At 40.6% G+C, this 72,089-nt stretch overlaps 2 pseudogenes; both read right to left on the reverse strand.

Moving 5' to 3' along the window:
- Nucleotides 1-40,795: 40,795 nt before the first annotated feature.
- Nucleotides 40,796-59,488, reverse strand: LOC149146970 (DNA damage-binding protein 1a pseudogene; annotated as a pseudogene).
- A 7,375-nt stretch (nucleotides 59,489-66,863) lies between these two features.
- Nucleotides 66,864-72,089, reverse strand: part of LOC149146971 (DNA damage-binding protein 1 pseudogene) — a 15,062-nt pseudogene continuing 9,836 nt past the window's right edge.

The raw sequence follows: 72,089 nt of genomic DNA on the forward strand, positions 1-72,089 counted from the left end.
CTAGAAGGAGGGCCTGAGCCTATTGTCTGTTGGAATATTTTTAAAACTAAAAGAGGATGTCTACTCACAGAATTCCCATTTGGAGTTGCATCCATGTTCCTACATCTTCCAACACTCCACCGAATGTGGTAAGACTATTATCTCAGGTAAAATTTAATGGTGAGAATAAATCTTCTGCATTTCATCACGCCTTACAGTTCATTCATAGAGTCTCTAGTGCTGATATTCAGAAAATTGACGAAGGCATTTTATGCAGGATTTTTACTCTCACATTCACAACAGAAGCTAGGAAATGGTGCAGAAACCTCCCAGCTGCATCAGTCCACAGCTGGGACCAACTCGTTAAAGCTTTCATCTTGGAATTTGATTGCTATGAATACGACCAGGTGTATGATGAAATCGACTATCTGCGAAAACAAGACGAACACGTGAGGGATTTCAATATGCGATTTCATCTTAAATGCCTACAATATGATCTTTAGGATGAGCTCACAGATGAAGAATCTTCGGATTGTGATGAGGTTTCCCTACCTCCTGTACCTGAACAAACAAAATTTAGCCTAGGAGTTTTGCATGCTCTGACATCAAAAGAAGAAGGCGAAAGTACTGAAGAGGAAAGCACCCTGACACCAGAAGACGACTTTAAAATAAAGTCAGACAGTATTTTTTCGAATCAAATACTAATGCCAAGGTTAGATCCATCCACCGTTTCTCTTTTGAAAAGTATCGATGAAAAAAGGTATGATCTAAAGCCTGATACTTATTGTGGATCTGATGAACGAGATTTATTTAATGTTTTTAAATGCATTTTTCCAAATCCACACTTTTCTCTTTACCCTGATGTTTTTAGTAGTAACAATCTTCTCCCCCATAATATCAAGTCTATTCCATCAGAGGATCATTCAAACAAGACATCGTTGGGTTTCCGAAATAAAGAGACCAATATATCATAGCCTACGATTTATACCAAACAAGAGCTACCTCATCTCCCTTGTCTAAAAACACATAATGAAAAAGAGGAACATAGGGAAAATGGTAAAGTCTTTCGAGATAATTGTTGTGATAACTGTGATAATGTCGAATTGTCACAAGTAACTCAATTAGGGTCAGATCATAAGAAACATCTTAAATCAGAAGCTATCCCATCTAACCCCCATCTCAAAGCAAAATCCCATTTGAATATCCACGACGATGCTCCTATCTATGATTCATATCCAGATGAGGTCTCCATCCCTGATCGCAATCATGATTTAATTCCTAATTCGCAGAACTCGGCCAGTTCTTGTGAAAAGCATAAAGTTACAAGTAACTCCCAGACGTGCGACGCCACTGTATATACAGCTACCCAATCTTTTCTTTTTCGCTTACATTCCTTTTGTACAAAATCGGACTTCTTTTTAAAACTCCAAAATTTTGATAGATTAGATTTTGGTGATTTATGTAAAAAAACTTTCATTTCAAGCGAGATCGCTAAAAATTCAGAATTAACAATCAACGGGTTACAAGCCATTCAAATTGAAGAACCTATTTCATGGTTCGGCTTGTTATCCTTACTATTGAAAGGTCACCCATTTACAAAAGAAATTCATCCCAATTTTTGTGATCCAATAGGTATTCGGTTGGAAGAAACCTATCATAAGAAGATAAAATCAGACAAGATTCCAACTAGATTCACGGTTCCTTACCCCCTTGTTATAGACATTTTTGTGCCTTACAGCATAGAGCATGCAATGTCAATAATCTAAGGGATCCAAAGTCCCTAAACATGTTGTTCTTACCCTTAGAGAAACAAGGTCAGCAAACCACAGCACTGCAAATCAGTTCTCCACTGAAAAACACTCAAAAACAGGTCAGTTTTGGATCATTGCAGCTGCTCCACTAGCCATCTGTGCTGCATAGCAGGTACAACAAAGGCTACCTGCATTGCATATCAGGTAGAACAAAGGCTACCTGCGTTGGGCGTACTTGGACATGTGGAGGAATCTTTTTCTCAAAGTGCCAGTGCCCAGGAAGCTTCCAAAAAGGCACTTGATCATAAGATTCGCCTAATGATGAGTTAAGAGCTTCTAAAACTCCAAGTGGAAGGCAGAAACTCTGAGTGAAGGACTGAAGAACAACTGGAGTTGAAGAGGACAACAAGTCACACATCAAGCTAACTTATCTTCACTCCAAAACTCTATATAAGGATCTCATCCCATGGGATCTGGAGGCCGGAATTTAGTGCAAAGAATTGTTGTTGGTTTATAGTCGAGAGTATTGGGTGATTGCTTGAGGGAGGTGAAGAAGAGATTTCTCTCCGTCGGGAAGGTGATGCTGGATTGGACCTCTCATGGTTGTTTCACCGCCTGAACCTTACTTCCATATATTAATAAAGCATTTGAGGTTCTTCTATTCGCATGTGTTTCAATGGTGAATTGTCTTACTTGCATCTTTGATTTATGCTAATCCTTGGATCATTTATGAATGCATGCTTCTCGTAGTTTCCTTTTCTTGTCTTATTTGCAGGATCTCATGTAGCTGGGCCCATGAAAAGACTTGGAGCTGGGAGCAAGCGGCGAACAAAGGAGATTGGATCGACCATTTGCGCAAGACATCGGTAAGTGGATCTCTCCCTTTTATCTCTTGCATGTCATAAAGAAGAAACTTTAAATAGCTTTGCTTTCAGCTGTTGCTATGGAACTGTCACCCTTAGAGTGGGTTAGGGTCATTCCGAGTTGGATACTTTCCCCCACAACAGACTGGCGACTCCGCTGGGGATCATGTCTTGTTGGTAGCTTGTGTTTCTTGCTATTCATTTCTTAAACAAAAGAGTACCGAATCGAACTGCATGCGAGTCCTTCGAATGCAAAGTAGAGGGTAGCTACTCTAGCCTAGTGCTGGGCCTGTTTATGATTTGAAGAGCTGATCCACAAGGACTCTTTTTAGATCTTTGTGATAGTGTTCATCTTCCTTTAATCATCCTCTAGTGTATACTTGACTGATAGCCTCTGATTTGGCCAAAAACCGTTCATTTTTGAGCAAACTGTGACCCGGAATCTGAGAGAGACGAGAGTTGTCTCGTTCAGTGCAGCTGCAACAAAGGCTACCTGCACTGCAACGCAGGTCCCGAAGGGGCTACCTGCGCTGCATCTCAGATTGACAGTGCAGCACCTGCGCTGATCCAGTTTTGCCTTGTGCAGCTGGGATTCACCACTGTCTGTTGCCCAGTCTTCAGTATTGTTTTTGCAGCCTGTTGTCAACCTATATACCCAGCTGAAACCACTTCTCTTTGCCTTCATTCCGCCTCAGTTGTATGAAGAAACCGTGATTGTTCTTATTGTATTTCTTGCTGTCATTCACTGTTTCCCGTAGCGAAAGTGAACTAGTCTTGCTATGACCTCTTGGATCTAGACCTGTGAGAAAGTGTCGTTGTGATTCTAAGAGCTAGTTTATTGTTGTTCATAGCTGCTTGAGCATTTATTTTCGTTATATGGTTCGGATTTCAGTATTTCTTGTGTTGAAACGAGTGAATCTTAAGGTGTTCTTTTGATTATTGGACAACACTTGTTGCTTTCGCTTGAAATAGAATTCGAAATTATACAACAGCTTTCTTTTTGTGATTCACCAACATTAAGAAAGAAGAAAAGAAATACCTGCATTGTGCATGTGCATTTTGACAGTTTGCATGTCGATTTAAGAAAAGTGCATCAGTGTGTGCTCTGTGATCTGTTTGAAAAGATGATGTCTTTCTTTTCCTTCAGTAGTTAAGGTTTTCATAAGTTGAAAGAATTGAAAAAGCTTGCTTATCATTCTTAGACTGCATTTAGGAGTTGTATCATACATCACGTGGTGATCCATAAAGGCAAACTGCTAAACAAGATCAACCTAAAAAGAACTGAATTTATCTAACAACGCTTTGAAAGATAACGAAACACAGTAGAGGTCTAGGTAGAGACGTGAACCGGCGTCGTTAAACATAGTGACTGTCGATCTCTACGAAGGTGGGTGATTCCTCCTGAGGGACGATAGCACTAATACGGACTTGTGCCCCCGTGTACCGTCGTGTATATTGGGGGACCCCTATAGGAACAAAGCCTTTATCCATAGGAAGCCGTGTCAGCCGCCCTACTGATCGCGATGCAGTGAACGCAACATTCACGAAGATCGACCACTCGTACCGTAAAACGTATTCTGTGGTTTCGCGAACGGTTTGGCACACCCTTGCCTAGAACTCCAGAGTAGTTTCTTTTGGCCTTTTTCAAACTCTATAACTGAAAAAGTCCATCCGAGCATTTGTCACTTCGGGCTCGTTAATACATCGAAGGAGACTAGAGTCATCTTTAGCTTTTTCTCGACTCTTAAAAAGTGAAAAAGCAAGTTGTGTCTTAAAAAGCGTCTAAAATTAATTCATTTCAAAAACACATTTTACCCTGTGCATTGTTGGTTGATCAAGTAATCCGCAACCGTGGAAGAAAGTCAATCGATGAACCGTCGTTCGCGGAGGAACACGAGACAAACGTCTTTGTCCCCGGAATTGAAAACAACCCGGGCAAAGCGACCTCATTCAACTGGTTCCAAATCTCTTGTCAAAGTTAGAACAAGTGTTCCAACGACATCTGAGGTTCCAGTTACTCCAAACATTTCTGGAAACCCTGCCCCTATTGAAGAAGTTCAACAGCCCCAGAGGGACAGTAACCCTGATTATAGTCTGAGAGCAAATACTTGTGTTACTGAATCGGTTCCATCAATGATCGGTTCAGAGAGTCTTGCTCCTCAAACAACTGTCGCTGTCGAAACAACCCCTTCTTCGGCACCAGAAATCTTCTACGGACCTGACGGTCTTCCTCTTCCACCCGGTCTGATCGCAATAGAAGAAATTGTAGAAGATCCGCAAGCAACTACTCCAACACATTTTGGAGCAGGGATCACTCTACTTCCTACTGCATCAGAAGCTAGCCTATCACCCAGAGAAGTTCCTGAAGAATCACTAGGCGATCTATTGGATAGACTCAAAATGTCTGAACAACCGTTGACATCTAGGACTGTGCCGAATGACACAGCGACATCAGAACTCCCTGCAGTCACTCCGATAATGTTCGCCGGCGTACCATCTGTCCCAAACTATCAACAGCTGGAGGGGATCCCTTCGGGGGCCATGACGACAGTATGGTCTGTTCCTGTTTGTTCTCCCGGGATAATACCCGGTAACTCCTATGTTGGAACTCAACAAATTGATCCTTTCGGAAATCAGTTTGGGCAATCCGGTCCTCGAGGTGTAATAAATCCTCTCGGTTCTGGACCACCACCGTATGGGGGGCAATATGCTTTTCCATTACCTCCTCCGGGAGGTTACCCGTACGGGAGCTCACAACCATACTCAGGTTATACTGGAATAACTACGAGTGGTTGGATACCTATGCCACCCCAGCAACCAAGAGTTGTGTATTCTATGCAACAACAGATGCCTGTGACGAACATCCCGACGACACCAGCAATTCTGACTGTGTCGCAAGTTCAAACGATACCTGTTGCATGTCAACCTCAGTTTTCTCAGGTGGTAATGCAACAACCCTTTGACCCTGCAACCCAACCACAATCGCCGGCTAGCGAGGCGTCACAAACACAAACGGGTACCCTTACCCCTCATCTTGGCCCAGTGGTAAGCATCGCACAACAACCAACGGTATCACAACCATGGTTGGTGCAGTATCAACAACCGCAGTTCCAGCAAGTGTACCAAGGTACCGAGCAGCAAATTTTTGCGAATAATGGACAACCGTACCTACAATACGGTCAAAACCAACCACTCTACGGTGGAGTAGTCCATCAACCGTATCAGTCATATCAGCATCAATTACATTATGCTGGTATGCAAAGACCAACTGCTCAGGCGATTCCATCGTATCCTGGGTACGCTTCACCTAACCTAAGTCAACAGCTGCCATTCGTGGCAACTTTGGAGTTACCCGATTTACATCGGTTGACAAACGATCTGATTGCCTACGCCCCTTGGTGGCCGGCGATTCCTCATAAACTTCCCTCGGACATTCCTAAATTCAATGGAAACCCGGGCGAAGACCCGTCGAATCACGTCATGACCTTTCATCTATGGTGTTCATCGAACACCCTGAACGATGATTCGATAAGACTTCGCCTCTTCCAGAGGACATTGACAGGTCCGGCGGCCAAATGGTATATAGAATTTCCAAGAGCCTCTTTCGACAATTTCAGCTCCTTAGCCACGACTTTCTTAACCCACTTTCAATTACCTATCAGGTATGAAACAGGAACCGAGATACTGACCAACTTCAAACAGACGACAGCTACTCACATATCTGATCATATACATGAGTGGCGTCGTCGTCGAAGGATGGTGAAAACATACGTTCCTGATCAGCTATTAGCTGAATGGTTTATAAAGTCTCTACTTCCAGCTATAACGGAGGATGTGGCCAAGGGGGGAGTCGTAACAGAGGAGCAAGTCATTGCTCGTGCTCAATATTTAGACTTGGTATATACTCAGTCAGGCACGCTCTATGACAAAATACCTGATGCCCCCAGACCTGAATTTTCAATTCCTCCCCCTCCTAAATCGAATATTGACTCTCATGCCGGAGATGGCGTGATTGGCACTGCAAGCGCAAAGTCGAAAAAGGCTTCACCTCAGAAAGCCCGTAAGACTTCAGATCGAAATGCCCATGAAGAGATTCTTGCTTCGGAAGTAAATGCCATATCAGCAGATAAAGGCAAAGAAACCAATCAACCAGGAAGCAAGAAGAAGCAAAACAAAGGGAAGAAGAAGCAACAGGATGATCCGTCACCTGAAAAAACTTCTTCGAACTCTCCTGAGAAAGGGAAAAAGAAATGGCCCTGTATGATATGTGATGATGATCACAAGACAACAGATTGTCCATACAAAGCTGAGCTCAAGAGATTCTTTAAGAGTCCAAAGAACCCAGCTGTACTGACTGATCCATTTCCCAATCCAGGTCAAAATATGGTTGATAGTGGAAATGATTCCCCGTCGCAAGTGCTGATGTTGTCGATCTCTAAGCAACAAAATGATGCTTTGATTTCGACAAGGAGCAAAGATTACGGGAATCTGCAACTGTCGAACGAAAAAGGTAAAGATCAACCTAGTAGTTCGACAACGACTTCGACAGAAGTTGTCCCACCCATAACGCCAGAATTAACGATAAAACCACCTAAGGGTGTAGTACACAAGTCGACTTTTAATCCTCGTGCCAGAGCGACGCAACATTATAACATAGTGGAAGATTTGGCTCAATCGCCATCCGCTATGTCGACTCTAGAAGTACTACAAAATTGTCCATCCCAAAGGCAGGCGTTGTTATCGGAAATAGGGGGGGTTGATCCTAAGGATTCCAATCTTGTGTCCTTTGATCACAAAGGGTATGACCCTCAGCTACCAGCTCAACTAGCTTTCCTTACTCAGGTGAAAGCCCTCAACAAAACTGTTCACAGAACAATTATTGACGAGGGGGCATCGACATGTATTATGTCGATGAGCTGCTGGAAAACGCTGGGGTCACCAACCTTGTCGAGATCTTCGAAAACATTAAAGGCTTTCGACGGTAGGACATATACCCCTTACGGTATCCTAAGTAACTTGAAAGTTGAACTAGGAGGAAAAACAGTAGAGATTGATGTTGAAGTCATAGATGGAAATCTGGATTACAACATCCTACTGGGAAGACCATGGATCTATGCCATGGCAGCTGTCGTGTCGACTTATTTTAGGAAGATCGCATTCCCGTTTGAAGGAGGGATTATGGTCGTCGACCAACAGAACTTCCTCCTTAATGGTTCACAAGTTACGGGAAGCATTCCCATGATCCATGAGAGCGACCATTCAATTCAAGATATAGGAGTAGGCTTGTTGAAAGACCCCACGATGATGGGAACTTTCTCACTACCAAATCATATGTACATAGGAAATGTACCATTGGTGGCTACCTGCAACATGATATCTTCCACGAAAGTCGCAAAAGACAAAGTCGTCATGGATCGGGCAATGGTTTTGCACCCGAGCCCAATCGAAATATTGTAGCAATCAATATTTCAGGCATGGGAGGCGAGCCCAAATCAACGCTCGTCAAGCATGTGGGTAGATAGGTCAGGAGAATGTGGAACCCCTTTGGATCCTTGGTCACGAGTGCATGCAAGTGACGAAGGAATCCTGCAGTCAATGATGATTGAGGGGGCACCATGGGATGATAACCACCATCGTTCCCTTCCAAAGGAAGATACTCAAGGTGACCTGTATCACCCTTCAGTATTTGAATTCCTAACAAATACTGTAAATACGGTGGACTCCGAGAGAAACCTATCCAATATAGAAGAGACTATAGCCATAGATATCTCGACAAAAATAGACATTGTAGAGAATATTTATGTCGGCAAAGGTTGTTCCCCTTCAGAACAAGAAATATATAAAGCTCTTTTCAACGAATTTAGAGATGTCTTTGCTTGGTCATATGATGAAATGCCAGGCATTGACTCGAGTATCGTTGAACATGAAATTAAGATGTATCCTGATGTCAAACCAGTGAGACAACGGCTTCGGCAGGTGCACCCCAAGAAAGCCGTTGCTATTAAGGCAGAAGTTGAAAAACTCCTCCATGCTGGTTTCATCTACCCAGTTCCTCTAACCGATTGGGTATCGAATATTGTCCCTGTTATGAAAAAACAAGGAACAATACGAGTATGCGTCGATTATAGGGATGTAAATCAAGCTTGTCCAAAGGACAACTACCCTACACCCTTCATCGACCAGATAATTGATGAATGCGCCGGATGTGAAATCTTTTCGTTTATGGACGGATTTTCCGGGTATAATCAAATTAATATCCGCCCACAGGACCAGTCAAAGACTGCATTTATTTGTCTGTGGGGAACCTTCGCTTATCGAAAATTACCCTTTGGTTTAAAGAACGCAGGGGCGACGTTTCAGAGAGCAATGAATTATGCTTTCCATGACATCAAGAACATCATTCAACCTTATCTCGACGATCTTCCGGCTCATTCGCAAAAACGGACTGATCATCCGCATCATTTAAGAGCAATATTTCTACATTGCCGACACTACAAAATAAGAATCAATCCACAAAAATGTGTGTTTTGCGTCGGTTCTGGTCGGTTACTTGGCTTTATAGTCTCCAAGGATGGGATTCGTCTCGACCCTTGCAAGGTGCAGGCAATCATTAATTTTCCTCCACCTTCGAACTTGCTTCAGATTCAGAAACTCCAAGGGAAAGCAAACTTTCTGAGGAGGTTCATTCCAAATTACGCAGAACTTGCTAAAGGTTATACCCGTCTCCTGAAAAAGGATGTACCTTTCGTCTGGGACCAGGTTGCACAAGCTTCCTTTGATGCTTTGAAAGAAGAGCTAGTCAAGGAATCATTAATGTACGCCCCAGACTATCTAAGGGATTTTAACCTGTATCTGGCTGCAGCAGATACGACCATAGCAATGGTTTTAGTTCAAGAAGTCGATGGAAGTGAACACCCTATATATTATTTAAGTAAAAACTTAAATGATACGGAAAGTAGATATTCTCATGTTGAAAAGCTAGCATTGGCAGCTGTTCAAGCGATACAAAGATTTCGGCATTATGTCCTCTTTAGGAAGACCACTGTATTATCAGATTGCAACCCCATGACTTATATATTGTCGCGACAGTTGCTTGGGGGAAAATATTCAAAGTGGATAGCTATCCTTCAAGAGTTTGATCTGGAATTTTTGAAATCCAAATAAAAGAAAGCTTTAGTTTTCGCAGAATTATTATGCGATCTCCCGTCATCGTACAACGATGAAACGTCCAAAGAATCGATCGTGGACGAAAGTTTGTTTCTGATATCAGCAAGTGATGAGTGGTATGGAGATATAATAGTTTATCTCCAAACCCAAAAATTTCGGCCAGACACCTCTCACTCAGAACAAAAACGCATTCGATACCAAGCAAAAGACTACATGATCGTCGGTGATACGCTTTACCGTCGTGGTGTCGATACGGTCCTGAGAAGGTGTCTAACCCATGAGGAGGCCGAAAAAGCCCTGAATGAATGTCATTCAGGCACCTGTGGGGGGCATCAATCTGGATATGCTACAGCACAAAGAATCTTACGAGCATGATACTTCTGGCCAACCATGTTCAAAGATTGCATAACCGCAGTTAGAAGTTGCCATGCATGTCAGATTTTTGATAGCAAAACCAGAAGACCCCCCGCTCCTTTACAGCCAATAATAGCTGTGGGGCCTTTCGCCAAGTAGGGCATCGATTTCATGCAATGTAACCCCGCCTCGACCGGGGGGCATGGGTATATTATAGTCGCAGTTGACTATTTTACCAAATGGGCCGAGGCGATGCCTACATTGGATAACACTGGTGAAACAGAAGCCCTATTCTTTTTTAATCATGTAGTCGCTAGATTCGGCGTGCCACAGGCCATAGTGAAAGATCATGGATCGCATTTTCGCAATCACATGATGGTTGAATTAACTGCCAAACTAGGATTGTCTCACGACAGCTCTACTCCGTACTATCCGCAAGCTAACGGACAAGTTGAAGCGATCAACAAAGTCCTGAAGCGCATGCTGCAAAGGATGGTGGGGGTTCACAAAAGAAGATGGCATTTGATCCTGTACTCGGCCTTGTGGGCCTACCGAACATCGGTAAGGAATGCCACTGGGTTCATACCGTTTCAACTGGTGTATGGCCTGGAAGCAATCCTACCAATCCAGTGCGAAATTTCATCCCTTAAACTCGCAATTGATCTCCTCCCCGGAACCCCAGAAGAAGAAGCTCGTTTCTTGGAGTTAATCCAATTGGATGAAACCCGTCGTGATGCCGCCTTGGCCAACGAAGCCCATAAGAAACGAGTCAAAGCGCAGTTCGACAAAAATGTCAAACCCCGTGTCTTCTCGGAAGGTGATTTGGTCTTGCTTTATGACCAAGAATCCGATAAATTGGGAGCTGGGAAATTCAAGTCCTTATGGATGGGCCCTTATATTGTTAAAAGTGTGTTAGCAAAAGGTGCCTACGAGTTGGTAGATTATGACGGAATTTTACTGGCGCAAACCCGCAACGGGTTGTACCTTAAGCGTTACTATGCCTAATAGTAACCTGTATGCTTTTGTTACATTTTTGTTTTCGCTAAAGCGTTTGTTCCGGTTGAAGTAATCCGCTTTTTACGCTTATTGCAGATGTCAAATCCATTGGAACCATGGGTTGGATATGCTGACAGAGCAAGTCGTAGTTCGAGGAACCTATCCTCAGCAGCATGGGCCATTTTTAACCCAAGCGGCGAGTTAATGAGTTTCAGGGGGGTATGTATTGGTCAATCAACGAATAATATCACTGAGTATAGTGCGTTGATAGAACTCCTCTCTGATGCCATCACACATGGCATACGCCGGCTAGTCGTCAGGCTAGACTCACAGCTCCTGGTACTACAGCTCAGAGGTACCTACTCTGTCCGAAATCCAGCTATTTATCGCAAGTTCCTAAGAGTTAAAATCTTGGAAATACAGTTTGATTTTATCCAATATCAACACATTTCCAGAAACTTAAACACATTAACCGACTCATTAGCAAAATATGTGTTAGATAGACATTTGCAAAGTTGATAAAAAGAGAAGCATCATCGATGTTTCATACATGGATCACATAAAAAATGGAATAAACCCCGAAAATCAAAAATATATATAACTGTTTACGGTTTACATATAATGTTCTGTAACCAAGACAAAATCGGTCATACGACCCCAAAAACTCAAAAATGGCTGGGGGGCACCCTAGCCTAGTGATGCTCATGATAACATGCCACGGCCTGTGCGATCATGCGCAGAAGGCGAGACCATCGTCTAGGAACACCAGCAGTATGTCGCTGCAATCGCAGAGGCAACTCGTCAATCCATATATCCGGAATCCCGAAGGTAAGGCCCTCGACCTATTCCTGCACAGTAGCAAGAGTCTCGGCCAAGTCAAGGTCACGGAGAATAGCCCTCCCTGGAGCCTCCCCTGCTGGGGCAGCGACCGGAACTCTCGGACGAACTGCTGGACGGACGGGGCCCACATCTGCATGCACACATGAGTTTGATTAGAGTCTTGATAGAGTAAAGCACAAGGACATTATAAATAAAAAATAGTAAACAGTGATAAGGTCAAAGTATTTACCAAGACCACCCCACTGCTCGCCATCCGGTAGTATCAAATCCGGATCACCTCGGAAATCCATGCCAATATATGGATACTCGGAAAAAGCCATATCCTGCCGCTCGAACCACCTAAAGAAGGCATCAGTAAAAGTAATCTTGGATTGACCTGCATGTCTAGCCATGTGGTCAACCCACCTCTGCATGCGTGGCTCAGTGGGAGATGGCAAGTCGAGAACAATGTACTGAGGTTGCATCAGGGGTATCTTCTCCAAAGTGAAGGCAGTAAAAACTGAACCAAAACCAAAATTCTTCAGTCTCCTGTCCTTTACTTTGGTCAACTGGTTTTTCATCTGAACCAGTACTGCATCACACCAGTTAAAAACTTTCGGCTGAAGACACTCCAGGGCGTGCTGCACATATGACTTGTTGGCAACATGAGGGGATGCACTACCGGCCATCCTACAAATCATGTACAGAATAGACCTGAGAGACCTGTCAGTGACATCACAGATAGAAATCTTGCCGTCTCTGCTCGGCTGAGATCCCTCCCTGCAATACTGACGGATATAATCTTTCACGGAATCACTCCCTCGGGCCGAACCAGACAAGGAAATGGGGGCACCCCACCTTGACAACCCAGTCAAGAAGTAAATGTCCACTATGGTCAAAGGGATGGACTTGCCCCTAATCTGGAACACTTGGTTAACAGGATCCCAAGCATCAAGTAGGTACTGCAGTAAATGTATCTGTGCCCTCATGTTGGATATGCGGAAGAATTTTAGCAAGCCACAGTTCCGCAACGCGCTCACGGTAACAGGATCATGGAGGGCAATCATGTCCTCCTCTTCATGCTCTCGTTCTCGCCACGTAAGAGTCATTCTGCTCCAATAAACTCTGCAAAACAAACAAGGGGAGGAGTAAGATCCCTGACTCAGTGAAGAAAATGGCAAAATTCTCATGGAAAAACATGCAACCAAGAAGTTTTCTGCGCCCAACGCAGGTAGAGAAGGGTCTACCTGCGTTGGGGAACAAACTGCCTTTGAAAAAGAGGACCCCCAACGCAGGTTTCGATATAGGGCACCTGCGCTGATGGCAGAGCGCCCTAGAGAAACCCCAGGGGCTCATGGGGGCAGGAAAACAAGCATGAAACTGAGAAATAAGACCATGAAAAGATAGAGCTAGGGTTTAGCTCCTACCTGGTGAAAACGGCGCTGAAAATCGTCCACAGAATCTCCCGAAATCAGCTGGTGAAAAATCAAGAGGAAGAGGCACCTCCAAAGCTCCAACAAACCAAATGCACATGAAATGGTAAAATGAGAGGTAAAAACATCTTTTAATTGCTTTTTACGTAGTTCAAAGTAAAATATTAGTATTTTTACTTCATGTTATCCGTTTCTAACAAAGTTTGTTGCAGCAATTGATGAAAACAGTACTATCTCTGAAAAGAAAAACTAGTCATGGTGAAATATGAGTTTGACCTTATCAAACGAGCAGTTTTGGCAAAGTTCATGCTCATTAAAAAATAAACGCAAGATCCGAGCAGTTTTAACGTGGAAATTCATGCTCGTTAAAAAATAAAATAAGCTTGTGAGCAAGCTTCCTCCAGAGTTCAAGCTCATTCAGAAAAAAATGAACCGGTAAATAACCATTTGAGACCGTAAATTCATCAGCCATAAAAGCCTTGGTCGTGTTTGTGCACCGTCACCTCCACTTTTCATTTGGCCGATCATTCACATCCACTTGATTGTTTACCTATTTTGAGGAACAACTGCGAAGAGTGATCCCGCCTAGCCATCCTTGTAATACCGCCGTGATTGGAAAATTCCAACCTGTACCTGGAATCTGCTGCTATCCCTGTTTATCACTCGTTCCTCAAAATACGAGTCTTCTTTGAGCTCTTTTCACTGACTCGTAAAAAATGAAAAGATTGCCGAGTTTTGGCCTTCCAGTTCGTTAAAAGGACCGGAAGAGCTATCCCTCCTCTAGATTTTAATCTTTTTGGACCTGAGGGATTATTGCACAAAAAGATCGAGCGCTTGTCTAGTTCGGCTCGATAAAGATATCGAATATTCATCCCTTCTGTATTGTTTTATACTTTTTCGGACTTAAGGGATTAGATGACGAAAAAGGACCCCTGGAGTCCACTTTATGTACCCTTTTCAGACTCTCTAAAAATGAAAAGGACCGAGTTGTCTTTGTCGCTGGGCTCGTTAAAAATATTAGATAGCGACAAACTTGTCTTTAGACGAGAACGAGTTTCCATATCGCTAGGCTCGTTAAAATATAGCGATGGGCTTGCCCGAAGGGCAGGTTATAGATCAAGCATATGTTATCCTCCTCAAGCTTGACAAAAATAAAGAGGTACTGGTCAGAAATGACTGGGAAAAATTGGGAAGAACCTCAAAGCTTAATGGTAGCAAGTCGCTCTTGAACATGACACTTTTGCCTCCGTAAATATCGGGTTGGGTTATTATCATTCACCGGTCCCTTCACCATGGTCTCGCCATACCATCCATACATGGGGTAATGCTACCGATCCATCACATCAATGTCGTTATATGGTCAAGAGATGTCATTCAGAAATTGTCAACCGGGTCCCATCCACTACCATACATCATCTTTCATCCTTCCATGACCGCCACCCTGAATCATATTTCACAGATCGTTTTCACCATCATCACTAGCTCCGTTCCGTGTCACTGATGTGGGATTCATTAAGGCCCTCCTTTGACGGATCACTTCTTGTCGACATCAGCTCACTATCCAGGAAGTTGATCTAGGAACACCCCCTCAGTACTTTGAAGCTTGCATGCCTCAATGGCAAGTTTCTCACTCCCGGCGATAGGTATACATTAATGACCTTCGACCAGGAGACTTTGCGTGGTGTTCGACGTCAGATCCTATATTCACACCACGTGAATTGTGCTGCAGTACCTTGAGGGTCATCATCATTATCGGTGATTCCTCTCGCGCTTGTTAACAGTTTACATTATTGACTGGTAATCAAGCGATGTCTTTCCATGTTCGACTTCAAGAAATTCTCACATGGATTGATCCGGATTTAAACAGGAACGCAATAGATTACAGAGATAACCATAAATACAGAGATGCAATAACCATAAACACATAGATGCAGCGGAAAATAATGCTTCATTTCATTAATGGAAAATACTGAAATATGCTTACAACCAGAAATGGAAGTAAACCAGCTAGGGCGATGGTAGCTTATCTCTGAGAAGAGATGTGCGGCTACATGCCTCTGAACTGTTCCGAACTGTATTACAATGAGGCTCGAAGGCCTATTTATTGTTGAGAAACAATGGAAAACCCTTCAGCTCCCGAAACCTAACCCTAGAAGATGAAACGCCAAATTGTGGGCCCCGTTTGGGTAAATTGGTACATCAATTTCCCGGGGTCGTAACTTTGGCATACGATCTCCGTTTGACGCGTATGATAGCTCGTTAGAAAGATCTATCCGAGTACTACCACTTTGGGAGGGCCTCAAAATAGCTCCAGAAGTTCAGGAACCGAAAAACTGCTAAAAATAGTAAACTGTGCTGCAATTTAGGAAACTGAAAAGACTGAAAGAGACAGTTGTGGGGGTCCAAATGGGTTGGTGGGTGGCCACCAACATCCACCTGGATCATTCCTCCCCCCTTAGGAAGCAATGGTCCCCATTGCGTTGAGTTCCTCCATCTGCTGAACTTGTCCTGCAATCTCTGATGTGTCCAGTGATGGTGGAAAGCATGGTCGACAATGGTCCACATTGAATACTCGGTGCAAGCGAAGGAATGGAGGAATGCTGTGCTTCGAAGCATTGTTGCCCGTAGCCTTGGTACTAGTGTAAGGACCATGTCGGAGTTGCCTGAGTTTCTGATGGCTTCTGGTAAGGCGTTCTCTCTGCAGATGTAACCAAACTTTGTCGTCCACCTGAAACTTGTGTGGTACCCCTGTGGGTGAGGAGAAGTTGTTCCTGTGTTCTATCATGACCGTATCCCTTTGTTGCTGCTGCTGCGTGGGGGAACCCTTTGCAGGGGTCATGGATGTAGCAACGATCTTCCCCTTACTTTGGGAGTGGACTAGACAGATGAATTTCCTGGTCTGTGATATGAGCTTGCTGCCTTTCTTGGTAGTGATCAAAGATGTAGCGGTAGGTGGGGCTACCTCTGGTATCCTGTATAATGAATTATTCAAAGAAATAATGACAGCACGAGGCCTAGACTCATACACAGCATGTCGCCTCCACAAGTATGGTTGGCCTAATAATACATCGCAAACATCCAGAGGTGTAACATCACACAATACCTCATCTGTGAAGGGTTTGATGCTGTAGGGAAGGCGGCACTGCTGGCGAACTTTGAGATCTCGTCCTTCATGAAGCCACCCGATACTGTACGGCTGTGGGTGTGGTGTAGTCGATAGGCCCAACCGCTTCACGACCTCTGCTGAAACGAGGTTCTTTTGGCTGCCACTGTCGACAATGAATTGCAGCGGCGAACCCTTCACCCACATCTGTGAGTGGAAAAGACGCTCCCCTTCCTCTGGATTTTCGGGCTCATTTTTCTTGATCTTGGCGGTGGCAACAGTGGCACTGGGATCCGCATCAATGATCTGCTTCCCTTTACCATTCCCCTTGTCGGGTTCTGGCTCAGGATCGGAACATGCATCTGATTCGGAAGCCTTCAACTCAGCCACCAATGACTGCTTGGTCCGACACTCACTTGTGTTATGAGTGGGACTCTTGTAGAACTCACACCACTTCCCTGTGTCCTTCTTCGACTTCATGGTGTTGTTCTTTTCTTGTGGCTTCGACAGGTTGTGTTGGGTCACCCCGCCTTGGCTTTGTCCTTTGGGCTTCGGATTTGCAGATCCAAAGTCTCGCTTCTTCTGTTTGAACTTTTGCTCGATTTTGACAGCGTATCGGTACGCTGTGCCGAGTGAGGGGATGTTCAAGAACACCATCTCTTCCTGGATGTATCTGTGCAGGCAGGCGCGGTATTTGAGTACCAGATGCAGCTCAGAATCTTTGATACCCAACTGTGTGCGAAGGGTATGAAAAATGTTTGTGAACTCCGGCACATCTTGGTCTCGTCCTTGCCGCAATGTGGTCCATTTGATGTATTTGTCCTCATAGCTTCCGACAGGGTAGTACTGCTCCTTGATGGCATCCCGAAAGTCATTCCAAGTGGGTGCGGCTGAAAATAGTGAGCCTGTACTTTCATCCTTCTGCTCGCAATAGGTTTCCCACCAGTCCTTGACGTGGGGGGCTGCTTTGAGAAGAGCGAAAACAATCTTTTCCCGACTTGAAAATTCATGAACAGAAAAATACCCATCTAGCAGATTTAACCATTTATCTACGGCATCTGCGTCTATTTGTCCCTCGAAGATAGGGATTTCAAAATTAACTTGTACCTTAAACGGTGTGGCGTTTCCAGAGTCGCTGTTGGAAGCCGATGCGTCACCTCTGGGTAGCCGCTGAAGGATCTGCGCAAAGCTATCCATGATCGCGTTCCTTTGTCGCTCGAGCGCTTCTTCGAGCAAAATTTTGATAGGATCTCCTGCCCCCTCGTCTTTCTTCTCATCCGCCATGGGAGGCCTTCGGGATTTGCGAGGCTGGTCTTGCAAAGGTTCGACCAGTTCAAGCCCTAACTCCTTATATCCTGACCTCGTTGGGGACATGCAAAGAAAAACAGAGAAAAAGCAGACCGCTCTGATACCACTGATCCGGATTTAAATAGGAACGCAATAGATTACAGAGATAACCATAAATACAGAGATGCAATAACCATAAACACATAGATGCAGCGGAAAATAATGCTTCATTTCATTAATGGAAAATACTGAAATATGCTTACAACCAGAAATGCAAGTAAACCAGCTAGGGCGATGGTAGCTTATCTCTGAGAAGAGATGTGCGGCTACATGCCTCTGAACTGTTCCGAACTGTATTACAATGAGGCTCAAAGGCCTATTTATTGTTGAGAAACAATGGAAAACCCTTCAGCTCCCGAAACCTAACCCTAGAAGATGAAACGCCAAATTGTGGGCCCCGTTTGGGTAAATTGGTACATCAATTTCCCGGGGTCGTAACTTTGGCATACGATCTCCGTTTGACGCGTATGATAGCTCGTTAGAAAGATCTATCCGAGTACTACCACTTTGGGAGGCAACATGGGTCCTGGACCCATGTTGCCCCAGAATCCCAAAAAAACGTCGTTTAGGGCCTCAAAACAGCTCCGGAAGTTCAGGACCCGAAAAACTGCTAAAAATAGTAAACTGTGCTGCAATTTAGGAAACTGAAAAGACTGAAAGAGATAGTTGTGGGGGTCCAAATGGGTTGGTGGGTGGCCACCAACATCCACCTGGATCATGGATCGAATTGTACTAAAGTGAAGATCGGACAAGTTTTGAAGACCCCGGATCTAGTTTCATCCATCCGGGCTGCGATATATATTCAGGAGATAAAAACATAGACATGTGCAGCAGATGATCATCCTACTAAAAGGATGATAATTAAAAGCAGAGAATTATCAGTCTATTATTAGACGATCGTCTGTTTATGTACAACAAATGTATTTATAAAGCTGATCATGGGAAATGCCCGCATTAGCTAGATCATGAAAAGAAAGTATGAAAAGATAATGTATTGTATTGTATTTTGTTACAGGTCACCTCTCGACGATTGAATGAACTTCGGATCCTCCTAATAAAGCATTTCACCCGATAAACGACCTCATACTTTAGGGGGCAACTGTTATAGACATTTTTGTGCCTTACAGCATAGAGCATGCAATGTCAATAATCTAAGGGATCCAAAGTCCCTAAACATGTTGTTCTTACCCTTAGAGAAACAAGGTCAGCAAACCACAGCACTGCAAATCAGTTCTCCACTGAAAAACACTCAAAAACATGTCAGTTTTGGATCATTGCAGCTGCTCCACTAGGAATTTGCGCTGCATAGCAGGTACAACAAAGGCTACCTGCGTTGCATAGCAGGTAGAACAAAGGCTACCTGCGTTGGGCATACTTGGACATGTGGAGGAATCTTTTTCTCAAAGTGCCAGTGCCCAGGAAGCTTCCAAAAAGGCACTTGATCATAAGATTCGCCTAATGATGAGTTAAGAGCTTCTAAAACTCCAAGTGGAAGGCAGAAAATCTAAGTGAAGGACTGAAGAACAACTGGAGTTGAAGAGGACAACAAGTCACACATCAAGCTGACTTATCTTCACTCCAAAACTCTATATAAGGATCTCATCCCATGGGATCTGGAGGCCGGAATTTAGTGCAAAGAATTGTTGTTGGTTTACAGTCGAGAGTATTGGGTGATTGCTTGAGGGAGGTGAAGAACATATTTCTCTCCGTCGGGAAGGTGATGCTGGATTGGACCTCTCATGGTTGTATCACCGCTTGAACCTTACTTCCATATATTAATAAAGCATTTGAGGTTCTTCTATTCGCATGTGTTTCAATGGTGAATTGTCTTACTTGCGTCTTTGATTTATGCTAATCCTTGGATCATTTATGAATTCATGCTTCTCGTAGTTTCCTTTTCTTGCCTTATTTGCAGGATCTCGTGTAGCTGGGCCCGTGAAAAGACTTGGAGCTGGGAGCAAGCGGCGAACAAAGGAGATTGGATCGACCATTTGCGCAAGACATCGGTAAGTGGTTCTCTCCCTTTTATCTCTTGCATGTCATAAAGAAGAAACTTTAGATAGCTTTGCTTTCAGCTGTTGCTAAGGAACTGTCACCCTTAGAGTGGGTTAGGGTCATTCCGAGTTGGATACTTTCCCCCACAACACCCCTAACCAACAAGTTCTACCCAAGGGGAATTCAATTCATTTTTTTTATGCTCGGGCGATCTATGCGGCTAAGAATAATAATGAATCGTTGGTTCCATTGGAAATACCATTTTTCTTAGCTATTTCCTGTACATAATTAGAGTAGGAGTAGTGGTAATTTAGATAGGGTATTAGTTTGCTTCCAATAAAGATAGGCAAAGTCAGTTGTATTCTCTACATGACCCTAGATAACAATTGCCTATCCAAAATAAAGTTTGTTCTGGCTAAACAGTATTTGACGGTTACTGAAGAATCCTTGTCTCTGTTAAAGATTTTGGAATTTCGGCTCTTATGAACAGCTAATCCTGTGGGAGTCTGGCCTTTATTATCAATAGATCTTTAACCCAGAGATGATGTTAAAGTTCAAACCCAGAAATTTTTTAAAGAAAGTTATCTCGGTGAAGAATTCGTTTTAGATCAGCACAATGAAAGGTATCAATATTAGAATAAAGATTCTCTGTAAAAGCAACCATTATCAAAATCAACCCTATCATTGTCATCCAGAACTTTCTTAAGGAAAGAGAATTTGACTTCCTCCCTGCTAAAGGAAAATGCAACGTTCAGAGAAATGACCCAGAAAGATGCTATATCTCAAACAATAAGAGGTCTCATCACGAGCCGACTTATCATAATCACAAATGTTATAACTTGCTGACTTTGCCAAAACTGTCTACCAAAACAGGGCAACGACTCAAGATTGTTGCGATCAAAAGACAAGGGGTCTCATCACGAGCCAGCTTGTTCAGCAAAAGTATAAATCGAGTGAATGATTGTGTCATAATTTGGCCACCAAACCAAGACATTGTTCTTTAGAGAATAAAAAAGGAAAAAGCATCAGCAAAGGTATATTTCTTTTGAAAAAGTTGTTAAAAAACCCAAAGCTGGATAAAGGATCATTCCTGGATAATAGGTAACCCTGTCGAGGCTATGGACGCCTGCTGGCAGCAGTGGCTCTACCTACGACAAAAGGGCATTCTTAAAAAGTGGTTGATACATAAGAGAACTCTTTATTTCTATGTCTTAACAAGACCAAGTAGTAACTGATCTAAACTCAGAAAACAACCTGGGAATGCAAGTAATTGAAATAAGATGGGGATAAAACAAAACATCATTGATGCTTTGAAGTATTGTTTGTTGTTATCTTTTTATAATAAATTTCGAATTCCCTGAGAAAATTTTTAAAAGAAAAGTCCGAAAACATCAATAGAAAAAGAGCAGAGATAACTGGTTCTCCCAAGTGAATCGCCAATTGTTGTGGCCAGCAACAACCCCCCCCTAATTCAGCCTAATATCAGTCATGATGATAGATTGAATAGGGGACCCTTAGTTAATTTTCGAAAAACAAAGACTTCTTATGAAATTACAAGCATAAAACGTAGAAAAAGGTCCTTGGACGATTTAAGCCTAAAACTATGTTCATAAAAGCAAATCTCTAAGAGTGCATCACGAAAAAGATAAAAAACACCTTTGTTCCCTCTCTAAAAAACGCCAATATGCGCATCGCCTAGGCGTTGATGAACAACATCGCATCGCAATACACTAGCCTCCATAAAGAAAAACTTGTAAACCCGCCGACCTGTGATCGTGCGATCACGCGATTGCACATCGCAGAAACTAGGCGAAGTACGTTGGCAAGCATTGAATTGTTGCGATCTGCGATATGACGATCTGCGATGTTGCGATCACTGCCGTTTGCGATCGCGCGATATGCGAGGATGCGCTAGAAAGTCATAAAAGCACCTCGGTACGACTCTTTCGGGCACGCCACCCAAAGAAAATCCACTTACCATTACCTGACTTGGAAATTATGCGCATTCAATGTTAGTAATTAATTAGTTGTCAGTTATTAAGTGGCATGAAGACGCGTGCCTTAATGCGGATTTTGCTTCACGTAAGGTGGCGTATCTAATCTATCTCTTGCATTTAACGCCTTCCCATCACCTTTCTGATCGATCTTTCCATTTCGCTCTTAACTTGCAGGAGCAAAGCTCGAAGCCAAAACCGAACAGAAACGCTAAGCGAGATGGGGAAGAAGAACAAAGCTCAGAGCTCAGAGGCAAGGGAAAAGACCAAAGAGATGGCGCCCCTCTACACAGACACTGCATGCAATAAGGATGCGGGCATCTCAACCTAGGAAGGCATGTATAGGATATTGGAGGAAGAAAATCCGAGAATAATCAAAGTAACTCCTGCTGTCCCGGATGCATTACGTTCTTCAGAAGCATCCCTGGAAGACCTAGCATGTTCTTTCCTCCACAGAATTGCAGCAAGGCCGAAGATCCTGCCATACACAGACATGATCAAATGGATACTAGATGATGCGGAGTTGCACCAGAGACAGTTCAAAGCCCAGGGACATGGGATCGTAGCAGTGTTTACAGCTCAAGACCTAAGGCTCATGTATCATTTACCTGAGCCGCAAGCGACCTACAATTCAGAATTCGTTACGAAGTTCGTAGCAGAAAATCCCGACTTATCTGATACCACTAAGGAGTGGTCAAAAAGAGATGAACCATTGAAGAAAGATAAGAACAGTATGTATAGCACTGGTTCTCTTACTTCCCCATATTGTTTTGCTGCAGCTATGCTCTGTAGAATATTCGGTAAGCCAGATATCAATAAATTTTCAACCGAATGGCTACCCCTGATCGATGCTGCAACTAACTCTGAGATAGTGGATTGGGCCAAAATCCTTTCTGACACTCTGTACACAGCGGTCCTCCACTACCGTTCTAAAAGATCCCACTCCCAAATAGTCTATCCGCCTTTTTATTTGTCTGCCTATATAATGGATTCTGTCTGTCTTGTATCCAAATTCCCTACCATGGGTTGGCAATGGACTACCCAGGACCCATTGCCTATTCATGTCTATCATAAAATTTTGTGGGATTCCCAGTTCGCCCCCCATTTTTACCAGATTTGCCATGGACTTATATTACCCATACATAGGATAATATACAATAAAGATCCCCCAAGATGCTCTCCCGAGGCACAGATTGATATCACCTCCATCGCAAGATGGTTTGGGGAAGAATGGTTTACCTATATCCGAGTTTTTGGAAGCACAGTACCCCCGCATGTCCTACCCTTATATATCCCAGATAAATTGTTGGCCCGAGAAATCGCTTATCAGACTTGTTCTGAAGGTGGTTTAACTAAGGACCTAAAGAACAAAAAGAAGGCCATTTGGCCTCAATTCCCAGTCACGTGTGGGGTCTTCTCTTTATTCGATGTAGGGCACGCTTTTGGTGAGGTGGAGAATGTGACGTGTCTCCAACTATTTAAACTCCCACCAAGGCCATTCGACCCAAATAAAGTTGCCCAGGAATTTACAACTAGCGTCAGGATAAGTGTGTTCTCTAGACAGAAAGACCTGTTTGACGATCTTTTTCAGGGAAAGAACTCACTCGAAGAAGTTTTGTAGGAAGCACGATCGAGGCTGTCCCCGGACGACTTCCGGAAATTCACATTGTATAGAGAAAGAAGGCTGGCTAACATTCCACTGGAAGGACTGCGGATAGCTGCCAGAGAACTGACTCCAAGTGTCAGCCTCAGTGAACACTCCAGTGCATCCAAATCTGATTCCAGCGCCGTGCAAGAAATATCTCCAGATCTTGAAGAGTCTATCCGCAAAGAAGAAAGAAACGAAGAAACAATCAAGGACACAACTCAGTCAAGTTCGATGGCTCAGCAGCAAGTTGCCGCCTCGTCATCAAGAGAAGTTCCTCCCACCGTCACCGAAGCACCTCTTGTTACAGTAGAATTAGATAAAGAATGGGAGACCTTCAATGAACTGATTAATCTTGAAGGTCAGGTCTCGAAAACACCCATGGACAACACGCAGGTGGCGCAAGAGGTCCTCTCAACCATAGTCAGTAGCACCACAGAGATAGAGCATCTTCCTATCGCTCCATCCTCAGAACTTCTACTTAGGGTAGAAGAGATCCCTCCACTGGACGTATTCTACAGCCCACATCACAAGGCAGTTGTAAGGAGACAAAGAAAGAAAAGAAAGCTTGTGGATGCACTAGCTCAAGATGCTGAACACCTAGATGTCTTGTGGAAAGATCCGAATAGCAATCCAACCGAAAACCTCACCAAGTTGTCTCAGATTGCAGGAGCATATGCTTCTGCGACCATCGACAAGGCTTCTGAAGTTCAGGAACTTCTAAAAGAACGTGAGAGTCAAATACAACTGCTGCAACAACGGTTGCAACAAGCCAATATAAATGCTGAAGCTTCCAAGCAGCTTGAAAAACTACAAGAAGACTTTCGCCATATGTAGCTGAGCCACCAAAGAAATATTGAAGAAAAGGAAAAGCAACTGCAGACGGTGCAAGAAATGCACAAGGATGAACCCAAGCTGACAGAATTTATTTCAGAGTCCATCAGCTTGAACAACCAACTGTCACAGCAACAGGAAGACATGGTACGTAGAATATCACAGTGGAGGCATTTTTGTGAGCTGAGCGACAAGATCACCAGCCAGGTAGTGGAACTACGCAATGACTATGACCAGGCCAACAAAAGAGTAACATAATATCTCGCTTGGCAAAATGACGAGGAAGGGAAGAAAGCAGGGGCGCCTAAGATTAATGAAAATCACAAAGACTTTCTCTTCAACAAATGGGACGAGCAAATAACACAGGCGGAGCAGGCAGCAGAGTCAGCGGCAACACAGGCGACCATACTTATCGATTGTGTAAATGAAAATTTGCACAGAGCTAATTTGATTTCAGAGTCCACCCCAAGATACTTACCAAGTGCGTTACAGCTGGGAGCAAAATGGAAGTAGAAAGCACAGGCGAACGGGAAGACAATTCAGGCATTGGCTAGGTTAAACTGGGAAAGTTACTGGACTTACTTAGTTAAGCCTCACAGCCAATGCATGACGGTAAGGTGCATCATGAACGCGGCCGAGAAAGTAGCACCAGCTCTTATGGACACTGTTTTCGCAGCCCAACTAAGCACGGAAGTCGGCCAACCGACTCTTCTCAAGCCCATGCTTGATAACTGCAATTTCAGGGACCAAATTAAGAAGTAATTTCAATTTAGAAAGTTGTTTTTCTTTTTGTTTTACTGAATTAGAAAAAGGGCGGTCATTTGAGAGCCGTATCCTAAATTTTGTAATAATACTATTATTAGGATTAGATAGTAGTATTTGAACCCTTCTCATTGCATTGGAGAAGGGTCCAGAAATTTGTCAAAAACTTGTCCTCAGAACATGCACTTCTGCACCCTCAGAGGAGGTTTTGATGAATGGAAGGATCGTGATTTATTTATGTTTGCATTTTTATGTCTGCTACTGATGTTGCACTTCTGTACTCTTGGTAGACGTTAGAAGCAAGTAGAGGTAGATCGTTATTGTTTGAAGTCTATGAGTAAGAATTAGTCATTAATGGTACTTTTATCTCTTGATTAATTTCTGCTTGTATTCTTAAAGCGATATACAGCTGATATTGTTTGCATGCTAATGTATGAATATATAAGTTATCATTTGGCACTTCTGTACGGTGGATTTATCTATTCATGCTTAATATGTGAATGATTTGATTATGCGATGTGTTGTTCACAACCGCTCTGCCTAACTTCTTATGCAGAATGGTTTATCTTTATTGATTTATATTCTGATATCAGTTGAATGATCTTTATTACCAGCTGCTGTTAGAAATCTTTCTAGATCGCATAACAAAAGAAACATCCCGGGTTAATGTAAATTCTGTGTGTTGTTTTTCATTTGATTATAGTAATTTAGATTCAAGTTTGCAAGATAGATTTACAGTAGTTTTAGAACGTTTCTTAGAAGTAACCTAACCAAAATTCCATACACACACACATACACATCCCATGCATCGGGAAGTTGGTCCCGTTATCCCCAGTCGGACCCGCTACTCCAAACGGGCAAGGAGCCGCCAACCAGGTTCCGGACCAGGTGGGTATCCCCCTTGTTGTTGACCCGACTTCGGGGCCCTCAACATGAGCTCATGCAGAGAGATGTTATCTCTAGTCTTCTTCATGTCTTCCACTATACTGTATTCGACCATGTATAAAATTACCAATGTTTTTGAGGCATTTGGAGAATCTCTAGGGATAGGATTAGTTTGGATAGTCTCAGATTTCTTAGCTATTGTTTTCCCCTTTGCAGGAGTATCAACTTTCTGCTTGTGATTTGTGATAGACATGTCAAGATAGTTTTTACTTATTGTAGTCACTAGCATTGCTTGTGCCTCTTCTTCAGTTGGGAGAATAAAATCCCACATCACGTTTAGTTCAATTTCTTCATCTGTTTCGGCTGCCTCTTCATTTGGTGAATCTTATTCTGCTTCTTGGTCAGATTCAACATTTGAAATGGTGTTTGGGGGTTGTAACGTAGAAGAAGGGTTCCTTTTGAATGATCGAAAAGGTTTCTTAGGAGTAGAGGATTCTGCAACTTGATTTTAATTTCAACCATTTCGTTGGACATTGTCTTTAACACTTTCTAAAGGCCCTCAAGATTGAAAGGGTCTTTTGAAGCCTTCTTCTTAGAGTCATCCTTAAATGTCACTTTTTTGGTCTTCCTTTCATCTGTTTGTGATCTTTTTTCCAAAGCTATGATTCTTCTTTCTACAGACAGGGCTTCTTTCATGTTTTCTACAAGGGTAGCCTTATTGGCTCTATCTAAAAAAATTGCAATATTAGAAGGCAGAGATGATATATATCGTTCTATTTGTACATCTACAACAGTTTTAAAGGCAGCTAGGATTTTGTTTAGCAATTTGTTAAATCTGGAGTTGAAATCTTTGATATTTTCATATGGATTAGCTTTCAAATTAGAAAGATCATTGATCAAGGATGCTATGGTCCTATCATCACAAAATTTTGCAAGAAACACTTCTTGAAAAGTATCCTAGTCTCTAATTGAACCTGTTGGAAGGGAAAAATACAAAGACCCAACAGATCCTTGGAAAGTATAAGGAAACAGTCTTTTTACAACATCTTCATGTGCAACCCCATTGATATTCATTCCTAACATAAAATTATTTAGATGTTCTTCGACCAGGAGAGCATCGTCAGGATTATACTTAGGCAACCATTTTTCTAGGTTTACTAGGAGTGCATTTGGATTTGCAACTAGGACAGCACCAGGATTTGTCCAACGTTGATTGGCCATAGCTTGAGTTGGGGACTAGGAAAATGGAAGGTCGGTCCAGAAGTAGGTATAGATGGCAAAGAACTTATTACTAGATTAGTACTAATAATTGTAGTACTAATGGGAGAAGTGGATGTTTGAGAAGTTGTGGACTGGATAGAAGTGGATGGAGGAGTAAATGGATGGAAAGGTGATGTGATCTCGCTAGTATCTTATTCATATGTTGATGAAGTGAATTTCTTATGTCGTGGAGGAATGGGGAACTCGAAAGGGGTAACCCCAAGTCTCTCACTTTGCAGTCTTGTCAATACACCAGTTTGTTGTAATAAGGAGGTAACACTCTCTTCAGATATTTCGGGTCTCTATGGTTTCTCTGCAAAAATGGATATGTATTATAATTGTTGTATCAAAGAATGAACTTCGGTAGACTCAAGAGTGTAATCTGGGGAAGGTGGTCACCTTACTACATCAAGGGACGAGGGAGATGTTTCTACTACTTCAGACTTCTGATCAGGAGATTCTAAACAAGTTTGAGAAGGGGTAGAAATGGTGGAGGAGTTTTGACTCTTTTGAATGTTTTTCAAATGATTTTTAGCTTCATCTACCATTCATGGTTGAATGCCCTCCTTCTAGCACCAAAATGTTGTGGCCTCAGAATTCTGTTGCCGAAACATGGGGGATAACCACCCACTCCGGACCTTAAGACAGCTCCTTTTCCATTTATGAGTGCTTTTCAATAGAATAATGATAATCTAAGTGACTTATTCTACAATGCAATTTCTCTAACTAACTTATTCTAATATAAACCTGGGTGTTCTTGTGTGATATGTGATCTACAAGGATGTCTATTTAGCATGTGATGATAAAGATTGAACACAACTAAATAGAGATGATAACGTAAAAGATAATTCTTTTGACTAAATAGTTAGTCAAAGGAATTTATAAAATATATCGCATATATGATGAGTTATATATGAAAATCACAACCTCGGCTAGGCATCATACAAGAGTGCAATTAATGCTTAACAGAAATAATAAATATCACATATAATCCATGAAAGTAAAGTTTTGACACTAATTAAAGGTAAACAGAATCAATCATACACGATAATAGTACCATATCTGTGAAGCCCTGTTCATTTGACAAATGACATAGACCAACTTCTTTCTTCAAATCAAATTGTCTCCCAAGAATACAAAAGTGCATCAACAAAGGAAAGTAGTTTGATATCTAAAAGAAACGATCATGTTCCATCATGTCACCAAAACATTCACAAACTTACAATAATGCATTCTTTGCAAATGTTTTTGATAAAATTCTGGACCCTTCTCTAAATGCATGAAAAGGGTATAAATGCTACTCTAACTAAATGTGAAAAAATAGATTATACAAAATTTGAGGAGGTTTCAAACAACCTTCCTCCTAACTAGGTAACTAACTCCAAAAATAAAGAGAGGCTAAATAAACAAAGCTAAGAGGATGACTTGGTGTCTGCCATCTTGTCGTTTAAATCGCAAATATCGGTCATCGATTGAATTTGAGGAGGTGGTCCGAAATCCTAAGTTGTCTGGTGAAGATCGCATTGGTGAGCGGTGGCAACATCCTTTGAGTCGTGTGAAGGGAATAGTTGAGAGTCATAATCTGGCTATGTGGCTTAACTAAATACTGCCAATATGACTCCAAGTTGGTCGTGGTTAGTTTCACAATTGCCTCTCTCTGAATCCTCACCTTTTCTTGCCAGTCTTTATACAGAGTAGTTAAATCAGCCATTTCTTTCCTATTGCCTTCCTTGATGATATTGGTGTTGAATAGGATGTGGGTCAATACTTTGACAATGTTCTTTGATACTCCAGCTACCCTTGCAACTGCTAGCTTATCCTGTTTGATTCTAGCATCCCAATCTGTAAACAGAATGTCTTTATGAGTTTCTTCAATCTCGAGTAGATTAGACTTCTTTCCATCTTATGTTTCCTGCCACTCAATGAACTCACAGATTCTAGTGTTTAAATCATTAAACTCCGTTCTCTGGTCAATTGCCTTGTCTATTAGCTGGTCACTAGTAGTCATATGGGGAGTACTATGTGACATCTTTTGGCAGAAATACTCTTGTTGTCTCACCAGAAGGGAATTTAATTCGAAGGCCTCTTTGATGAACTCCTCAGTAGTGGGAACGTCCTTGTATTTGTCCATGGATCGTTGCATTTCATGGAGTTGCATGTTTTTGGTCGATATATCGGCCTCATGGCTTATTTTTAGGACCGCCATGTCTTGTTGCCTCAAGCTCTTGTTCGAGTTGTGCAATTCTCTCCTCTTTCTCCCTTAGCAGAGTAGAGAAGGAATTTCCTTAAACTGTGATAGTCTAGTCAACTGTGATAGTCTAGTCAAGTTCTTGGTCAGATTGAAAGGAATTTCCTTCCAGACAATGTCCATGGGCTCGTTTCCTGGTGGGAATTCAAGTGCATCTACCCTTCTCCTTTTTCTTTGCCTTCTAAATTCAGCCTTTTCGAGAGGGCTATAGAACACATCAAGTGGAGTTATTTCAGTTAATTTGAGAACAATCTCCGATGTGGGCAGAGCAGTGATAATTTTAGTATGCTGGGATGTTGTTGCCTGTTTCTCCATAGGTGTAGATTGTCTGTCTACAGACTTGGGCTCTGTATCTTTATGAACATGCGAAGGAGTTTTTAATTCCTCTGTTTCTTGGGTATTTGAGGCTCTGGAAGTGCCTTGCAATTTCTAATTAAACTGATCCCACTCCTGCTCCAAACTACCGCCTTTGGTCTCTGAACCGATTTCTGTAGCTGGGTTTCTCATCACTTGCTTCTCGGCTAACTTCCTACAGGACTCAGCTATGTTGTCAGCATCTTGGGGCTTCCCTGTGTCTGGTGTCTTCTCAGTGTTTACCTGAGAGTATATTTGAGAGCTAGGGCATCCACTATCAATAGTGATGCTTGGAGTATACTTATCCTCAGGTTTTAATAGATGTATTGGGATCACTTGGAGCCTATCATCTCTGAATTCCTGAAATATTTGAAAATATTTAGGTTTTAGATTTTCTATTTCCCATTCGAACGCTTATTCGAAGGATATGGTTGACTGTAACAAATCCTCAAAATGATTATCATCATGATTGTATGGCTTGAGTTTAACTCCAGTAGTGACATTGTATGCCACTTTGTTTGAATCAAATTGCCTCTTAGGCAGTGTATGAAGCCTGAGGGCTTCCATATGTGTTGATTCCTTAGTGGCATAAACAAAATCGGTTAAAGCAAAAGAACCACGTTTGACAAGGAAAATGGGCCATAATGACTTCTTGTCGTCTTTGAGAACTTTAGTCAGGCCCTTTCCCACAGTCTGGTAGGCAATCTCTCTTGCTGATAACTTATCGGAAACATATAAAGGAAGGATGTGTGGATCAGTTGTGCTACCACAAACCCTAATATAGGTGAACCACTCTTCAATAAAATACTTGCCAATAGTAAGCAGGTCTGCTGCAGCTTCTTGGGAGAGCCTAGGGGCTTTCTTATTGAAAATAATTTGATGTAGGGGCAACACAACAACATGGAATATCTTATAGAAGTGAGGTATGTAATGTGACTCCCATATTTGTTTATGACTGAGATGGATTGGGTAAGGATCTTGTAAGGTCCATTTCCAACCCATGGTTGGAAATGTTGTGCAAAAACAAATAGCATCCATAATGTAGGCACTAAAATAGAAGGGAGGGAGGTTATCTGAAAAGGAGGCTTTCTTTTGTCGATATTCAGTAATGGTGGTGGCTAGGTTGTCAGATATGATGGAATTCCAATTCATGATATGGGAATTAACACAAGCATCAATCAGAGGAATCCATTCTATTGAAAACTTAGTATTATTGGGTAGCCCATACAATCTACATAACATGGTTGTTGCATAGTTGTAGGGGTTTTACAAAGAGGCTATAACATACATACCTAATTTTTCATACTTGAATTTGTTTTCTAACACCCTCCAACCCTGAATTAGCTTGAAGGGGTCTGGATTCTTCTTTGCGAAGTTAGCCATAAATGTGTTGTCGTAGATATCTTGGGGATCAGGTATGTGGTACATCTTCTTCAGATCCTCTACTCTGAACAACCTTATAAGACCCATATTTGAATTCTTGAACTGCCTATCTTCAATGATAATGTTTTCAATCACCCACCTGATCATGCCTATATGGGGTAGGATTTTAGCCCTTGCTCTTATCCTATGAAGGAATGGCAGGAAGCATCTCTACATTGAATTTTTAAGGTCGTTTTGAATCAATTGTTGCTCTCGTAACAGTGATTTTAGGACGCTCATCCTCCAACCTATTGCAAATTACTTCCCAATTTGTTGCACCTCCGGCAACATCACAAACTATATCGACAAAGATAGGAGCCATCTCAGTAAACTCAACTTCAAAAATGGTCTGTTTTCTCTGTTTTTGCATCACCTTTCTTAGGGACATGTCTTTTGTCTCTTTCCTAAGATAGACAAGATATATTAGTGCAAACGATATCTAGTAATTAAGATTGAAAGCTTCTATGAAATGACTTTGGATCGTGAGAAAGGTCTGAATGAGATACTTGATTATAACTACCCATAACCAAGAAAATGATTATCCTTCCTCGGGCCGCTAAATATTTAATAACCTGTCAACTCATTTGTTTTAGCATTTAAAGTATAATTATTTCACACATTTTACCGGACTTAATCGCACATCACAGTCTTAAAAGGGATATAGTATAGCGTTATTGGATGTATTAAGCGAAATGCGGTTGTGAAGATCACAATATCGCATTTTGCAAATCGTTTGTGGTTTTTCTAACGGCTTGGTCAAGTTTCTCACGAACTATGTGAAGTGTTAAATGCGATTACGAAATGACGAGGTGATGTTTCGCAACGGGAGACCTAATCACATACTGCACTTTTATAAAGGTTTTTTAACATGGTCATGTGGAAAAGTGTGATTTGCGATCTATGATATGGATTTCATCCTTATTTAGTTTTGCAGGTTTCACTAGGAATTTTCTTAAAGTTAGGGTTTTATTATCCTAAGCCTAGCTATTCTTTGTTATAAATCGGGGGGTTGTTTCATAGTACAACAAGCATATTCTTATGTCTATATATATATATATATATATATATATATATATATATATATATATATATACACATCTATAATTAAGGGATTGGATCCCAATCTTCGACCTTGTCTCTAATCTAGGTGCCTTCAGGAAGGAGGACTACTTTGTTGGCTTCCGCATCCTCTTCCTTATTATTCTATAGAAGAATGTGGAAAAGATTCACCTGAAGAAAGGAACCAACTAGCTTCCTTATTCTGGCAACGACTCTTGCTAGCCAAAAGTCCCTCGGGGATGTGTTATCCACAAGAATTTGAATCAAGGATTGGGAGTCACCAAGAATATTGGCTTTCTCAATACCAAGAACCTATAAATGCTTAAGGCCTTGCAATAAATCCATGGCCTCAGCTTGCATTTTTGTACTGTGGCCCAGGCCCCAGGCATACCTGTTCTCTATGCAGCGATTCACATTCCTGATGACACCCCCATCCCTAGCAATTCCTAGATTGCCTTTGGCAGCCCCATCAAAAAACAAGGAAGAGTTGTCACAATTATTGAGCCAAATGCAGAAATCGCACTCAGCAAGCCTAATCTGCCAATTTTTCGTAGTTTGGAACTGTCTCTCATCCTCATAAAACTGAAGGCCAAGCTTTCCCCCCCATGCCAGTTCTTGAGGATTTAAATTATTTTTTCCCAGCTTCTCAAATTTCTCACCAGGAAATTCCTTTAGCAGGTTGTTGGCTTTTAACAAAACAAGGTTTCCCTTCTATTCTTTTTCTTGAAACATTCTATGGTTGCGCTCAATCCATATCTGCCAGAAAATGAATTTTGGATAAACCATCCAAGCTGCCTTGAACCAGTTGTTATTGGGGAGTTTTCCGAGATAGAGATTAGCCTAATCATCAAAGTATCCAGCAATCAAGTTTAGCAGACGAATAGAGGATCCCCATGAGGAAAACACATCAGCCCAAATGCTCTTAGTGAACCTGCATTCAATCAATAAATGAGTGGCATTTTCCTCATTTTCCAGACAAAGATTACATCTGGAAGGGCCTACGAAGCCTTTCTTTTTCAGTCTATCCTCAGTTAAAATGTTGTTGTGGCACAACATCCAACTGAAAAAAATCAATTTTTGGCACACATTTCTGCCTCCAGAGTCCTCGCCAAGTCGTTGGGCAGCAAGGGACGTGGGAATTTTTTTTTAGTTGTGCATAGCCTTGTGCAACAGTGTAAGAACTAGATAGAGAGCCCCAACCTCTCTTGTCTTGTTTCCTGATGCTCATCGGGTTCATTCCCTTCAGCTTAGTCAGCAGGAATGACCACACCTGATCTAGAGCATCCGACATTTGAGGCTTCTTCTAACCTACCCACGAATTATCCTTCCAGCTAGAAATATCCCACAAAGTTTTGACGCCACTATTTACCATCCAGCTTCGAAGCTCAGAGAGATCTTAGAGTTCACTCAATGGTTCTTCGCTCATGATTTTATCAGTCCAAATATTAATGAGCTTTCCATTACCCATGATCCAATAGGAATGCTTTTGTATCAGAGGTAAGACATGCATGCAAAGCATGTGGATTTGAGAGCCTTTGCTGGTGTGGGTGAGGTTATCCAAACTTCGTAGCCTCTGACCCCTGAAATATTTCTTCCATAACACCTTTTGGGCCTAGTCTAGTTTCAGAGCTATTTGTCTCCACAAAATCTTAACCCCCATAGCAATATTTTGAGTCCTCGGATCATTGAAATTCAGACCTCCTTCTAGCAAAGGTTTGGAAACTTTGTCCCAACTAACAAGGGGGATCTTCTTGTAATTTTTTTGCCTCCTTTCCAAAAGAACTTTTGAATCCATTCCTCCATCTTCTTGAGGATGTTGGAGGGAGCCAACATGGCTGAGAATTGGAAGATGGGCAAGCTAGATAGGACAGACTTAATAAGCATTATTTTCCCTTCAAGGTTAAACCATGAGAAGCCCCAAGACTGAATTTATTTCTTAAATTTCTCGACCATTGGGAGCCAATCTTTACTAGAGTGCCTCCTTTGGATGATAGGAAGGCCCAAATAGATGAAGGAGTTCCAAGAAGCAAAGCCAGCGAAACCCATATATCTGGAAATTGAGGAGAGCTCGTTGTTGCAGATATTCCAGCCATAAAAATGGCATTTTCCTTCATTTAGTTTGCTACCCGAAGTCCCACAGAAATCGTCCAACACTTTTCTGAATCTGGAGGCAGAGTACAAAGGCAACACCCAATAAAAGAACTTATGTCTATATATTACTGAACTTGTCATATGTAAATATTTATAGTTGTCTCCCTTCGATGGGATTGACACATTTTTTTAGACAATCAGATAGTGACCAGACCATTGATACTTCATATGTTATCAAGCATCTTTAGCATGTAGTTTTCTAATTTAATGAAAATTATGATTTTTCCATGGGAAAAATAAATAAATAAGTAATAAATAAAATTTATCATTAAAATAAATATTTCACTTAACATGAAAAAATTAATAATAAAATCATAATAATTCTATATTCTAATTATTTTTGTGAAAGCTTTCTATAAATAATTATTTTACCGGTTCATAAATATAGATAATCTGAAAATGCAGATAAAAATAATTAAAATGTAACTTTAGAAAAAACATATTTCTATATTGATAAATGGAAACTCAAAATAGATAACTATAACAAACAAAAAAATGGATGAAAATAATTGAAATGTATCCCAAAAAGCATATTCAATATATAGTAATTCAAAACTAGTTCTCCTAACATAATTCATATTTCAATTATTTTTGGGACAAATTGCCATAAACCATTACTTAACCAATACACAAATATAGATGATCTGAAAATACATATAAAAATAATTGAAATGCAACCCGAGAAAAACATATTCCTATGTTGACAAATGGTAACTCAAAACAAGTCCACTTGGGGTAGCTCAATTGGTAATGGTTGTGAAAATGAACTCTTGTTGAACCCGAAGTCTTGGGTTCAAATTGTGTTATCCCCCCATCTGATTGGGGTGAGAAGTTGGACATGATGAAGATGTAGTCCTACCAAGCTTACAAAAAAAAACACAAATAACTACAACAAACAAACAACATAAAATAACTGAAATGTAGCCCAAAAAACATATTCAATATATGGTAACTCAAAATCGATTCACCTAACATAATTCTATCTTTCAATCATTTTTGTGAAAGCTTTTCATAAACCATTACCTAACCAGTCTATAAATATAGATGATCTAGAAAAAATATGGTTAAATTGGAGGGATCTAGGAGAGTACGAACTCTAGTGTTTCTGGAGGGAACTTGGTTTGAATCCCTGTAAACTCTCCAAATGGCTACTATGGAGGGGGTCTCTGCCTCCCCCTCTGGATGTCGAATATTATTTCCACTTATTTGTGGCCTCCCTTCCGAAGTGTCTACATCCAGTTGTAGCTGCAACTTCCAAGTTCATCAAGAGAAACATAGAGTTTAAGGACATCTCCCTGCTGGACGGATCCCGTCGCATCTCCCAGGCGTATTCGAAGATAGCATTAATTAGGAAATTTATAGGAATGTGGCCCTCACCTAGATCTATGGATGACTGGATTAAGAAAACTTTGACTCCCACGATGAAAGGTGAAATTGCACTTTTTGTTGTTGGTAATGGCTTCTTCATCTTTTTATTTGAAAACAAAGAAGATAAGGAGGTCATTTTTCGTAATGGACCATATTTATTTGGCTCCAGAGGGATGTATTTAAATATTTGGACCCTGGATTTTAATCCTGATGAGGACATCCCTACTCCCATTCGAGTCTGGGTCAAGCTCCTTCATATCCCTATATTCTATTGGAGCGACGATTGCCTTCGGGTTATTGGTAATGGAGTAGGGAAATACTTGGATAAGTATGAGCCAAAAGGATCCTAATTTTCTTGTGCTAAAATTTGTGGAAGTTGACTTGGAAAGGGACTTCCATCTGAAATCAATCTAAACTTGGGAGAATGGAAGTACAAAAAAGTCTTATACTATGAAGAAATTTCATTCAAATGCAGACATTGTCATGGCTATGGCCACTTTTCTAGAGACTGCACCAAAATTGTGAATGATAAAAGTCTGGCTGTTCCAATTGCACAGGAGGAGCAGTGGCAAAAACCTAAGAAAGCCCCGAAAGGTAAAGGCTCGATGTTAAAACCTCGTAGCATGTCGGTCACCAATATGGTTTCGTCCTCTTCGAACCCGTTCAAAGTGCTGAGTGATGGAGATATGGAGATGGAGGCACCACCTCAGACAATCATGGAGGAGACACAAGAAAGAGAAGAAGGAGAACTAGTAGCAGAAAATAGTCTAAAGGGGGATGGGGATGAAGTTACCCCACCAAAGTTTGCACCTGTCACTGAAGCACCTCCAAGTAGCCTGCAAAAAGGTATGGATTGTGTTTTCACTTGGAATTTATCCCAAACTCTATCTTGGGTTGAAGAGTGCAGCAGCCAGGAAACTGATTCCAACAAGAAAGCTGGAAGACCAAATAAAAGGACATAGAGAGAAAGGGAAGCAGAACTAAACAAAAAGTTGGGGAATCAAATAGTCATTTCAGAAATTTTGAAAGGAAAAAAATTGAATAAAGAAGGAAAGGACAATGGTCGTTCCCCCTCCACCCACAAATTATGAAACTAATATCTTGGAACATAAGGGGGCTAGGAAACCCTGCTAAAATCCTAGCAGTCAAAGACATAATAAAACAAGAATGCCCATCAATAGTATTTCTTCAAGAAACAAAGTTAGAAGAAGTGGAAATTATGAAAGAAGCTAGGAAATTCTGGAGAGATAGCATTCCTTAAGAGGAGCCTTAGGAGGACTAGGCATATTTTGGTTGAACAAGAATTTTACTCTCGTTTATGAAATTAAGACAAAATCTTGGATAATGGCTCTTTTGGAAGATAAGGAGACAGGGGAAAGATTACCCTTCATAATCAGGCATTACGACCAATAATCAGGCAGAATCCCTTTCACTCTGGAAATGATTCAAAATAATTTTGGATATTGGTATCAAAACTTTGTATATAGTTGGCGATTCCATGATGATCATCCAAAAATGTATTAATCTTCTCAAGAATGTCACTCTCCTAGAAGATGAAACCTCCTCAATCATGGTAAGGATTACATATTTGTTATAATAAAAATTGAAAAAGTTCATCTATTCCACGTGTTGCGTGCCAATAACCATCTAGAAAATGGTTAGGCCAACGTGGGGGTGTTATTAGAACAAGGTTGAATTTGCATAAACCAACATAATTCTTCATGTCACATCCTTTGAATGGATGCATCAAGACAACATTGTATTGTGGTGGTAGGGGTCGTCAGAGTATTAAGACAGTAGTTAAGAAGGCCATCTCCTCGAGGTGCCTATGCAAGATGGTAGTTAAGAAGGCCAACTCTCTGAGGTACCTTCGCAGTGTCTTGGTTGCAAGGTCAGTAGGTGGTGAGTTAATGCACGAGTGCGATGCCGTCGGAAGGCAAATAATGTACGCTGACAGGTGGGTGTTGAAGCATCGGTTACTCATCGGAATTTTTAATATAACTACTTCTCTTAGGGATGAAGGAACCATCGTATTACGCTCTTGGGTTCTGGTGGTGGAAAATATGGAAGGAAAAGGCATTGGCAATACTCTGCATTGTCACGCATTTATCAAGGACAAGATCGAGAGGAATGTTGGGATTGATCAGGTTGTTATATATTTCAGTTGGCTTCAGTCAATTAATCAAAATATTTTCATTGTTAAAAGGCGTATAGCTGCAAAGATGTCCTATGTACGAAATGGCAGTGGGGGAGGTTCAGGGCTTGGCAACTCGAGGTTTGGTCATGGCACAGGGCATGGAAGTGTTAATAATTTGGTGGAGAGCTCCTATAAACAAGTAGTAAAGGATATTGTTGAATGCAAATATGGTTGTAATTTACGCCCAATTATCTGGTTTGGGCAAAGACTTGGAATTAATGCAAAATGCATGTGCATAGATGTATTGAGTGTTCAATAGAAGGTTGACAACATCGACATTAAGGTGGAAACAACAACGGTGGGGGTCTTAAAGAAATTCTTCAAAGTTTGGGATTCAACAACCATCATCGTTGCTAATGCTGAGGTTGTTGTTGTTGCGCGGGTTTTGGAAGAAGAAGAGAATGATGCGAAGGAACTAACCACTTATGTGGACATTCTTGCAGGTGAAGAAGCTGAGCCTGGTAGCAGCTCATTGAATTCGTCTTAATTTACATATATGAAATATTGATTTATAGAATATAGTGGTGTTTTTTTGGAGAATATATAGTTATAATTTTGTCATGAGAACATATGTAAATAATAGTGGTAGCAAGAAGGTCCCTATCCAATATAATTTGATGGAAGTTGCAAAAAGAACAAATCCGAATTTTGTAAGGGACCTGGCCCATTTCTATGAAAATACTACAAGTTTCTTATATATGTATATATATATGTATATATATATGTATATATATATATATATATATATATAGATATGTATATATATATATATATATATATGTATATATATATATATATATATATAAATATATATATATATATATAAATATATATATATATATATGTATATATATATAAATATATATATATATATGTATATATGTATATATATATATATATATATATATGTATATATGTATATATATGTATATATATATATATATATATATAGATATATATATATATATATATATATATATATATATATATATATATATATATATATATATATATATATATATATATATGATGTGAAAATATAGATAAAAATAATTGAAATGTAACCCCAAAGAAAACATATTCCTATATTGATAAATGCTAACTCCATACAAATAACTACAACAACAAATAAAAATAATTAAATGTAGCCCAAAATACATATTCAATATATGGTAACTCAAAACCCGTTCTCCTAACATCATTCTATGTTTCAATTATTTTTGTAAAGCTTTCCATAAAGCATTACTTAACCTGTCTATAAATATAGATGATCTGAAAATATAGATAAAAATAATTGAAATGCAACTCCACAAAAACATATTCCTATATTGACAAATGGTAACTCAAAACAACTGACTACAAAAAATAAACAATAGCATATAAAAATAATTAAAATGTAGCCGAAAAACATATTCAATATATGGTAACTCACAACTAATTCTCCTAACAATTCTATATTTCAATTATTTTTGTATAAAATATCCATAAACCATTACTTAACCAGTCCATAAATATAGATTATCTGAAAATACAGGTAAAATAATTAAAATGTAACCCCAGAAAAATAGATTCCTATATTCACAATTGGTAACTCAAAACAAATAACTACGATAAACAAACAACAACAAATAAAATAATTGAAAGGTAACCCAAAAAACATATTCAATATATGGTAACTCAAAATCATTTCTCCTAAATATTTTTGTGAAAGTTGTCCATAAACCATTACTTAACCTGTCCGTAAATATAGATGATCTAAAAATACATATAAAAATAATTGAAATGTAACCCTTCAAAAACATATTCCTATATTGACAAATGGCAACTCAAAACAAAATAACTACAAGAAACAAACAACCGAAGATAAAAATAATTGAAATGTAACCAAAAAAACATATTCAATAAATGGTAACTCGAAAAGATTTCTCCTAACATAATTCTATATTTCAATTATTTTTGTGAAAGCTTTCCATAAACCATTAGTTAACCAGCCCATAAATATAGATGATCTAAAATTACATATAAAAATAATTGAAATGTAACTCCCGAAAACATATTCTTATATTGACAAATGGTAACTCAAAACAAACAACTACAACAAACAAACAACTAATCAAAATAATCGAAATATAACCCAAAAAACATATTCAATAAATGGTAACTCAAATCCAGTTCTCCTAACATAATTCTATATTTCAATTATTTCTGTGAAAAATTTCCATAAACCATTACTTAACCCATCCATAAATATAGATGATTTCAAAATACAAATAAAAATAATTGAAATGTAAACCTATTTTGACAAATGATGACACAACAAATAATAGCAACACAGATAAAAATAATTGAAATGTAACTCAAAAAAACATATTCAAAAACAAATAACTGCAACAAACAAACAACAACAAATAAAAATAATTGAAATGTAACCCAAAAAACATATTCAATAAATGGTAACTCAAATCCAGTTCTCCTAACATAATTCTATATTTCAATTATTTTTGTGAAATTTTTCCATAAACTATTACTTAACATGTCCATAAATGATCTAAAAATACAAATAAAGATAATTAAACTGTAACCCGAAAAACATATTCTTATATTAACAAATGATAACTCAAAACAAATAATTACATTATCAGGGTTAGATGTTAGATAAAAAATAATTGAAATGTAACCCAAAAAGCATATTCAATATATGTAACTCAAAACCAGTTCTCCTAACCAATTACGGCACCAAACAAACCGCAAGCAAAATAATTTTTCCTATTTCAAAAGTACATTGGATAAAAAAATAAAATAAAAGATATCAACGTAAGCTGGTAAGGTATTCCACCATTTTGCATAACTCATCAATAGGAATGGTCATGGCAGTTCCAATTTCGCTCATCCTTTGGCTGTTGAGATCCAGAAAAGACTCAATCAAATCGCCATCCAGCAACTGTTTCACATTTCTTGTGTGACCAGTGTTGAATGACCTCCACTGCTCATGGTTTAAGCCTCCTACTCCTCTTATTACGTTCACAAGATGCATTTGCAGCTTTTGAAGAATTTGATATTGTTCCTCTGGAAGTGATGCGATAAGACCAATCATACCATTAGTTGTTCCAAATATTACTGTAGGAATGGTATTCTCATACAAGGGCAAGGGTTGAGCTAAAGATGCACGCCTGAACTGGTTAACAAGAGCTCCAAGATGGTATTCACCTTCAAGTTTCAATTTTCTTTCCTCTTCTGAATCAATTGCAGCATCGTTCTTTTTCTTCACCACAAAAATGTTGAAATCTTTCTGATCTGTACCAACATACGTATCATCATCCAGAAATTCTACAACAGTCATGTAGTTTACACTATAATCGTGAGCCTTCTCTTCTAATATGCCTCCCCTCTCATCAATATTCTTGTATACCAACAAATACATAGATTGTACACAATCACCAACTAAGATAAAATCCCCATGAGTTTTTACACAGAGTGCAAGCACATGCCCGGGATGTCCACATTCAAACTCCAGCTCCCTGGAAACATCATCACGGATCATCCATTTGTACAAGTCAATCTTTTCGTTGATTCCTGCAACTAATTTTCCATTAAAAGCATTGAGATTGTATACAACTCCCTTTGTCTCCTTCTCTGTAACCAGACGCAGTTGTCTGTTTCCAACCGAAAAGACCAAAATTCGGCCCTTCTTACATATAGTTTCCTGATCAGGATACCGATAAGCTATCCCAACACAACAATAGACAGTGTTATGATCATCTGTAAATGAGCAACTGAGGATTGAACAACCTTCTTCATACATATCCAGTGGATATGATGAAATATTTTCAAATGTATTTTCATCTAAGAGACGAATGAAGTGTTTTTGCATTTCATCATAACCATCCTTCATGCTGCAGATGGAAAATGTTCCAGACTTGTCTTGATAGCAAATACGATATGGGTGTTCCTCGAGATGAACTGATGAGATGTAAATATTCTGAATATTATCGATTGAACCAAAAGAAAGCATGTCTTCCTTTACAACCACAATGCTGTTAGGGAAAGATTTTGAATGGAAAGAACACATATGATTAACTTCTCCCACACTCACATTACTATACGCCAACCTCAGGTTACTACTGCAAATAACTGTGGCCCTGTCACCTAACGCTAACACATGCGTTGCATTCTCATGACGAAAAGTCCTCAGATTTATTCCTTTGCTACCCAAGGAAATCTTTTTCTTTTCCCCGTCAGAAAGCTCCCCACTGCTCACATTCAATTTTAGGTTATATAAGTGCCCATCCCCAAGCCCACACAGCAAGTATGAAATCCCTTCAAATTTACAAAATAAAACAGACCGGGTAACAACATTCTCGGCAAATTGGAGACTTTGAATGAGTTTCAGATCAGGAAGAGAATAAATTCTGATACTTTGGTCTTTCCATAGTCCAACAACTGCCAATTCACTCCGTTTACTATCCTGACCAATAGGAGTTATGTCCATGCAAGATACATCATACTCAATCTTTTTATGTCCCTTCAGTGTTAGGGATCCCTCTCCAATTTCCAAGTAGACAATATTACACCCTCGAGTGGGCAACAAAACCTGGGTAGCACTACCTGTGGCTACTGTTATAGACAATCCTGTGGCGGTGGGGGCTCTCCATTGTTAAATTTTAATTTTAAACAGCGCGCGGCGGTTTTTGAAAACAACCCCGGTCTCCCCGCACCGCCTTTGGCAAATGGCTGTACCCGCAGAGGAGGCCCCGACACAATGAAACTCCGCCACGCGTCCCCTGTACGACGCCGAAAACCGCTCTCCCCGGACGCTAAAGTCCATTTGTTTTGCCCGAGGTTGGCTCCCGAACCTCGTTGGATCAGCCAAGTGTTCTGGGCACGCAACCTCCGCCGTCGATCTCCGGAAGGTGCACGGGCCCACGACAAATCAGATTTTGCGTGAAGTTTTTTTTGTTGTTGACCGCCGAGAACGGAATTAAATGCATTTAATGTTGTTCGTAAGTTTTTGATGGAGGCCTTTAATTTTAGTTATGGGAATATAGTTAATATAGTTATGGGCATACGTCCCATATATTTTTTATATGTTTTCATATATTGTTATGTAAGTCAGCGTGCTGCTAGTTTTTTGATGTAAGGTGTATTGTGGCTGCGGCAGCGTATAGTGGAGTGTGTGATTTTGTTTTGAACGCACAGAAGTGCGAGAAATCACAGAGAACAGGGCTGTAATGTTTGTCCGCCAATGAAAAGCACAAGAATGTTTTGAAACTGATTTTGTAATATCCACAGCAGTGGAAAAACTGTGACTGCAACAGAGTTTGTTTTGTAAATTCCTCTCTGCACAGAGGATGAAATATGTATCAGTTTTTTTTTTGTTTTAAATCAATAGAAGTGTTTGTTGTGACTGTGTAATGGACTGTGTTCTGAGTTAATTTTTTTTTAAAGAGGTTCTCTGCAAAAGATCCTGGACAGAAGAAACAGAGAATTGTCTCTGTGGTGAATATTTTGTTGGTTTTGGTATTTTCCCCATTAAAAATACCCCAACAGTGGTATCAGAGCGAGGCTCAGGCTCTATAAAGAAGTTAAAGAAGCTGAAGGGAGAAGGTTGTTGCTGTAGCAAAACTTCTCAGGCAGACAGAAGACTCAGACAGCGAAGGATTCAGGTATTTTTCATAGCTATCTTGTTTGTTACTGTTGAAGCAGTCAATTGATTTAAAACACACAGTCAAGGATTTAGTGGCATAGTTAAGAATGCAAGGAATGGAAAGCACAAGCATGGGTATGTTCAACACGTAGCTCCCACAGTTTAATGGGAAGAACTATGACTACTGGTCAATAACTATGACAGCCTTATTTGTCTCTCAAGATTTATGGGAAATAGTTGAGGAAGGTTTTGAAGAACCAGCAGATGAAACTGAGTTTAATAGATTAACTCCAGCAGAGAGAGATCTGCTGAAGAGCAATAGGAAGAAAGATTCAAAAGCCCGTGTGTTGTTGTATCTAGCAGTAGACCAGAGTATGTTTCCAAGGTTAGCAGCAGCTAAGACAGCCAATGAAGCATGGCAAACCCTCAAGACATCCTATCAAGGCATGGAGAGAGTGAAGACAACAAAACTATAATTGCTGAGGAAGGATTTTGAGAATCTGTGCATGAAGGAGTCAGATAACATTGACTCATTCTTCACTCATGTGATTGGAGTAATCACACAAATGAGAACTCATGGAGAAACCATTGAAGATAGAAGAATAGTGGAGAAAATATTGAGGGTCTTACCCTCAAGGTTTGATGCCATAGTCACCACCATTGAAGAGACAAAGGATCTCTCAAACTATTCAGTTGATGAGCTACATGCATCACTGATAACACATGAGCAGAGGCTGAGTAGGAATGAAAACTCATCTCTTGAGCAAGCCTTCAAGACCCAGATGTCCTTTGGAAGAGGAAGAGGTCAAGGAAGAGGAAACCAAAGAGGAAGAGGCAGAAGCCAAAACAGAGGAGGAAGGAACAGCTCATCAAATGCACAAGGAAGAGGCAGTAATCCAAATCAGAACCAAGGTCAAGGCAGCAGCCAACAAAGAGATCAGTATCAGGCTCAAGGACAAAGGTATGATAAATCTAATGTTCAATGCTATTATTGCAAAAAGTATGGACATTATGCTAGTGATTATAGAAAGAAACAGCATGATATGAACAGCAGACAAAATGCAAATGTTACAAGAGAAAACAACAGTCAAGAAAATGTCATGTTAGCTTGTAACATGGCTGAAACACATAGTGAGGACATATGGTTTTTAGACTCAGGTTGCAGCAACCATATGACAGGGAATATAGCCCTCTTTTCAGCCTTAAATCAGAATTTGAAATCAGAGGTCACACTAGGAACTGATAGTAAAGTTTCTGTTATGGGAAAAGGGGAGGTAAAAATATTTACAAAGCAAGGAGAAAGGAAAACCATAGCAGATGTCTACTATGTCCCCGGAATGAGATGTAACCTATTGAGTGTTGGACAGCTTATCCAAAAGGGTTACAATGTTTACTTTGTAAAGGATGTGTGCACCATCATGGACATACCACCCAGCAAAAGATGCATCACTGAAGTGAAGATGACAAGGAACAGGATGTTCCCTCTCCGGATCAGGGCAGACATGAAGAACAAAAGGGAAATGGCAACAGTCACCCAAGAGGCCTTCCAAAGCGTGCCAAAGGATGAAAATTGGTTATGGCACTTGAGATTCGGGCATCTAAATTTTGGAGGTCTAAACCTATTAAGCAGAAAAGGAATGGTAAAGGGATTACCATTGATAGAGAAGCCGGACAGCCTTTGTGAAGGTTGTATATTGGGCAAACAACATAGAGAAAGTTTTCCATTAGGGAAAAGTATAAGGGCAAAGGCAGCCTTAGAGATCATCCACTCAGATTTATGTGGACCAATGCAAGCCCCATCATTAGCAGGCAACCTATATTTCTTAACATTCATTGATGACTTTACAAGAAAAACTTGGGCATATTTCCTTTAAAAAAAAAGTGAAGTGTTTGAGAAATTCCAAAATTTTAAAGCACTTGTGGAGAACCAAAGCGGGCTGCATATAAAAGTTTTGAGAACTGATAGAGGAGGTGAGTATATCTCCAATGAATTCCTAAAGGTTTTTAGAGAAAATGGAATTCATAAACATTTTACAACTCGGTACACCCCACAGCAAAATGGAGTTGCTGAAAGGAAGAACAGGACCATCATGGATATGGCAAGGAGCATGCTAAAGGCAAAGCATTTGCCAAATGAGTATTGGGCTGAAGCTGTACATTGTGCAGTTTATATACTGAACAGGTGTCCTACAAAAGCAGTCATGAACAAAGTTCCAGAAGAGGCATGGAGTGGGAGAAAGCAAGGAGTCACCCACATGAGAGTTTTTGGATGTGTGGCCTATGCACACATTCCGGATCAGCTAAGGAGGAAGTTGGACAACAAAGGGGAGAAATGTATTTTCATTGGATAAAGTGAGGAATCCAAAGCCTACAGGCTGTACATCCCATCTACCAAGAAGTTCTTTGTTGGCGGGGATGTTCAATTCATTGAGGAAGAAGCTTGGGATGGAAGCATAGAGAAAACAGTGAATGTTAAAAACTGTTTGTCTCATGATGAGGATGAAGCATTGAAGAGGAAGTGGCTGAAATGAATCCCCAAACAGCAGCACCAACTCAAGAACAGCAAGGAACACCTTTGAGGATCAATGAGAGTGCTTCTCCAAGCACACCACAAGGAGGAAACTCAAGTGCATCTTCAAGCACTTGCACACCAAGTGAAAGAGGGAAGAAATTTAGAAATCTAAGTGAAATTTATGAAGAAGGAATGAATTCCTTATTTGCCTTGTATTGTCATGTTGATGATCCTATTCATTTCGAGGATGCAATTAAAGATAGAAAATGGATAGAAGCTATGGATGAGGAGATGAATGCCATAGAGAGAAACAAAACATGGGATTTGGTTGAGTTACCAAAAGGCAAAGAAGTCATTGGTGTGAAATGGGTCTACAAGACCAAGAGCAATGCTGAAGGCAAGATTGAAAGGCATAAAGCAAGGCTGGTTGTCAAAGGCTACAAGCAGCAGTATGGGAGAGATTATGAGGAGACTTTCGCCTCGGTTGCAAGAATGGAAACCGTGAGAGCAGTGATGTCCATAGCAGCACAAAACAAATGGAAAGTCTACCAAATGGATGTGAAATCAGCATTCCTAAATGGAGTGTTAATGGAAGAGGTTTATGTGGAACAACCTCTCGGATATGAGAAGAAAGGTGAAGAGCACAAAGTGTGCAAATTGAAGAAATCTCTTTATGGGCTGAAGCAAGCACCAAGAGCATGGTACAACATGATAGATTCATATCTCTTGGATAATGAATTTGACAAATGTGAAGGAGAACCCACAATATACATCAAGGAAAAGGATGGTAAAATTTTGATTGTTGTCTTGTATGTTGATGATGTTATTTTTACTGGAAATGATATTTATCTTATTGAGAATTTTAAATCAGTCATGAAGGATGAATTTGAAATGATTGACATGGGTTTGTTGAGATACTTCTTAGGCATAGAAGTAGATCAAAATGAAAAAGGAATTTTTATATATCAAGAAAGATATGTAAATCAAGTTTTGGGCAGATTTAACATGCAAGAGTGCAAGGCAGCAATCACTCCCACAGTGATGGGATTAAAGCTCAGCAGAGAGGACAGCAGCAAGGATTTTGATCCTAGCTTGTATAAAAGCATTGTGGGCAGCCTTATGTATTTAATAGCAACTAGGCCTGATTTAATGTATGCCGTTAGTTTGATTTCCAGATTTATGGAGAGGCCAAAGGAGGTACATTGGCAGGCAGCAAAGAGAATTTTGAGGTATGTCAAAGGTACCAAAATGTTTGGAATTCTATATCATGCCTCAGAACATTCAGATTTGGTTGGATACACTGATAACGATTGGGCTGGAAGTGTAGATGATCGGAAGAGCACTTCCGGTTATGTTTTTAACATGGGTTCAGGAGCCATTTCATGGGCTTCTAAGAAGCAGTCCATTGTAGCATTATCTACAGCAGAGGCCGAATATGTGGCAGCCACAGCAGCAGCGTGTCAGGCAGTATGGATGAGAAGGATGTTGAGAAGCTTAGGCCAAGAGCAGGCAAAAGCAACAGTGGTCTTTTGTGACAATAGCTCAGCTATTGCTTTGTCAAAGAATTCAGTGTTTCATAAGAGAATGAAACACATCGATACAAGGTTTCACTACATCAGAGAATTGGTGAACAATGGTGAAATTTCCCTAGAACATTGCAGGACCCAGGAACAGGTTGCAGACATCTTGACAAAGCCACTAGTTTAGAAGAGTTTCAAATTTTTGAGAAAATGCTTGGGAATGACCGAACGCGCGGCTGTTAAAATTAAAGGGGAGTGCTAAATTTTAATTTTAAACAGCGCGGCGGTTTTTGAAAACAACCCGGGTCTCCCCGCACCGCCTTTGGCAAAAGGCTGTACCCGCAGAGGAGGCCCCGACACAATGAAACTCCGCCACACGTCCCCTGTACGACGCCGAAAACCGCTCTCCCCGGACGCTAAAGTCCGTTTGTTTTTCCCGAGGTTGGCTCCCAAACCTTGTTGGATCAGCCAAGTGTTCTGGGCACGCAACCTCCGCCGTCGATCTCCGGAATGTGCACGGGCCCACGACAAATCAGATTTTGCGTGAAGTTTTTTTTGTTGTTGACCGCCGAGAAGGGAATTAAATGCATTTAATGTTGTTCGTAAGTTTTTGATGGAGGCCTTTAATTTTAGTTATGGGCATATAGTTAATATAGTTATGGGCATACGTCCCATATATTTTTTATATGTTTTCATATATTGTTATGTAAGTCAGCGTGCTGTTAGTTTTTTTATGTAAGGTGTATTGTGGCTGCGGCAGCGTATAGTGGAGTGTGTGATTTTGTTTTGAACGCACAACAGTGCGAGAAATCACAGAGAACAGGGTTGTAATGTTTGTTCGCCAATGAAAAGCATAGGAATGTTTTGAAACTGATTTTGTAATATCCACAGCAGTGGAAAAACTGTGACTGCAACGGAGTTTGTTTTGTAAATTCCTCTCTGCACAGAGGATGAAATATGTATCAGTTTTTTTTTTGTTTTAAATCAATAGAAGTGTTTGTTGTGACTGTGTAATGGACTGTGTTCTGAGTTAATTTTTTTTTAAAGAGGTTCTCTGCAAAAGATCCTGGAAAGAAGAAACAGAGAATTGTCTCTGTGGTGAATATTTTGTTGGTTTTGGTATTTTCCCCATTAAAAATACCCCAACATCCATTCAGACAATATCTGTCCAGAAGACGCACTCATTAATCTCACAGAACTTGTTGTTACTTGAACAAGCTGGTCATGAATAGCATCTTCACAGAACAAGGAAGGAGCATTGGTGAGCTCCAGTATTGTAGCAATAATGCTACAACTCCTGGGGCTTCCTGTCTCTTAATTTTATCAACCCGGTAGTTCGTACAAACTTGGAAGCGGCGGTGCTATATGCACAAGTACTAGCTCTTGTCGCAACTGTCACTTGGTCAGCTGGCACAAGTCCGCTAGGGCTCAAGCCAACTTCTATAGGCTCTCAGAAGAAGCTCGCTAATTGATGGACGAAAGCTAATCTCAAAGGAAAGCTACTTTACTTGACAAAAATGAACTGAAAGCGAATCAAAGCATGTAAACCTAGGAAACCCTAATTTAACTAGTCTAACCTCTACAACGCAAAGAATGTAAATGCAACCTCTACCAATGCTGTCATTACCTCTAATAAGTGAAAATGCATGGATCTAAACTACTTGCATCATGAAAGTTATGTTTTTGTATTTTTCCTTTAAGTGTGTGGAATGATTGTGATCTTGTGCTAACTAGGGTTTGGTTGTGCAGATGGGATGGAGAAGGAAGGAAAGTGTGGGATAGGTTGGGGAGGCTAGGAGAGGTCCCTAGGGATCCTTGGCATCCATCCACAGAGGTTCCTCGCATTCAGATGCTCAGCAACCGAGAGAGTGGCCTCCTACAGGATGGCTGTGGAGGATCCTACAGGATACTCTGTTTTCTACAGGATAGTCCTGTAGGTCTTCTACAGGATGTTTTCGAATTGGATTTTTGAGGATGGATGGTTGATGGAAGATGCATGGATGGTTATAGGGGTAGGATGGGGGTCTGAAGTGACCTAGGAACTGATGGATGGAGTGATGAGATGATATGTGGAAGGCTGATTTGGCTTTAAGGTAGTTGAGGCAACAATGGAGAAGAAGGTAAGGTTACTTGGCAAAAGAGAAGATGGGAGATGAGCGAACAGACTTGGTGATGGAGGAGCTAATCTGAACGAGGCTTAGATGAACAAGGAGGTGATGAAGGTGATAGAGATGCCCTACACAATTCTTATTCAAACAAATCAATGAATTCTTGCAAACAAACCAAGTCCTAGCTAACTCAATCCAACGGTTAATGAATGAATAAACAACAGCCTTGTTTGAAAAGAGAACCATATACATCACATGAGAAAGAACATGCCAAAATATCTAAATGCATAAAAACTCCTACCAATCTATTATAAACATGAGAAGCTACTTGAACCATCAAAAGAAACCTAAGTAACAAAGCACGAATTAAATCTAAAGAGCAGATTTTATTTCAAGAACACAACAAGGACACATCAATATAAACAAGGGAGGTACTGGGCACTTGAGATGGGCCCAACCCCAAGAACTACAGCCTCCCAAGAGAGAGTTAGAGCTGGTGCAAAGCTGGATCCATCTTTATTAATCAAGAAATGAAAAGTACATCAAAATTGTCCATAAGGAGAGCTTGAGAATGAGCTGAAAGCAAAGCTAATCCATGGCCTAAAAATCGAACTACAAGCTAGCTAACTAATGGCTAAAACAAAATGACTAACTAGCTACAAAAATGACTACCAACTAGCTAACAAAAATGACCAACCACTAGCTAACCAAAATGAGACCCCAAGCCTTCTTATTTATACAATTTGAGGACCCAATAGTCCTCCTAAAAGTTAGGGACTTGGCTGCCCAAGACTTGGAGTTAACAGCAGTCCAATTTGACTTGCTTGGCTGCCCTTGTGCTCATTAATTTGGTGGCCTTTGAACTCCGAGCTGATGGTGGAGAATTCGAGGTAAGGGTCCATAAATGAGGGGGGACACCTTCCTACAAATCCTCTAGCTTGTTCTCCCACGAATTTGGCTGCCAAGTGCTCATTAAGACCTTCAATTTTGCCTCCAAGTTGACCAACAAGGCTACACAAAGCACCCATTAGACTTGTTGGCATAATGACTAACCAAATTCACTCTATTAACATAAAAATAATCAAAAACATGCAATAAACAAATGAGAATGGTGGACTAAGCCAAATTAGGAGGTTGAATGAGCCCAAATAATTGTACATTTTTGGGGCTCATCATCACCCCCCTAGTGAAAGTGTTGCTCATCCTCTGAGCAACCAAATCTCTCCCCTTGTCTTTGATGGCCCTGGTGACGTCCTTGGCTAGCATCTTGGCCGATTTCTCCTTTGGCTTCCCTCTTTTCACTTTCCTGTAGAAACTGTTCTGTCTTCCTGTAGAAACTGTTCTGTCTTCCTGTAGAAACAGTCTGCTAGCTTCAATGAACTGCCCGAGAATAGATATTGCATGCCGAAGCTGGATGGGAATCACTGTTTTTCCATTGGTTAATCCTTGATTCACGTTTCTATTCCTGACATGACAATACTTTCCGACTGCGGAAACTTTCTTTGCTTCATAAAATGCTTACTGCAATAGCAAATATAATAACAGATTTGTATCCCACAGCCAACCCAAATATAACATTAGTTGCTGCTTCCAGTCCTGCATGAATCGGCAACATCTTGGACAGGGCTGTAAGCATTACTAGTGCAGTATTCAGTGACAAAACCAATAACAAGGCCAGACCACAAACCAATAGCACCACAGAAGAAAAGCTCCCAGTTCTTTACAACCTTATGGGCACCAAAATTGAAGATAGTGAAGGATGAAGGCAATGCAACTAGGCTGACAGCAGCAATGCCAATAGTCATCACTACTGTGGAGACAATAAGTTGCTCTTTCAATGCAGGCTCAATTTCCTTCACGGCCTTGATCTCAAATATGTTAGTTGCAAATAGATTTGTGATTAAGCAAGCAGTGATACCCATTGAACTAATAAGCAAGGGATAACACATGGCAGTAAGATCATGAGAGTTTCCAAATGATGATATGGATGCAACAACCAGAGCTGCACAGGAAGATTCAGCGTCATCTGAAACAGTTTTCCCCTTGTCAAGTATTACTTCTACATCCTCTTCGCTGACTCCTTTTAGACTTTATCATCAACAAACAAAGAAACATATTCCGGTGACATTGTATTCGAATTAATAAAGAATTCAAATGATGAATTCAAAGCGTTTTGGAAAGTTTTATCTTTGCTAAATGCCATGCTAATAATGTTGTCATACTTATCAAGAAGGTGTTGCACAAAGCCAACTGAATCTTTCAGCGTTTTCCTTCCGCAGAGCTGTTCTCTGCCTTTCCTGTAGACGACATCCTGTAGAAACAAGTGAGAATTTTTTTTTTATTTTTTATTTTTATGAAACGACAGAAATCTAAGGAATCAGGTAGAAATCTTGTAGAGCATCATTGGTTAATTGATCTGGAAGTGGTAGACATGCGCTTCAGTTGACTGCAGTTAAACAGAGAGTGGTGAGAGTCAGCCAAGCATCATTTAATTTCAACGTGATTTTTGGTGAGGGAGTGAAGTGGCCAAGTGCACGTTGGCCCCATGCAACTGTTGTCTCCATTGCATTTTTTAACTAGTTGTTTTCTGCTGTTAATCTCATCCATCAAGCACGCTGAAGTCTAACTGTCCATCACTACCCGTTTCCAATTTTCCTCTTGAGTTGGCTGAGCACACGTGTCGTATCCACCCACCAAGTGCTGTTGAACTGGATGAGGGTGGCCAGTTAGCTGGCCACCGATTTGTCTAAATCCAACCATCTCATTGTTCACGCAGATTTCGAATTACATTCATGCAACAGAGGAATTAGTTTAGTCACGTACCTTCAAGTCGACCGGCTGCTGTGAAGCTCTTTGCTGATGCATGCTTGGATTCCTGCTTGCATGTGGCTTGGCTGCTAATCTTTGATTTTTTTTTCATGTGCAGGTGTCCTCTGGCCGGATCCAAGCTCCAGACAATCGTTTCCACGTTCAAATCTGCACGTCCAAGCTGCTGTTGCTGCATCTTCACCAAACCAGAACTTGTTTTCGACATTTCTCCCAAACGCCAAAGCGGATCTAGCTGAAACTTGCTGAGCATGTTTCTACCATCATGATGCATCTCCCATAGCCAATTCGTGATCAATGGATGCACGGATTTCGAGAAAATTGGAAAATGGCTGAAGATTTCAGAGCTCGATTTCTCGGAAACCGTGCATCGGAATTGGCTGAAACTGCTTGGGTAGGCTACTATCATCCATGTGCATCTCCCCATGAAACAGGTTTTGAAACTGATGCACGGTTATGGAGAAAATGCAAAAATGGCTGATGGTGATGGAGGCTGATTTCTTGGAAACCGTGCACCGGAATTGCATGAAAATGCTCAGGCATGTTGTCATCGACCTTGTACAATCCCCCATAAAATGGTTTGTCAAATGGATGCATGGTTCTCAAGTTATGGCAAAAACAAATTCTGCTCTATGTGTTTTTGGCTTCAAGGCATTTTGCATGTGTTTGCATGGTATGACAAAATGAATTTTTGCTGTGATGCAGGTATGGAGATGATGGAGGATGAGTTGGAAGACTACAGGAGGACTCTTGAACCTTTGAGGAAGCTACCATGCTTGCAAAACCACTTTTTGAAATGCAAGCCTAGTTTCCCACAATTTCTACAGGAAGATCCTGTAGAAGCACAATGAGAGGCACAAGGAGGTGGAAGAATGATGGAGAAAGGCAAGGGATGGACACACCAGTGCTTGTAGGCCTAATCAACAGATTCCCACCATTAGATTCATTTTTGAGATTGAATTTGGCTCGTCCAAAGGTTCTACAGGATGTTTCCTGTAGAAATATAGAGCATCCTGTAGAAAACACAGTTTGGAGGAAAGAAGCATAATGTCATGAAAAGAATGATGGAAAAGGGGTGAGGAGTGGACACATAGATGAGTGTAGGCCTCATGGACATATTCCAAGCCTTCAGGTCCTCTTTGGAGATCAATTTGGCTTTTTTGTAAGCTTCCTGTAGAAGATATGAAACTTCCTGTAGAAGGCACAAAAACTCCTTTGTCTTTGATTTGAATGCTCCTCCTATCATGAAACGTCCTTCTTTAACCTGCAATGTCATTTCTGCAACATGAAATGGAGATTAGCTTTTTATTTTTTTCTTTTTTTTTTCTCTTCTTTTTTTTTGAAAAACAACTAGGGCGCCTCATGGAGGTTTTCACCCTAATTGCTTGCCTTCGGCGCCTCCAAGGGAGGTTTTCACCCAAAGATCTTTTTCTCTTTTCTCTTTTTTCCAACCCATTGACCGCCTCATGGAGGTTTTCAATCAATGAGCCGATCTAAGGCGCCTCTGAGGAGGTTTTCACCTTAGATTTCTATTTTCCTCTTTTTTCATTTTTTTGTCTTTCTCTTTTTCTCTTTTTTTTTCTTTTTCCTTTTTTCCTACCCTACCCTACTTGAAAAACAAAATCATTTTCAAGTATAAGAATACTTCCAATGGAGCCATGTGCACATCGAGATTAGAGAAAAAACGATGTGAGGGCTCGAAATGCATGCTTTGACAACGATCCAGATTTCAGAGACAAGATGATCTGACTTTGAATGGATCAAACATAGATGAGGAAGAGAGTACTGCTGCAACTTAGTGACCTTCTGAAACCATATCTCAATATAGCTTTGATATCCTTGGTTCTTTTGCTGCTCTGGATCATTCTTCATGTCACTTTCTATCATGACTTTCTCATCTTCCTCCTTTTGTTGATCTTTCTCTTGAGTACATGGAGGATTTGATAATAACCATGAGGGAACTCTCTCGGTCTCTGATTTAGATCTCTTCTCTTCATCAAGTGCAGCCCATGGTTCTTTGATCTCTTCTTTTGAATCTTCTTTTGCTTTTGGTCCTTCAATGCTTTCAAGATGATCTCTTTTTTGCATTGCTTTCCCTGAGCTTTGGTGAACATCATTGAGCTCACGAGGAATCATTTGCACATGTTGTGCCTCAGATTTGAAATTGGGTTGAGCTGCTCCATTGCATGGTTTTGGAAATGGAGGTACGGGTAGCTGAGTGGAGGTGTGAAATTGAGATGGAGATGGATGGCATTGGGGTTGGGTAGGCATTTGGGGTTGCCTTGGTGTAGGAGGAGGCGATGGTTGTGGATGAGCAGGTGGTGGAGGAAAATGAGCAGGATGAGAGTTGTACTGGGGCCTCCACTCCTGATAAGGTGCATTCCACTGAGGCTGTGGCTGAGCATAAGAGTGAAATGAATGAGCAACTGGTTGGGCATAATATGGATCTGTGAAGGAACAAGGAGAATATGACCAAGGAGGAGGTGTAGACCAGGAAGGATGAGCAGGGGGATCCCAAGAAGGCATGAAAGTGGCTTGATAAGGGTCATAATAGGTCTCGGGTATCCCTTGCAGCTCCTGCTGGTAAGATCTAGGTCCATGTGGCCTCCTTTGGTTCATATAATAGAGCGATTCAGTGGCTCCCTTGGCTCTTTGATATGCAGCTTTGATTCTGGGCAAGGAAGGGAACTGATCTGTAGGATGGTATTCTTCACATACAAAACACACTTCTAGGGAGTGCATTGGACATTCGTTCCTAAGATGCTTTTTAAGGCACCTAGGACAAAAAATGACCAAAGCCCTCTTGGCTTCTTCTTGCTTCTTTTGGATCCGCAAGGTATCCAGTTGCATGGCAAGGAACTGCCTCATGTCACTCTTGAAATCTTCGATCTGATTTGCAAATTCATCTTTGGATAAGGGACTGCTCCCAACATTTCTGCTTGTAGCCATTTGCTTCAGAGGAATGTTTCTTCTTCTTCTCCCCTGGAGGTTCTTCAGATATGTCTTGATGTCCACCCAGGGGTCCTTTCATCACAGCCATCGAAGAAGAACGTTGGCTGTGTGAAGCAGTGGGGGTGTTGTGCAATCATTTTTCTAACTTATCTCTACTCCTACAAAGCATGAAATAGATTGAACTGCAACTAACTATCTTGCGAAATTGAAAGGACTAATCTATTTTTCTCAAATGAAATTGCAAGAATGAAATGCTAGTCTACACTTGCGGAATTGAAATGCTAATCTACGCTTGCAGAATTGAAAGGCTATTCTAGGAAAGCAGGAAATGCTAATCTATGAAAGCAGGAAATACTAATCTAGGAAAGCAAGAAAGGCTAATCTACTTTTGCATAAATGAAATTGCATAATGGAAATGAAATAAACTACTTAGAAGAAGGTTGTAGTAGAAAATAGAAGAATAGCAACAATCACCAATACTCTGCCGCTTCCCCGGCAACGGCGCCAAAAAGATGGTGAGCTCCAGTATTGTAGCAATAATGCTACAACTCCTGGGGCTTCCTGTCTCTTAGTTTTATCAACCCGGTAGTTCGTACAAACTTGGAAGCGGCGGTGCTATATGCACAAGTACTAGCTCTTGTCGCAGCTGTCACTTGGTCAGCTGGCACAAGTCCGCTAGGGCTCAAGCCAACTTCTATAGGCTCTAAGAAGAAGCTCGCTAATTGATGGATGAAAGCTAATCTCAAAGGAAAGCTACTTTACTTGACAAAAATGAACTGAAAGCGAATCAAAGCATGTAAACCTAGGAAACCCTAATTTAACTAGTCTAACCTCTACAATGCAAAGAATGTAAATGCAACCTCTACCAATGCTGTCATTACCTCTAATAAGTGAAAATGCATGGATCTAAACTACTTGCATCATGAAAGTTATGTTTTTGTATTTTTCCTTTAAGTGTGTGGAATGATTGTGATCTTGTGCTAACTAGGGTTTGGTTGTGCAGATGGGATGGAGAAGGAAGGAAAGTGTGGGATAGGTTGGGGAGGCTAGGAGAGGTCCCTAGGGATCCTTGGCATCCATCCACAGAGGCTCCTCGCATTCATATGCTCAGCAACCGAGAGAGTGGCCTCCTACAGGATGGTTGTGGAGGATCCTACAGGATACTCTGTTTTCTACAGGATAGTCCTGTAGGTCTTCTACAGGATGTTTTCGAATTGGATTTTTGAGGATGGATGGTTGATGGAAGATGCATGGATGGTTATAGGGGTAGGATGGGGGTCTGAAGTGACCTAGGAACTGATGGATGGAGTGATGAGATGATATGTGGAAGGCTGATTTGGCTTTAAGGTAGTTGAGGCAACAATGGAGAAGAAGGTAAGGTTACTTGGCAAAAGAGAAGATGGGAGATGAGCGAACAGACTTGGTGATGGAGGAGCTGATCTGAACGAGGCTTAGATGAACGAGGAGGTGATGAAGGTGATAGAGATGCCCTACACAATGCTTATTCAAACAAATCAATGAATTCTTGCAAACAAACCAAGTCCTAGCTAACTCAATCCAACGGTTAATGAATGAATAAACAGCAGCCTTGTTTGAAAAGAAAACCATATACATCACATGAGAAAGAACATGCCAAAATATCTAAATGCATACAAACTCCTACCAATCTATTATAAACATGAGAAGCTACTTGAACCATCAAAAGAAACCTAAGTAACAAAGCACGAATTAAATCTAAAGAGCAGATTTTATTTCAAGAACGCAGCAAGGACACATCAATATAAACAAGGGAGGTACTGGGCGCTTGAGATGGGCCCAACCCCAAGAACTACAGCCTCCCAAGAGAGAGTTAGAGCTGGTGCAAAGCTGGATCCATCTTTATTAATCAAGAAATGAAAAGTACATCAAAATTGTCCATAAGGAGAGCTTGAGAATGAGCTGAAAGCAAAGCTAATCCATGGCCTAAAAATCGAACTACAAGCTAGCTCACTAATGGCTAAAACAAAATGACTAACTAGCTACAAAAATGACTACCAACTAGCTAACAAAAATGACCAACCACTAGCTAACCAAAATGAGACCCCAAGCCTTCTTATTTATACAATTTGAGGACCCAACATTCCTCCTAAAAGTTAGGGACTTGGCTGCCCAAGACTTGGAGTTAACAGCAGTCCAACTTGACTTGCTTGGCTGCCCTTGTGCTCATTAATTTGGTGGCCTTTGAACTCCGAGCTGATGGTGGAGAATTCGAGGTAAGGGTCCATAAATGAGGGGGGACACCTTCCTACAAATCCTCTAGCTTGTTCTCCCACGAATTTGGCTGCCAAGTGCTCATTAAGACCTTCAATTTTGCCTCCAAGTTGACCAACAAGGCTACACAAAGCACCCATTAGACTTGTTGGCATAATGACTAACCAAATTCACTCTATTAACATAAAAATAATCAAAAACATGCAATAAACAAATGAGAATGGTGGACTAAGCCAAATTAGGAGGTTGAATGAGCCCAAATAATTGTACATTTTTGGGGCTCATCAAGCATGAAGGACAAATCCTTGTATTTCATGTGTTTCTTCTAGCTCATCATTTGAGTTAATGGCAAGTACACGAGTCTCACCAAGAAAGCTCAGCACCAAATAAGTGTCAAAATCGTCACGAGTCGAAGAAGCTCGTAATGGCCACATTCCCTTTACATCTGCAAACTCTGCAGCTGCATGCTCGTTGATTCGTATGCCACTCCTGAGAATGTGAAGGCAACCATGGTTGAATCCTCCAGAACAAGTCACGATGTGTTCTTGTCCACCATGATCAACAACACAAAAGTCCACGATTGGACCAAGGTTAACATATGTTTCCACAACTGAAAATCCCACTGATCCATATATAGAATCCGGGGGAAGATGCAGTTTGACAAGTTGTGAATCTCCTTCATCAGACCCAATGTACACAAATCCATTCTCTAAATAAAAGATTGTTGAAGCAACATATGTGTCACCTAGCAGATCTATATTGAGACCAGTAACCGTTCCCTTTTCATGAATGAGAGAAAGCAAGTGAAGGTGACCCATGTGGTCACCGAGCAGATATTGAGAATCATGGACATGGAATAAGCCTGAATGATAGTCATTGAGTTGGGTGTGGGAACAGCTTTGAATACTACAGAGGGAGAGGGACTGAAATAAGCAATGGTCTTCTCACCAATAATAATAACACCTCCAAAAGGCATGGGAACAAGTATTAACATACGGGCACCATGGTCTAAATTGGGCACAGACCAGGGCATCTCCTTAAAATCCCTTCCTTTTACATCTACCTCGTATGTTCTTACTTGCAGTTCATCTCCATTCATACAACTGAGTTGTTGTTGGTATAACACATCAATTGTGGGCTTTGAACAACCATACAAGAACTTGATATCCACAACTTCAACAGTTTTGTCTAGCATGATATCGAAAGCGTGTGTAACTCCTGCAACACCATCATATGCTAAAATTGTAAATACGCCATCATAGAGGTGGAGTCCAATGACTCGACAATCCGGATCAACCATAACAATCTCATGTCCACTCTTGAGAGGGATCGCATAAAAATCCCAGACATTTGCGACAAAATCCCAGACATTTGCAACAGCCCTGGTAATAAGCTCACGGCCCCCGTTATTATTCCACTGAACAACACTCAACTTGTATTCTTCTTTGGAAATAACAAGAGAATCCTGCTGCTCCCCAGCAGGTCGGAACAGTTCAAGCGCTGCGATTCGGCCATAGATTGGTACTTGTAGAACTTTTTGTAAACCCTGAGAGGAGAGAGAATGGATCTCAATCAAGGTGCTTTTTGCAATGATGAGATTAATGTCGCTAGGACCAGTAAAGTTGCCCACGCAACAATGAGTCACAGCAATGGGCTTATGGACACTTACAACGTAGTTCCACATATTCATCTTCTACCCCTTGAAAAGATCTAGCCTCGGGTTAACGGCAACAAGTGCTTCTGCTCTCCTAATTCGGCAGCAACAAACGACTGAACCTCAAGAAAATTTTCCTGAGGCAGCAACAAACTAGTGAACTCTGAGAAAGAAAATTCTCCTTCCGCCGCAACAAACCAATGAACCTCAAGAAAGGAAGTTTTCTTCCACAGCAATAAACCAGTGAACTCCAAGAACCACAAACCCTTTAGATATATATATATACAATCTTCTCTAAGGAAATGCCCACATTTAAGGAGTCACACCGACGATTCAATTAATTGGGTATTATGGCCTATATTAGTAAGGATATGTATTTCTTGTAGTCTAGCATCCCCGCCTATATTATCTAGGAAGGTTGATAGTTTTTATTTAAATTATTAAAAAAAAAAAATCAAATATTAAAAATTATTTTAAATAAATAGATAATTTATTTTTTAAAAATATTATATATATATATATATATAATTTTTATTAATTCTTTAAAAATATATTTTTTATTTTAACTATAAAAATTGGCTTCAAATTTTTAAATAATTTAAAATTTTTAAATTTTCCAAAATAAAATTATAGGTAGGTTGAGGTGGTCCACTTTAACTATCTTTGCCCTAAATGAATTTAAATATAAAAGTGGGATGTCCACTTTAACTATCTTTGTCCTAAATGAATTTAAATATAAAAGTTGGTTAATCAGTGGACAAATTCAACTACATTTTACTTAAGCTCCTCTTTCAAATAGGTCTTACGGTTATGGTTTCTCATTTTTTATGATTACTTTTGACTTTGGAGCTTTTCCTTTGGGTTTTGGTTCATTAAGGATTGACTTTGTCTACATAGTAAGTCACTACATAGGATAATTTTAAATCTAGATGTGTATTAGAATGTGGATTGAGTGATAATATCCTTTTTATAAATGAGTAATACATTTTTAAGTTGAATTTTGCTAATTAAAATTTTGTCTCTATTAAAAAAAAAGAAACATTCATTTTAAAATCTGATTTGATTCACTTATTAAGTCACTCCATAAGGTAATCAATACAACCATATAACTGAGAGATATCAAACCATAAAATAATTAATATATACATTTCAAAAAATATGTAACAATATTATTAACCATGGAGATTCACCTCCACTTTATAAGAGAAATTCGTAACTTGTAAATAGTCTTTGTTACAATACCATGCACTAATACTATGGGTTATCAATACCGCGTGCCCAATATATATATATATATATATGACTAAATTTGAGAGAAATCTTATCTTTTTATTAGTGATTATTACTAAGAATATTCTAACATATTTCATGGATATTAATTTATACCATCCACCTAATAATTATTTGATACTTTTTTCGCTGGAGTGCTACACGAGCTGGCTGCTGCGCGTCTCGGCCCTCCCTCTGAGAGATCCGCATCCGGCGGATCTTGATCCCTGCACTCGTGCCCGCCTCTGCTCCCCTCTGCTCCCTGCAGACAGACCCGCTGTTGCATCCCTCCGTCTCCTGCGGGCTGGATCGCAAAGTGTTCTTCCTCAGGCTGCGGGGTTTATCGCTTAGTATCTGGCTGCATTTGGCTAGGTTTTGATCTGGTTCATCATGGAGGAACGGGATCCCCCTCATGGGCCTTCCTCCCCTCCCCCTCCATCTGCTGCTGAGGCCTTCAAATCCTTGTTGGCCTCTCTGACCAAGAAGAAAGCCATGGAAGCTGCCAAGTTCGTGAAAAGACTGGAAGACATTCCCGAGATTGCTCTACCTCCTGAAGGGCCGATTCAAGTAGCCTTGTCTCTGGCAGATCGTGCTCTGGTCGGGCAGTTTACAGGTCTCTGGCCCTCCCCAAAATCAACAGAGAGCTAGGTTGCTAGAAACTGGGCTCCCCTAATCAAGAATAAGTTAACGTCTTACTTCCTCTGAAGAGGATACTTCCTATTCGAATTCTTAGATAAAGAGGACAAGGACCTAATCTTTAGAAATGGCCCTTACTTCATGGGGCCTCAAGGGTTGTACCTGAATAAATGGACACCGGATTTCGATCCGGCGATGGACGTGCCTTCAGCGGTCCCGGTTTGGGTAAGGATCCCCAACCTCCCGGTTCATTGTCTTTGAAACACATCGGAAACACCCTTGGGAAGTTCATAGACAAGGCCAATAGCAAGGATCAGTACGACTACGCTAGAATCTGTGTGGAGGTTGATCTGGAGGTTGGACTACCATAAACCATCAAAATAAGGGTTGGTCCCTGAACGCATGTACAAAAATTGGACTATGAATAGTTTTCGTTCAAATGTCAGAAGTGTCAAGTATATGGACACTTTGCTAGATATTGCCCGTCCAAAGGGGTAGAGGAAAAAGGGAAAGAAGAAGGATGGAATCAGGCTAAAAGATCCAAAACGGTGTTTAGGAAGACTGCAAATACTAACCCCAAAGCCACCCAATCGAGCCCTTCTCAGCTCCCACCCATAGAGAGCCAAGGAAATAAATTTGAGATACTAGGATCTGAAAACATGACCACCCAGGAGACCGAAACTGCGAAAGAAGTCTCCCCACCCAAATATAAAGGCGAACCAGAGAGGACTAAAGGGAAGATATCAAAAGATGAGGATGAAACCCAAGAGTCCGAGGACTCAGAGGAAGAAGGGGAAATAGGAGAGTCTCAATCCACCCCCAGAAGATCTACAAGAGGTCGAATGTCATCCAAAGAAAAAACGGAGCAAGAAACATACAAGGAAAAGCTCCAGGCAGCCAGCCAACACTAGAGAAACTTCTAGCAAAAACCCCGAAGACGAAGAAGATTCATACCCAGAGCTCCAAAGGAGCTCACCACAAAAAAAGTAAATGATGAAGATAGTCTCCTGGAATTGCAGGGGAATGGGCTCCAAAGCCAAAGAAGAAGCAATGAATAGCCTAATAAGGCTGGAAGCCCCGGACATTCTTCTCATCTAGGAGACAAAGCTGGAGGATACAGCCTTCCTCCAAGCAAGCAGAAAGTTTTGGAAAAAATATGGAGCGCATGCAACCTCCGCCCGTGGAGCATCTGGAGGACTTGGGTTGCTCTGGAACTCAAATAAGTTCTCCCTTATCTCTGAGTCCCTGAATACTCATTGGATTTTTTTAAAGCTACAGCATTTAGAAACTAAGGAAATTATTAGTCTGGTCAATGTATATGCCCCTAACAATGCAAGTGAAAAGAAAACATGTTGGGACTCCATCAAAGGCTTGGAAGATCAGGAAAATTTGGAAAATGTCATCATAGCCGGGGACCTCAACCTTACCCTCCTTTCGTCAGAAAAAAGAGGAGGCAGTATAGTCAGAGACCCGGCAAGAGAAACAGAGGAAGACCTCATGCAAAATTGGGATCTGATAGATATCAAGCCAACTGTCAGCAAATACACGTGGACAAACAAGAGGGTTGGCCCGTGACATATAGCAGCAAGACTGGACAGATTTCTAGTGCAAAACTCCTTTCTTCTCCTTGGTCTAGAAGCCAAATCGCATATTCTCCACAGCAGCATATCAAATCTTAAACCCATCAGCCTTGAACTAATGACCACTAAGGACTTGGGACCTATTCCCTTCAAATTCAGCTCCCTATGGATCAAAGAAAAAGACTTTATGGATAAAATCAAAGAGTGCTGGAAGAAGCCAGTCAATGGATTAGGGTTTTTTGTATGGGAGGAAAAACTCAGAAGAGTTAAAATCATGCTAAAAGCTTGGGCCAAAACCCTGCCTAACCCGGCAGCGAAAAGGAAAAAAATCCAAAGTGAGCTAGAAAGAAAACATTTGCACTTTGAAACAGCGGAAATTACTAAGGCTGAATTGGAAAAGGAGGCCAAACTTCAACAAAGTTTCCACAAGGCCTGTCTGGCAGAGGAAGAATTTTGGAGGCTCAAGTCTAGGAGCCTCTGGCTCAAATCTGGAGATAGAAATTCCTCATTCTTCCATAAACAAGCCCAAGCCAGGAAAGGCCGCAACTCCATCAGTGAGATAAAGGAAGCCAACCACGTACTGAAGGACTTTATCAGCATAAAAAAGGCAGCTACAGCCACTTTGAATAGTTGTATAGAGAAGAAGCTGGAGATGATGTCAACGTTGCCTGGTTGGATGCTATCCCTCTCATGATCTCCTCTAAAATGAACCAGTCTCTAGAAGAAAAAATCACTCTAAAGGAAGTTAAGGAAGCCCTGCTCTCAATGGACCCGGACAAAGCCCCAGGTCCTGATGGTTTCATGCCCAGGATCCTCCAGGTTTTTTTGGCAAATAGTAGAAAAAGATTTGTACAAAATGATACAGAAATCTCAAGATTGCCAAAAGATAGGTGGCAGTACAAACTCAGCCTTTCTCGCTCTAATCCCCAAAGAGAAAGGAGCTAATACATTCAGCAGATTTCGCCCAATTTCTCTTTGTAATACTGGGTATAAAGTCATAACTAAAGTGATAGCCAATAGGCTGAAAAGGATCCTCCCCAAAATCATCCCTGATAATCAAGGTGGTTTTATCCATGGCAGGCAATTGGTGGACAACTTTGTGCTGGTCCAAGAGGCAATTCACTCCACCCTCCACCACAAGGAGAAAGGTATGGTTGTCAAACTAGATCTTGCAAATGCTTTTGACCGAGTTAGACATAGTTTTTTGTTTGATGTTATGCAAAAAATAGGGTTCGGCCCAAGCTTTATCAAATGGATTAGAGTCTGCATATCGGAGCCATGGATTGCCCCACTGGTAAATGGAAGGGCAGCTGACTTCTTCAAAGCCTCTAGAGGGTTGAGGCAGGGGTGCCCCTGTCCCCTCTCCTTTTTGTTCTTCAAGCCTCTGTTTTCAGCATCTATCTTCAGCGCAAACAATAGGACCATGAATTAGACGGCCTATGCATAGCTAGAGGGGCCAAAAGCATCAACCATGCGCTCTTCGCGAATGACACCATTTTACTGGGGGCTGCATCAATGCATTCAGCGTCCAAGTTCAAAGAAGTCCTGGATGAATACTGTAAGATTTCAGGAAGTGTTCTAAACAACTCCAAATTTCACATATACAGCTGGAACATTCCCGCCTCTACTACAAATTATATTGCTCGCTGCCTGGGATTTACAATATCTGTTTCATGGTCCTCGTTCAAGTACCTGGGTCTGCCCATCTTTCACTCAAGGGCGTTGGGCAAAGACTAGCTACCATTGTTAAACAAATTTAAACAAAAATTGCAGGCTTGGGGGTCCTCCTGGCTAAATTTAGCAAGGAAAACGGTTCTCATAAAATCTGTCCTCAACAGTCTCCCTCTTTTCAATTTTTCAGTCCTATTGGCACCCGCAGGAATCATAAAAAAGATGGAGGACTTAATAAAAACTTTTCTATGGAAGGGAGGTAAACAAAACGAGAAAAGATTTTCACTGATAAATTGGGATACTTTCTCCAGACCATTCCAGGAGGGAGGCTTGAATCTAAAAGATATCAATTCACAAAACATAGCCATAGGAGCCAAAGTAATATGGAGGATCAAAGCTCCAAATCCTGGCTAGGTACAAATTGCACTATGGAGAAAATATTACAAAGGACCAAGAACTCGATGCTTAGACCAGCCCAAGAACAATTTTAGCATCCCTTTCAGCAAATTCATCAACAAAACCAGCTCTTTGATTCGAGATCATGCGTTCTGGGTTCCAGGCAACAGAAAGCGTACTCAAATATGGAACGATAGCATTCTTAACAAACCCCCATTGGCTGAAGTTTTACGCAAGCCTGTATTACATCGTTGGATGACAGAATCCAATATAATTACGCTGTGGGATCTTTCGAATTGGGAGGAAAACGCGTGGGCTGGTTGGAAACAACTCGTTGTTCCTACTCAACTTCGCTCTGATCTGAATTCTCTATACTCGCATTTGCATGGGCTTGCTCCCTCTCTAAAAAACAAGCACGATGTGAGAGGCTGGGGAGTAAATCGTTCAGGCTATTCTGTACCTCAGGGCTATGCCAAATGCCTAGAGAGGCCTCATGTGCCACCCAACCCTGCTCCCTGGACAAGTATCTGGAGAATTCCTTCAATCCCCAAGGTTGACCACTTCTGCTGGCTCCTTTTCCACCAGAAAATATTGACTGAAGACAGGTTGTAGATAAGGGGCTTCCATGGGCCGTCTAGATGCGCCTTATCTAAGGAAAATCCTGAAACTGAACTTCATATTATGATCGAATGCAGATTCGTATCCTCTATCTGGCAGGAGCTCCTATTCCCTTGGAACCATAAGTTCACCTTTCCTCCTTCAGTCCCTGAATTATTTGCAAATTGGATGACCAAATATCTCGTCCATCCTCCAAAAAATAAAATAGTCAGATCAGCATGGAGCGCTTTACCAAAGTTTATCAGTTGGCAAGTATGGCTGGAGAGGAACCGAAGGATCTTTAGAAATAAAGAGCAGGATTTCAGATTAGTGGCCAATGCAGCAAAATGCCAGCTAACTGAGTGGCTGGAAGACAAAGGGGATGATGCCAATCTAAGCCAACAGGACATAGAGCTTGGTTTGGCTCTTAACTTCAAATTCCCAAAAGTAAACAGTTCTCCCCCTCCTTCCAAAGATTGGCAAATCAGGAAAAATGAACAAGAATTTCAAACCTTGCTGTCCAACCAAATTCTACCATCGCTCTTCTTTGATGGGGCTGCTAAAGGGAACCCAGGTATTGCGGGAGCAGGAGGTATCATAATAAAACCAGACAGAGCAGTTGTCCACAGAGTTCTCTATATTTCAATTATTTTTGTGAAAGATTTCCATAAACCATTACTTAACCCGTCCATAAATATAGATGATTTGAAAATACAGATAAAAATGATTGAAATATAACCCCATAAAAAATATTCCTATAATGACAAATGATGACTCAACAAATAACAGCAACAGATAAAAATAATTGAAATGTAACGAAAAAAACATATTCAAAAACAAATAACTACAACAAACAAACAGCAACAGATAAAAATAATTGAAATGTAACCCAAAAAACATATTCAATAAATGGTAACTCAAATCCACTTCTCCTGACATAATTCTATATTTCAATTATTTTTGTGAAAATTTTCCATAAACTATTACTTAACACGTCCATAAATATAGATGATCTGAAAATACAAATAAAGATAATTGTAATATAACCCAAAAAAAACAGATTCTTATGTTAACACATGATAACTCAAAACAAATAATTACATTATCAGATAAAAATGATTGAAATATAACCCAAAAAACATATTCATTATATGCAACTCAAAACCAGTTATCCTAACCAATTACTACAACAAACAAACCGCAAGCAAAATATTTTTTCCTATTTCAAAAGTACATTGGATAAAAAAATAGAATAAAAGATATCAATGTAAGCTGGCAAGGTATTCCACCATTTTGCATAACTCATCAATAGGAATGGTCATGGCAGTTGCAATTTCACTCATCCTTTGGCTGTTGAGATCCAGAAAAGACTCAATCAAATCGCCATCCAGCAACTGTTTCACATTTCTTGTGTGACCAGTGTTGAATGACCTCCACTTCTCATGGTTTAAGCCTCCTACTCCTCTTATTACGTTCACAAGATGCATTTGCAGCTTTTGAAGAATTTGATATTGCTCCTCTGGAAGTGATGCAATAAGACCAATCATACCATTAGTTGTTCCAAATATTACTGTAGGAATGGTATTGCCATAAAAGGGTTGAGCTAAAGATGCACGCGTGAACTGGTTAACAAGAGCTCCAAGATGGTATTCACCTTCAAGTTTCAATTTTCTTTCCTCTTCAGAATCAATTGCAGCATCGTTCTTTTTCTTCACCACAAAAATGTTGAAATCATTCTGATCTGCACCAACGTACGTATCATCATCCAGAAATTCTACAACAGTCATGTAGTTTACACTATGATCGCGAGCCTTCTCTTCTAATATGCCTCCCCTCTCATCAATATTCTTGTATACCAACAAATACATAGATTGCACATAATCACCAACTAAGATAAAATCCCCACGAGTTTTTACACAGAGTGCAAACACATGCCCAGGATGCCCACATTCATACTCCAGCTCCCTGGAAACATCATCACGGATCATCCATTTGTACAACTCAATCTTTTCGTTGATTCCTGCAACTAATTTTCCATTAAAAGCATTGAGATTGTATACAGCTCCCTTTGTCTCCTTCTCTGTAACCAGACACAGTCGTCTGTTTCCAACGAAAAAAACCAAAATTCGGCCCTTCTTACATATATTTTCCTGATCAGGATACCGATAAGCAGTCCCAACACAACAATAGACAGTGTTATGATCATCTGTAAATGAGCAACTGAGGATTGAACAACCTTCTTCATACATATCCAGTGGATATGATGAAATATTTTCAAATGTCTTTTCATCTAAGAGACGAATGAAGTGTTTTTGCATTTCATCATAACCATACTTCATGCTGCAAATGGCAAATGTTCCAGACTTGTCTTGATAGCAAATACGATATGGGTGTTCCTCGAGATGAACTGATGAGATGTAAATATTCTGAATATTATCGATTGAACCAAAAGAAAGCATGTCTTCCTTTACAACCACAATGCTGTTAGGGAAAGATTTTGAATGGAAAGAACACATATGATTAACTTCTCCCACACTCACATTACTATACGCCAACCTCAGGTTACTACTGCAAATAATTGTGGCCCTGTCACCTAAGGCTAACACATGCGTTGCATTCTCATGATGAAAAGTCCTCAGATTTATTCCTTTGGTACCCAAGGAAATCTCTTTCTTTTCCCCGTCAGAAAGCTCCCCACTGCTCACATTCAATGTTAGGTTATATAAGTTCCCATCCCCAAGCCCACACAACAAGTATGAAATCCCTTCAAATTTACAAAATAAAACAGACCGGGTAACAACATTCTCGGCAAATTGGAGACTTTGAATGAGTTTCAGATCAGGAAGAGAATAAATTCTGATACTTTGGTCTTTCCATAGTCCAACAGCTGCCAATTCACTCCGTTTACTATCCTGACCAATAGGAGTTATGTCCATGCAAGATACATCATACTCAATATTTTTATGTCCCTTTAGTGTTAGGGATCCCTCTCCAATTTCCAAGTAGACAATATTACACCCTCGAGTGGCCAACAAAACCTGGGTAGCACTACCTGTGGCTACTGTTATAAACAATCCTGTGGCAGTGGGGGCTCTCCATTGTTAAATTTTAATTTTAAACAGCGCGCGGCGGTTTTTGAAAACAACCTCAGTCTCCCCGCACCGCCTTTGGCAAATGGTTGTACCCGCAGAGGAGGCCCCGACACAATGAAACTCCGCCACGCGTCCCCTGTACGACGCTGAAAACCACTCTCCCCGGACGCTAAAGTCCGTTTGTTTTTCCCGAGGTTGGCTCCCGAACCTCGTTGGATCAGCCAAGTGTTCTGGGCACGCAACCTCCGTCGTCGATCTCCAGAAGGTGCACGGGCCCACGACAAATCAGATTTTGCGTGAAGTTTTTTTTGTTGTTGACCGCCGAGAAGGGAATTAAATGCATTTAATGTTGTTCGTAAGTTTTTGATGGAGGCCTTTAATTTTAGTTATGGGAATATAGTTAATATAGTTATGGGCATACGTCCCATATATTTTTTATATGTTTTCATATATTGTTATGTAAGTCAGCGTGCTGTTAGTTTTTTTATGTAAGGTGTATTGTGGCTGCAGCAGTGTATAGTGGAGTGTGTGATTTTGTTTTGAACGCGCAGCAGTGCGAGAAATCACAGAGAACAGGGCTGTAATGTTTGTCCGCCAATGAAAAGCACAAGAATGTTTTGAAACTGAGATAACCTATGATGAGATAATATTTTTGGATCATCTAACATTGCCCCCTATGATCCAAAGATACATTACAACAGATACCAAGTTCATCCCTGAACTTAGTAATTTTTATTCTGCCAAGCGGTTTCGTGAAAATGTCGAAGATCTGATCTTCGGAAGGACAATAAATTGGCTTGAGGACATCTTTGGCAATGAGAGATCTGATATGATGATACTTGGTGTCCACATGATTTGTCTTTGAATGAAAAACTGGGTTCTTGGCAAGTTTGATGGTTGACTGGCTGTCAATGAATAATGATGTAGTTTCTGCCTGAGAAATGCCCAAGTCTTGCAAAATTATGCGCAACCAAACAATTTCACACGCTGCTTCCCATGCTGAAATTTACTCTACTTCTGCTGAACAGGTGGCCACTGTAGCTTGTTTCTTACAACTCCAAGATACTGTTGTTGACTCCATGTTCATTAAATAACCTGATGTTGATGCTCAATCATCAATACTCCTAGCAAAGTCGGCATTGGAATATCCACCAAGTACAAAATTTTTAGTCTTTGTGTAAAGAAGACCAAAATCTTTTGTTCCTTGGATATATCAAAGAACTCTTTTGGCTACATTCCAGTGGTTGTCTCGTGGTTCCTGCATAAAACGTGAAAGAATATTGATTGCATAAGATAGATCAGGACGAGTATTTGTCAAATAAATCAAGCTGCCAATCAACTGTCTGTAAGTTGTACTATCCACCTTTCCCCCCCTTCAAATTTTGAAAGTTTCAAGTTTGCTCCATGGGGGTGAGAACAGGCTTGAAATCCTGCATGCCAAATCATTGAAGAACCTCTGCTGCATACTTACTATGAGAAATAAAAATATGATGCGGACGTTGGAAGACTTCAACTCCAAGATAATAGTGAAGTAATCCCAAATCTGTCATCTTAAAACCTGCATGTAACTCCTTTTTCACCTGTGCAATATGATCATCATGGTTTCCAGTAATGATCAAATCATCTACATACATAACAAGAATTACCAGATATTTTCTCAGTTGTGGCACATACAAAGTATCATCAGATTCACTTCGTTGAAAACCAACTTTCTTAAGGTATTCATCCATCTTTGCATACCAAGCTCGGGGAGCTTGTTTTAACCCATATAAAGCCTTCATCAATTTGCAGACTTTATGTTCTTGTCCTTCAATTTCAAAACCTGGCGGTTGGGTCATATATACTTCCTCCTGTAAATCTCCGTTGAGAAAATCACTTTTCACATCCATTTGATGAAATTTCCATCCTTTCTAAGCGGCCAATGCAAGTGTTAATCGGATGGTGTTCCATTTAGTTGTAGGAGCAAATGTCTCCTCATAATCAATGCCTTCCTGCTACGCAAAACCTTTTGCGACAAGTCGTGCTTTATACTTTTCAAGTTCTCCCTTTTGATTATACTTAATTCTGTAAACCCATTTGCATCCTATGGGTTTAACATTTGATGGACAATCAACAAGTTTCCAAGTGTTGTTATCAGTTACTGCTTGATATTCTTCAACCATAGCCTGTTGCCATTATTTATGTTTTACTACTTCTTTGTATATGGAAGGTTCAGTAAAATCATTTGCTATCAAGGCAAAATTGCCTTCACTTCTATGTTCCCTTCTGGTGCCTATTTTATTTTTCTCATCAGGCTTTACATCTTTAAAAAGTTGAACTGCCCATTTCGGTAGTTGGTGCTCACTTGTTTGCGCTTCTGTAAAATCTCCATCATTGTAAAGAGGATTAATATAAATTGATGTTCTTTGTTTTGGTGAAGAATGTGGAGAATCACTGTCAGAAGAACTGCTACTGCTTGGAGATGCAGATCAACTGCTAGAAGACCCAGATGATGTTGTTGATGTAGATGGACTAGATGACTCATCTTCAGAGGAAGTAAAATCAAGTTCATACCAATTTGGTGAAGTTGGTTGAATTTTCATTTTTCCATTTCTTTTACTTCCCTTAGTTTCTAACTTGTGAAGAAGATTTTCAATTTCTTCAGCACTCTTACTCTCAGTTTCATCAAAAATGACATCCCTACTCACAATGAATTTTCCATTGGTCAAAAGACGATACCCTTTCTTCTCATCAGAATATCCAATCATTGTGCATTTTGAACTTCTTGAGTCAAGCTTAGTTCGTTTTTCTTTCGGAACTAAGGCATAACATACTGATCCAAAAACTCTAAGATATTAACTCGAGGTTTGAAACCAAACCAAGCTTCATAAGGTGTGATTCCATCTAAAGAAGTAGTTGGAGATCTGTTTCTTAAGTAGACAGCTATATGTATTGCTTCTGCCCAATATGTTGGACTTAACCTCTTGAAAGTTAACATGGGTCTCGCCATTCCTAACAAGGTGCGATTCATTCTTTCGACTACTCCATTTTGCTATGGAGTGTAAACATTAGTAAGATGTCGTCTTATGCCATTTTCACTGCAATAAGTTTTGAATTCATTTGAAGTGAATTCTCCCCCACTATTTGTCCTGAGAGTACCTATCTTTTCTTTGACTTCATTTTCAACAAGTTGGCGAAAAATTTTAAACTTCTCAAATGCTTCTGACTTGTTCTTCAAGAAGTAAACCCAAGTCATTTTGCTGAAATCATTAATGAATAGTAAGAAATATTTGCAACCACCAAATGAAGTTTGTAGTGGACCACAAACATCACTGTGAACTAGTTGTAGCCGCCTATTTGCACGTCATGAGCTTGTTGGAAAACTTTCTCGACTTTGTTTGCCATAAATGCAAGCTT

This window comes from Pinus tabuliformis, chromosome 9 (genome assembly GCF_031772625.1).
Source record: "Pinus tabuliformis cultivar Carrire ecotype Pingquan chromosome 9, CPIR1, whole genome shotgun sequence".
In the NCBI taxonomy this organism is placed as follows: domain Eukaryota; kingdom Viridiplantae; phylum Streptophyta; class Pinopsida; order Pinales; family Pinaceae; genus Pinus; species Pinus tabuliformis.